Genomic DNA, 72,089 nt, shown 5'->3' on the forward strand with positions numbered 1-72,089 from the left:
TCAGCTCAGTGCTTTGTGACCACCTAGAGGGGTGGGATGGGGAGGGTGGGAGGGAGGGAGATGCAAGAGGGAAGAGATTTTGGGACATATGTATATGTATAAGTGATTCACTTTGTTATAAAGCAGAAACTAACACACCATTGTAAAGCAATTATACTCTAATAAAGATGTTAAAAAAAATAAAATAAAATAAAGATGGCTTCACTCAAAAAAAAAAAAGATACCATTATTAATCTTCAGTTGTCTGGCATTTTGAAATGCATGTAGATTATTTAAATTTTTTCATATTAATTATTATTTTAATCAAAACATAATAGACTGTATCTATGCTTCTTGAAACATATACTGTACTTTCTCCACTAGATGTCTCCAGAGAAATACAAGTAAATACTGCTAATAAAAAATGCTGCTAATACACACCCAGCTCAACTAAGGACAAAGAGTTACATTGTTTAGTTAGTATGAGAGTGAAATCTGTCACTTGATAGGCTTTTAAAGAAAATGAGAGTCTAAATGTATAAAGGAAAGATGGCACACTACCCACATTTATCACAGAAAGCCCGCTCGCTTCTAAATTAATTAACATCAAAGAGACATCATTTAATGTTTACTTTGGTGTCCAGTTAGTCATCTCTTTCTTTGACTATGATTTCATTATCTTATCTATGTTTGGCCAGAGCATCCCTGAAGATCTAAGGGCGTACAGGAGGAAATCCATTGGGAATACACTGGGGGGATGGCTGGGGAGGTGACACTTCTTATAGGCTTTACAATGTGTCATCCACAATTATCTGAGCCTATATATTGCCTTTCTGACCTCTTTTAAGTTGAGCATTGATGTTCAATTTTATTTTGGCTTTTATGATTGTTTTAACTAGGGAAAAAAATCACAAAATTTAATTTTTGGCTTAATTTGAATTCCTTTTACTGTTGACTGAGTTCAGCATAATCTAATCATTTTAACAAAAGGTTTTCTCTCCCTCGAAGGAAGCAAAGATCTCTGGGTCTTTGCCAGGACTTCAGTTTACAAGGCTGCAAACCCAGGTACCAAGGAAGGCTACGCACTTCACTGGCCAAGGTGCTTGGACACTGAGAAGTGTGCCCCCAAGAAAGTGTGGCAGTAACTTCAAAGCCTTATCGTCTTTTAGAAGTAAATTCTATTACCTGTAGTTTCCAAATGGGCCAATAAGAAAGAAAAGTAGTACTTAAGAAATGCCAAGATCCCACAGACCATACATTTAAAAAACAGGGGATTTTAAATTATCTGGGGGAAATAACCACTCTGGATCATTCAAAACCAAGGAAATTCTGTTTTAAAAATCCAATAGTTTGGTATGTAATCATTCCACAATGTATTCGTGTATCCAATCATCACGTTGTATACCTTAAAGATATACATTTTCGATTTGTCAAGTATGCCTCAATAAAGCTGGGGGAAAAAAGTATGGTTCCTAGAAAAAAAAAAAAAAAATCCACTCTTGGCTTGAGTATCCAGGTTTGTTGAATCCATAGGCCATGTCTAATCCCAGAGATTGTTAGGTAAGTTTAATGTTGGTTACATGCTGGTGATAGTAAGCATGATACTTTAATCACATCACAGTCTCCAGAGTCTCCAGAGGCTACGAGGCTGCTACAAAGATCCACTGGATAATTTGCAAACTGCCAGTAAATTAGCATCCTGATAGCTAGAAACAAATGTCACTGTCTTTTGAACACATTATTTTTCCTTGGTTGTGTAATAAACCATTCCTTTTTCATTAATGACTTACAGTTCTGGGTCAGACTTTGCAATCCTGAAAGTCAGATTTAATTGCCAAGGTTTCAAACTTCCTCCAAACTGTTAAGAAAATTACATAGCCAACCCAGGGTCAGGATCCTTTCATGAAGCAGAAGAATAAGGGTCCTGTGTGGAGTGAAAGAGAAAGATTAACCCTTGATGAGTGCTCAGAAAGGAGAGAATTGTGTCCCTCTCAAGATGTTTAAACTTTTCTCTACAGCTTAGACAGTATTCCCATTCTCTGGAACTATTTCCTTCCCTCACCCTGCCCCAAGTTGTTGGCTATGGACCAGGGTTCCATATTACCTTCCCTGAAGTCAGGATCCTGGCTAAAGTAGTTGCTTGGACTTTCCCCCACTCTGTAATATCTTATAATATCACCCTTCTGGGCTGGGCTCAGCATTTTAAGTTGCAGTGCCTTTTTTTTTTTTTTTTTTTAATATATTTACTCTAAAATTTTCCTTCTCTTGGAATGTTCTCCATCCTCTAAATTTACATGAAATTTATATGTACAATCTGGCCTTCATTTTCAAGATCCTCTTTGATGGCATTACTCACCCTGAATATAAATATTTGTTGAGGGCTAGCATTTGTTGACTTCCAAATATGATGCTCGAGATGGATACATTTAAGACTCAATTACTTGAAACTCTGAAAAGAAAGATTTAAGAATACTCTTTTTATAGTATGAGCATATACAATGCTTTTTACTAAAAGTAAACCTCTACCTCCTGTCAGGAAGGAGAAGTCATCTTTTGAAATATGAACGCATTTCCATTTTCACGACTTTTCTCATGCAATTATTTGTCCATTTGTACCAAAGAAGGAGTCAGGGTGAATGGAAGCCATTGATTCCAGTGGATAAAACTGTGGTCACAGGAACACAGGTCACAGGTCAAAATCGTTCTTTAAAATAATCGATATATTTTCAATTTATAGGCGCTGTTAAGAAAGTAGGTAACATGACATGATATTAATTCTGCCTTCACCCCTATCTTCAAAGTTAAGTCCATCTGTTATCATTCTGGACCATATTTAAATAACTTTTTCACTCTTGATACATATTTTCCAAGTCTATATCTCTCTCTATACCTCATTCCTTCCTCACCAATCAAACCCCATTGGATCTGAGCAGATTTCAGCTTCATTACAGAAACGCTTACTAACAGTTACAGCTGTCTAAAATGAAAAGGGTTGCATTAATCTTAGAGAGCATCTCAGTAAAGAGTGGATGACTATTTACAGTGATGATGTTGGAGGGATTTCTGTATTTTGAGTTTGATTTGTTTCCTGTAATTCCAAAATTCTATTGTTTTATCTTAGAAGATAAGCAATCTACTTTATAATGTCTCAACAGCCTAGAATTGAAGACTTTTATGTAACTGTTATCAATAATGTTCTAATAGCTAATATACTGATATCAGATAGAACTTATTTTCAAAAAACCTCTCCATTCTACTCAATAAGCAATTACTGACCACCTACTATTTGCGCAACATAAGAGTAATAGAAACCTATTGTATAAAGCAGAACAGTGACATACGAGCAAAGTTAGAGTAATTCCATTCAGAGAAATATAAGCGATCGATTAATTCTCTTCTTCCCGCAAGGGACCAGGGAAAGAATATAATTTACCCCTTACCATCTTTTCTCCAGCTCTCCTTTTGAATTGCTCTTTCATTTTCTATACCTTAACATCAAGATTTTCAAATTGAAAAGAAGCCTCTAAACATATTTTGGAATTTATTATTTCATTGTATGCTTTCTTACTAAACTAGCAGCAAATTGCAGAATTATTTTAGTGCCCCAAGACAAAATCCTATAACAAGCTTAATATAACTCTCCTGATACTTGGAATCCTCTCTGGCCTAATCCAGCCTTCCCTAAAAGACCTTCCAATTGGGCAACATGGAGTTTCAGTCTAAAATTTCTCTATATTGCCAGTGGGGAAACAACTCTGATGGGCCACTACAGCAGGAGCACTTTGCAACAAGACATATTTGAATTACACTTTCACTTTAGGATAGTGTGTAACTTATTTATCCAGGGAAACTCATTGTAGTTATTTAGCTAATTGTTGACATATCATGTGTGGAGTGGTGAGAGTGGATATTCCCTTGGCTAGGAATTGCACTGTGTAACATTAAGAGACTTTGGTTACTCTTGATAAAACAGAAGAAGAAGGATTCTGGCAATGCCACTGTTTCTTAATACGTGTTGCATTATTCTATTGCAGTTAGATTGGTAATACTTGTTTCCAACAGGGGATGCTTTTGTCCGGTGGTTACCAAGAGATGCGCTGTCAAGAAATGGTCAACATCATGCCCTGTATGTAATGAAAAAAACAAAATGACACATGTTTTTCTTTCCTGCTTTGCTTCAAAAGTTAGGGAAACTTACCAGAACCAGATTTATGTTAACTCTATCTATTCCTTGATATCTGAAAAGAGAAGTGAAATGGGAGGGATCCCCCCAGTTTACACATTGCAAGAAAAACGTGATCCCTCCTACATGTTTCATCAGCAAGTTAAAATTCTTGTCCCATACTCTGTGAAAGTTTATGTCCATTCAACATTTGTTTTTAATCAACAGCCATTGCTGCCTTGTGATTATCCAACTTAGATCTACCTTTGTTATCTGGTGAAAAATAATCTTTCAGTTCTGACGTGAACTGAATATGACAAGATGTGATAAGATCAAGTCATACTGTCCTTGAGCACAGGGACATGCACTCTGAAAGGGATGTATTACAGAATGATCCTTAAAATCTAAACAAAATCATTTCCCATAAAAACCCTCTAAATTACAAAAGAATAAAACAGAAATATGAACATGAAATGAGTCAGGTAGTAAAAATAAAGAGAAAGATAAATAATATAAACATAAAATAAATATCCTTTTGATAATGAGAAGAAAAAGAGGCTCAGTGTGCTCAGGAAACATAGCTGAAAAAGCAGATTCTAGCTGGCAACTTGAAGTTGCTGATGCCTTCTGGAGAGAGTTCAGATTCCCAGGTTGATACAGAGCTCCCTCCCAGAACTCTGCCATGTATATAAACTCTGAGCTCTCCAAAGCCCACTGCCAGTTCTCTTCGTGGACTAACTGCAACGGGGAGACTAGAGATGATTCCTCTCTTACCCATATTTTCTCTGTTCTTGCTCGTTGTGGTTAACCCTGCAAATGCCAATGGTCATTATGACAAGATCTTGGCTCACAGCCGTATCAGGGGCCGGGATCAGGGGTAAGTCAGTGGTTTGATTTTATAAACCTTCTTTTCCCTTAGCTTGTGGTATGTACAATTCTACATATAGTTCCTTATTTATACCTCAGGTTTTGTTTTTTGTTTTTTCTACTTATTACAATGTAACAAGAAAAAAGGAAAAAATGAGTATTCTGTGGTTGATGTATGTGTCTTAAACTTTAAGGATTACTGTCCAAAAAACTTGTGTATAATTGCTTTTTATGAAACATTGTAAGATTTTAATGTAATTAACAACATTTAACAGGGCATTTCTTTATGATTCAGTTTATTTGTGTTTTTATTTGATTCCAAATTTCTGGAATGAGGTTTTCAAGATGAAAGAATCTATTGTTGGAGACTCTCATTATGTAAACAGCTTTGAAATATCTCACATTATGTTAGGGAAAATTTCATTTATTATGAAAATTAAACAATAGGTAATGTAATCAGTTTCCTGAATTTTTTGAAGCATTTAAGAATGCTTTTAAATTTTGCATTCTGTACAATTTGCAAAAACTTGATTTCTTAGAATAAACTCAACTTAGCATTTTTAAAGTTATCAGACATAATTTAGTAACTTAACCAACCATTTATTATTAATTCTTGAAATGGATCTTGGCACTACATCCAATGTCTCAGAGAGATGTTTATAATGCTCCAAAGTTCCCTTGCCTCACAGAGCAAATAAGACTTCCTTCTTTTTAAGGGAGAAAAACACTTAAAATTTTGGCAGAGGATGTCTTAATCTAATTACTTCCAGGCAAAGCTATAAATTTTCCTTTGTGCAGCCATATTATTTAAGTTAATCTTAGCATTCATTTACTTCTGTGATTGCTTACCTAGAAAATTACAGAGTACAGTGTCCTTGGACTTAGTAAAACTTGTCTATTTCGCTGTCTGATCTGTCATTGTTCCAGAGCCCTAAGCCACCCCCAAACCCTAAATGAGCACATGTTTGGTTTAAAAGGGTCAGTGAATTACCTACTATTAAAAGTAATAAGACACGTTGTTTAATTCTATTAGGTTAACTTTTGAAACAATGGCATTTTACTCTCAGAGATGTATAATTTCCTCTCTCTCTCTGTCTCTCATAGACTTTAGTTTTTCCAATGATTCAGTAGGATTGGATCAGAAGGAGATTTGTGCTGACTAGAATCACATCTTTTTTTAGAATTGCATCTTTGATAATCGAATCCACATGTTAACTTTCTTCTTTTTTCTTTTTTTACTACCTGACATGTAGATATGAAAAACTAGTTGTCATTAGGACATTAACTTTCTTTCCTTCCATCTTCCAGCCCAAATGTCTGCGCCCTTCAACAGATTTTGGGCACCAAAAGGAAATACTTCAGCACTTGTAGGAACTGGTATCAAGGTGCCATCTGTGGAAAGAAAACGTAAGTGTCATTTTTTCCTTAATGTGCCAGTTCCAAAGACAACACCACAACGCCCATGACTTTCCTTGGACATACACACGATCTTCTCGAAAATACTCTCCAAAATTGTGAGCTTAAAAAAAATGGATCACATATGAATAAAGAAATTTTCCCTGAATTTCTCCCTCTACTAGTGGAACTCATGTTATTCCTGAATCTATGGCAATGGCCATGTGATCTGGTATAGAATCACTGACAGTTTGACTATGTCATTTCTACTCCTGGTTTGGCCTCTTTTATCTTAGGCAAGTCAATTAACCTCTTTTCCTCAGTTTCCTCATTTTATTTAAAAAAATGCCAGAAGAACAAATTGATCTGAAATACCAGGGTTTTCAGGTAAAAATTAATGTTTGCCTACAGTCATTTAGGAATTATATAAAGTACACCAGTTTACCCCACAGTTTTCATCAAAGCTTAAAGTTGGAAAGGACTTAAGTTTCATATCTTCATTTAATCCAGTCATTCCATCCCAAACTGCCAGATCCCCAGGGGTCCCCAAAGGTGATAATGGAAACCCACCACTATATTACTATTTCAATAGCCAAAAAGATGATTACTTTTCAACTTAGTTATATATTTCACTGATTCACCTAGAGTTGGAAAACATTTTTATTACTTGATAGCTTATTGGTTTAATCAATTAATAAATATTGGTAGAAGAAATATAATCCTAGACATATAAAGGCTGATAAGTACTCATGCGGTGCAGAGTCTTCATTTTAAGATGAAGGAGCTGAATTATAGATAAAAATTTAAAGATGTCATTCTCAGTCAATGAAACAGTAGAAATGGCTCCTGCCTGCTTCTTATTACTTTGGACCGCAACCTCAGTGAAGGACGACTTGAGAACCAGAATATCTGAAGCACATCATCATTAAATTTCAGTTACTCTAAATAGGTGGAAGGATTGGGGGATTGTTAAAACACATATTCTTAACTTAATAATATTGGTTACAAATACTAACTGTGGAATCACATAACATTTTGGAGTCTTGTTTCTTTGCCTGTGAAATGCAGATTTAATACTTGGAGAGTTTCTGAAGGTAAAATGAATGAACTCATGTGAAATTACTAAGTAACACTAACTCATAACATTAATCGTACTTAAATTTAAACTATTTTAAGCAAATTGGGTATATGCTGGTGTGAAAAGGAGGCGAGTGCAGATCCCTATTTAAAATGCATAGGGTTCTCTTTATTTTACTAAGAATCATGTATTCAAGGCATATAACCTTATCTGGACTGTGCCTCCCCATGGTAACCAAGACTAGGACCCCACAGGACATTGCTGCCCGTTCCCACATGTTGGCTTAACAGAGTTTTAAACGATGTTACTTTTTGACCTGGACGTTATTCTTATTAGTTTGCATAAATCTGCTAGACTTGTGGATCATTCACACAACTACAGTGTAAGTCAGTAGTTACAAGGATCCTGGCCATGAGTTAGGTCAGGCCCCAGTTGGGAACTCCAAAGCTCTGGATATTTCTCGCTTTCTTCTTTGTATTCTTGGTTACCACGAGGCCTATTTGGAAGGCACACTAACTACATAAGAAAGGACCTGCTCTCTGAAATATTTAGGGAAAATCTTTATTACACACTTCCTGGAAGTTAAGGAAGTCCGATACAATCTTACTTTAACCATCTAAATATATTAGCGATGCCAACGCTTGTACAAAGCTTATGCCAAGATTCTTTCTTGCTTTCCACTAAAAAAGAAAAAAAAATTCCTGCTTTGAAGCCTGGCTTTTTACCAGAAATATAACAATGTCTCCTTTGTTTAATTATATTAGCTTATTTCCCTTAACTTCATTTTCACAAACACATTAACATCTGTGCTCTGGAATAAATGTAAATGCTAGTTGCTAGTTTCAAACAACCAAAGGAATCAGTAACATTGACAGGAAGAATGCCTGATTTGCCATCTGTTGCAGTTGCTAAAATTTCCAAAGTCATCTTTAGGACTTTATGTATCAGTTGACAGAAATGTTTATCTTCTGTTTGAATAGCTGCTTTGGGGATTTGGGGGAGGTAACTGGGTCTAATGAAAAACAGGAAGTTTCCTAGGTTTAAGATATTCCCCACAATATATATTGGCTCAATAATATAGTATTTTGTAGACCTCCTTCAAAAAAATGTCAGTGACATTGTCAGTTGGCATTTCCATGAGATTTTAGATACTATTCAGAAAATGAAGATAAATTTCCCACTTACAGAAATATGCACAGTCATGATTTTTTTTTACTCTTATCTGTCCTACTGACAATATGGGAACTTTGAGTTTTGTGTAGCATAAATTTCCTGGAAAAACTACTTTTTTGTTGTCGCTGCTTTCAAAGCATTAACTCAGACAACTGTATTGTTCAAGTATCATCTGAAATTGCAATTGCCTGTTTTGGAATTCTATACCGTATAGTGCATTAATATTAGCATGTGTTATAGAAATTTTTGCTACTTTAGCAATTTCTTCTTCTATTTACTATTTTACATAAAGTATTATTAGTCCCGAACTAAAAATTATGTATCTCATTCTTATTGTTTATGATATATGCTAAAGCTAAAGTATAAGCAATTCTTAATCAATCCCTTGGCGTCCAAATATTCACATTTATTTTTATGGGTATCCATGTAAATAAAATTATTTCAGGGACCATATTTGCATAAGGCTCTCTTACAGTCTGTATACGTTTCCAATAACAACTATTCTTGAAATTATGTTAAAATTAGAGAACAGTTTGAAAATATAGTTTCCCACTTATCTCTATATTCTTATCTTTTAACTATCCTTAAGCCAATATTCCATGCCAGAAATTTTATTCTCATCTATAGTTTCATATTTTACTACCTATAAGTGAGTTAATAAATTTTTCTGATGTTCTTAGTTCCTAATAACCTTATACTAATAAACATTTACAGCTATTTATAGTTTGCAAAATTATTTCCAAAGCATTGTTTTATTTGAGATTCACAACTACCCATGAATAAGTATTTTAGCTACTACATTCATGTTAAGTAGTTGGGGAAACTGAGACTCAAATTTATTAAATGATTTGCTCAAGGTCACACATCAACTAAGTAGTGGAACTGGGAACCATACTCCATTCTTCTGGCTCAAGATCCTGGAATTTTTCCACCATGCCATGAGGCTATAGAGAGAAATCAAGCTAATAGAAATACCTTGATGTCATAAACAAACAAACAAAAAAACTGGATTTCTAAATTCTCAGTAAATCAAGGCAATAAGTAATATGTTTTGCTAAGTTTATGTCAAAATGTATCCTTTGTAGTTCTCCCATTTTAATATTAATTTTCTTCCAATGTATAGGACTGTGTTATATGAATGCTGCCCTGGTTATATGAGGATGGAAGGAATGAAAGGCTGCCCAGCAGGTAAAGTTTCAATTACTGAATTAAATGAGGAATTTGTCTTGTTTGAGGAAAAAGAGTTGAAGTAGCTTATAGCGAAGCCAATTGTGTGTTTGTGTGTGTGTGTGTGTGTGTGTATTTAGCACCATGATAAATCCAAGATATATCCCCCATATCTTGGTGTTAATCATGACTTTATCATGTTGATAAAGTATTAATATATACATCATATACACTAGATGCTGGACAACAGAAGCTTATTCTAAATTTAAATTAGTTCAACTTTCCTTCAAGAACAAAAATCCCCACTACAAAATCCCTTTCTTTGAACTTGTCTAGGAACATGGGCTGACTACTTGGCAAGGCATCATCTTCTCTGATTCAACAGCTCTGATTTTATAACGTTTCTCAGATTGAAAGTTAGTTTCCTGTAACTTGCCAACTAGAGAAAAATTAGTTCATCTATTTCCTCTTTGAAATGACAGCCATTCAGATAGTTAACACAAATCATCACACCCTTCCTCCAGCTACCCTCTCTTCCCCAACAGAATCTTCTCTTCTCTGGGCTCATGGCCCCCAGTTTGAATGTGATATAGACTTTGGAGTCCTTACTGTAATTGACAGCAACCCATGAAAGCCTCTAATCCAGTCATTTTTTTTCTTCTGATTGTGATCCAAGACTGGTGTCTACTATCTATGTGTGTCCAGGCAGCTGAGAAAATATTAAGACACATACCTCAGTTTGGGGCGTGTGGGCTCCTGAATTTTGGTTAATGTTATTGGTAACCATGTCATATCATTAACTCATGCTGAATTTTTAATTAATTAAAATTGATTACAGATCTTTTTTAAATGAATGCTGTCAAATCAAGTCTTCATTGGGATTTGTTTTTTTTTTAACTTAGGCGTGGGACTTAAATGGAACCCTGTGACATTTAACTGTTACGTTTGACTCATTTTTCCCATCCTGTTGGGGTGTTTTTAAATCCTGATTTTGTGATTTAATTTACTAATTGTGTACCTAGTCTTGATATATTCATAAAGGTAATAACCATTTCTCCTATGATATGATCCAAATCATACTAAATTTTAAATAAGACAGAGTCATAAAAAATAAGTTGGCTGCACCCAAGCTTCAGGCTGACATTTATATATTAATCTTTCTTCTGAAGTTCAGAAGATATATTCTAGAAGTATTAGATATTTTTATATATTTCCTTCCTGAAATTATGATGAAAAGAAGCAGGTCTACATATTTCTTTTAGGGACCCAAATCTATATAATTATACCCCTATACCTAACAGTATTATACTATTTAGGAGCTTTAAGCCAACATGAAAAAAAAAATTACCTTTGCCATTCTCAGTGAGAAGTGAGGAACTTTTGTTGTTTTCAGTGAAATAATCAAAGATACTTACTAATAATTAAAATTGAACCATATTGACATAGCAGATTTGACATGTAAATAGACTAAACATCAAAAAAGGATGATAAATGAAAATTCATTTTCCCTCAAGACCAAGAATATATGGAATGATATTTTTCAGTAGTACTTTATTATTTGACATTCAAAAGGCAACTTTCACATAAAATTGATGATTTATAGAACTGTATTGCTAAAATTATCATTTAATATATTGGGGGGCTTTGTGTAAAGGTTAAATTATTGTAAAATAACATTCTTGAAATTTTTTCCTAAGTACTTATTCATCTCTTGATTATTTCAGTTATGCCTATTGACCATGTTTATGGTACTCTGGGCATTGTGGGAGCCACCACCACGCAGCGTTATTCTGATGTCTCAAAACTGAGGGAAGAGATCGAAGGAAAGGGGTCATTCACTTACTTCGCACCAAGTAACGAGGCTTGGGACAACCTGGATTCTGTAATTCATTATTTTTATTAATATAAATTTTTTTTACTGTTACTGGTATACTTTAATTGATTTACTAACTTGGAAATAAATAGAAATTGTATATCTTTCTGTTGTACATATATGAGGATACATAAAAGGATGAGTTAATTGAGGGTAAGGAGGAAATCATTTTAATACATCCATAAATGGAATAACACCCCAGTAGGCTCATGGACTAATAAAGGCAAACTAATAGTGGATTGAACAAGCACTTTATCATTATTCTATTTTACTCCTTTCCTCTTCCCCTTTTGGTTGTGAAGAAATATAGGTAATTTTAAATGACATATCTCATAGAAAGGCAAGTTAAGAAGCCTAGTGGAATTTAAAATTTTTAATAAGCTATATTATACATATACTTATTATTTTAATTATATGTAAATATATATGGCTGTTCAGAGACTGACAGATTTATAAACGTGTGTGGATATTTAAATTGAAGGGTTGTAAACAATACATTTAATTTTCAGGCTTTTTTTGTGCATAATCTAATTTACAACACACTAAATTATGACAATATACAAATCTGTAAAACTGGTATAGAAATATATTCCTACTTTCTACTTGATATGAAGATGAACTGATAATTACTACTAGAGTCATACAATATTTAGTAAAACTTAGGCAGATTCTTCTAGATTTCCTCTTGCTGCATTAACTGTGAGGTTAATTGCTTGCATTATAGAACTTTCTCTCTTCTGGTTGTCTTTGACCACATCTCTAACCACCTTTCTGGTCCTTTCTGCAGACTCCTCTTCTTCCTTGCCTTAAGAATAGGTCTTATTAAGGTCTCTTCCAGGAACTATACTCTGCAGTTTAGATGTACTTCTGATGGCTTCAGCTTTCACTTTAATGCATAGAGCCATGGAATCTGTGTTTCTTGAATCCCAGGAGAATATTTCTAACATCTATCTTAATATTTCTCCTTGGATACACCATCTGTATCTTTAAACAAAACGTTATCTGAAACAGATGCCACTTTCTTTCTCCCCATCAACAACTGCTTTTCTGCTGTCTTTTTTCCATAATTGGCAGTACCAGTCTCAGAGTTAAAACTTGAAAATTATGTCATCCTTACTTTGCCTCTCTCCAGTTCTTAGAAACTACTGTTAGTCACCCATATCTCATTTTTCATCCTCATAATAGTCTCTTTTCTGCTATGCATTACCACCGGATTAACCTTCCTAAAGCCCAGGCTAATCATTTTATTCCAAGCCCACAAAAGCCTCAATGGCTCCCTATTGCCAGTTTAATGTACTCTTTACTTGGGCATTAAAGTCTTCTATGTTATGGTCCCATATACTTTTCTAAAATTTCTTTCTTAATATTATCTGAGAAACGTAAAGGCATACAATAACCACACTGGACAACTTCTGCTTTCCCAACGTTCACCCTGTGCCAGCAGCTGGACTTAGAATGATCATCACACCATCCCTACCCTGTCTACCTACCCTGCAAGACCTGTCTCCAAACCTGAATTGCCAGCCATCTTCATTTGACCTGGAAAGCATTTTTTTTCTCCTTCCGTCCTTTATCTTACTGTGTTTATTTTTGCCTGTTGCTATAGAATAAGTACCTCAAAGGTCGAGACTTCACCTTACTTATCATTGTATTTCTCATGACACCAAGTACAGTATGATATAGTGTGGTATTGGATAAATAAAAAGGTACAGGATGGTTGAATTCTTGAATTTGTTATAGAATAAACATAAAACGGTTATTAAAACTCTGATGTTGTATAAAAATATAATGCCATTTTTATTTTGTTTTCCACTCAAAGTACTTTAAATATCTGATAATTTCATATTCCCTAAGCCTTTACAGCAAGATCATCTCTTCATCAATACATTTATTAAAAATTTGGTTTTGTCTCTAAAAATGTCCAAGTGCTCTATAAGATCTGGAACCCTTTACTGAGTACCTCTACTTACAAAATTTCTTAATCAATTGAAATAGTATAATTTTAAGTTATTTATGTCAATTTGGTTTGACCGTCTGGGTAATTCAATGAGAAAATAACAAGAGAGTAGAAACAGTGTGATTATAAGATTTTTAATAATTAACTATAATAAAATAAACTTCTGTCATTTCAATTTTTCCTAGGATATCCGTAGAGGTTTGGAGAGCAATGTAAATGTTGAATTATTGAATGCTTTACATAGCCACATGGTTAATAAGAGAATGTTGACCAAGGACTTGAAAAACGGCATGATTATTTCTTCAATGTATAACAATTTGGGGCTCTTCATTAACCATTATTCTAATGGGGTAAGTTTCATTAATAAAAAGTACCTTTCTCAATAACATTGCCCTTAATTTTTTTCTATACCTTTTATATAAGGCTCACAGAAATAATAAAAAGTTAGTGAATATAATGTAAGTGCCATATCATGACTTTTCCTATGAAAGAAAGAGAGGAATAAAAGCAATAATTTAAACCAAAAAAATGTTTTTGCCTTGCATTTCTAGGTATGTTAAGTGTAACTGGACTTGGATTCTCAACTGGTTGCATTTTTTCCAGGTTTTTTTTTTTTTTGGACATAGTAATATGTAAGTCTTCACCCTCAGAATTTACATTCAGAATGTCAGTTCTTTCATGTTACATTTACCAGTAATCATGAAAAATAGGAAATGGGGGCTTGCAGCCTCAGTGGTCAACAGATAGCTGTGATTTCTAAAATTTGATTTTCTCAAATAATTAGGTTGTCACTGTTAACTGTGCTCGAATCATCCATGGGAACCAGATTGCAACAAATGGCGTTGTGCATGTCATTGACCGTGTCCTTACACAAATTGGTACCTCAATTCAGGACTTTATTGAAGCAGAAGATGACCTCTCATCTTTTAGAGTAAGTACAAGAAGTAATAGCAGATTGCCTTGGACCATTGAAATTCCTCCTCTTTCCCTGTCAGAATCTAAAGTAATTATAAAAAGCTATTAAATCTGGCAGACATGTAACCAATATATTTCTTGAAATGAAAAGGTTTTCATTTTATGCAGAAGAAATCATCTCCTTATATGAAATAATAATATTTATGTGGACATGATAGATAAAGAATGATTAGTTTCGTGACTGTAGTGTATTTAGTGCATTTAGAATGAATTCATCAATATTACGTTTACTGCTGTATATTGTTCAGTCACACAAGCATTGGCAGAATTCCCCATCTTACATACAGTTTGAGGAAAGTTCGAAAAGACATGGTTGTTTGTGCCAAAAGATAATATTTTAAGGATCTAACAAGAGTTACATCTCACTTCTATAGTTTTCTATATAATCAACTCCCTCATGTCCACCCAGACTGAGTGTATTGTAATTTTCTTCTGGATTTGCAAATGTGCCAGCCTCTGAAAAGCACATTTGTGTTTCAGGCAGCTGCCATCACATCTGATGTATTGGAGGCCCTTGGAAGAGATGGTCACTTCACACTCTTTGCTCCCACCAATGAAGCTTTTGAGAAACTTCCACGAGGGGTTCTAGAAAGGATCATGGGAGACAAAGTGGCTTCGGAAGGTACTTAACTGTCTCTCTCTAGGAGAAGCCTCTCAGAATTCCAAGAAAGGAAATGAAAAAGAGATTAAGGCCTGCCAGCATTATCACCTTTGATAAGCAAAGGCAAAGAAAAACTTTTATTCTGAGGTGGACTATAAAAATCTTAAAAAACAAAGCCCTTGAAAGAGTAGGCAAAGTAATTCAATAATTAATTTAATAATTAAATAATCAGGGTATCCTAAAGATCACATTCTTCTGCACTGCTTTCAAGTAACTAAGTAGCAGACGTTAAAAATAATTAGCAAGTGTTGAAAAGAAATATTAGATCATCAAACTTTAATACTGTATACATATTGTTCAATGCTTTTAGTTCTAAATTTACACTAAAGTTGAGTTGAGAAAATTGCATGGTTCTCTTTGGTCATTACCTATTGATACACAGAACTTGGCTTCTTTCCAGTCTCCTTTTTAGTTTCAACTAGATTTTACATTGTGACTAGCACATTTCGCTTACTCAGCCTACCCCAAATTGGCTTAACCAATTTATGATGAGATATTTTGGTGCAAATATAGACAGTTTAGGCACAGATCCCTTCAGAAGTCCTTCAAGAAATCATCTTTATTTTGGATATTTTCTAGATGTTGCCTTTAGGGTTGCCACAAACCTTCAATTTGTAAAAAACAAAAAACAAAAACCAAAAAACATAGTATCTGCAAAGCACAAAATAGTGAAGCTCAATGAAATGAAGTATGCCTGTACAGCTGTTCTGTCATGAGTAGCTGATGTAAGATACTGCTTGGGTGTTTGGAACAGGTATCACTAGCAAATAACTTTATAGGCCTTCTGAAAGGAGAAATTATTCTTGTGTTCCCATCGGAAATTCCTTTCTTATGATAGAGGGAACTTGATCTAACACATTTTCTAGAACTACACAAATAATTCCATACAGCTGATCTTCTTTTCTTCTTATTTCCTACTGAGCTGAGCTAATTTTATTGTAGAGTTGATGGAAAAAACATTTTGAGAACATAAACAGAATTATAAAACCTTATGTCAATACTTAGGTCTTATATATATTATATTTCTTAGGAATACTTAGTTCCACAGTGAAACACGTCTTTTAAGGGTCAAATGCTATTCTCCTTGATCTGAAAGCTTACTCTTTGTACTTTGTCCTCCAGCTCTCTTGAAGTACCACATTTTAAACACCCTCCAGTGTTCCGAGGCTATCATGGGAGGAGCAGTATTTGAGACTCTGGAAGGAAACACAATTGAGATAGGATGTGATGGTGACAGCATAACAGTAAATGGAATCAAAATGGTGAACAAAAAAGATATTGTGACAAATAATGGTGTTATCCATTTGATTGATCGGGTCCTGATTCCTGATTCTGGTGAGCAACAGTTTCATATTGTTCTACCTACTATCGTTTACCAATTAGATGCCTTAAGAGTAGGCCCATGGAAAATAAATGTGCAGTATGAGGAATGCCATGTGAAGCACAAACACAAAATTTACAATGAGCTGAGTACTAAGTAGGCAGCTTGTGTAGTCATGGTCATTCCATGCATTGACCTCTGGCTTTCCAGAGTTGCTTTTTTTTTTAATGAATTTTTTTGGGGTATAGTTGATTTAAAATGTTGTGTTAGTTTCTGCTGTACAGCAAAGTGAACCAGTTACACATATACATATATCCACTTTTTTTAAGATTCTAATCCCATATAGGTCATTACAGAGTATTGAATAGAGTTCCCTGTGCTATACAGTAGGTTCTTATTAGTTATCTATTTTATATATAGTAGTACGTATATGTCAATCCCAATCTCCCAATTTATCCCTTCCCCCCCTCCCCCTTGGTAACTGTAAGTTTGGTTTCTACATCTATGACTCTATTTCTGTTTTGTAAATAGGTTCATTTGTACCATTTTTTTAGATTCCACATGTAAGCGATATCATATGATATTTGTCTTTCTCTGCCTGACTTACTTCTAATACCTAATATTGATAAAGATTATCACAGTGCCAGAGTTTTTCTTGAAAACAGAAGGGAAGATATAACCAAATGGTTACTTTTCGATAAATGAAAGACCTATGGCACTCACAAGAGCAGAGAGATAAGAGGCAAGTAATAAAGAATTCAAGAAACCTGCAAAGCAAGAAGTCAGAAAGATATTGTCCTTCTGAAATTCTTTGGTCATCAACCCCAAAAAAGGGAAACTGGAACTCTCTTACTAGGGAAAGGCAGGATGTCACATTGCCAGTACAGCAAATAGCTCATGGAAAATAGCCAAGAACTGATTTACTAATTTCATGATGATGGTAATAACAACGATGACATTGTTTGAATGGTAATGGTTTATTTTATAGCCAAACAAGTTATTGAGCTAGCTGGAAATCAGCAGACCACTTTCACAGACCTTGTGGCCCAATTAGGCTTGGCATCTGCTCTGAGGCCAGATGGAGAATACACTTTGCTGGCACCTGTGAATAATGCATTTTCTGGTATGTACTGGACACTGTCATTCCTGCTCTTTCCTCCTCTACACACATTGTTTCTTCACCATGATTGTTTGCATTAAGAAATAATAGACATTTTGTGCGGTGTTGATTAGTTTCTTTACCAGCTACACATACAATGCATTAGCACTATGTAGTCTCTATTAAAATGTCCTTCATTTCAAAACATTTCATCATAATAGATAATAGCCTACAGGAAGTGAAAGATTGTGATAAGGAGTCTTCAGTTGTTCTGTGAACCTGATCATATTTCCAGCACACGTAATGGATGTATTAACAGATCTTAAGAAAAATAAATCTGATTTGTTTATTTAAACACCAACATAATAATATTTAGGAATACGTAGGTGCATTTTGCAACTCAGAATTTGAAAGTAAGGTATCAAATTATAAATAAATACAAACAAGAGAATATGATACACTTCCATATTATGATGTGAACTATTATTACAAGTATTTGACTTAATAGCTGCTATTCAAGGACTGTGTTTAGATTAATACAACCTGACACTTTTTGCAGAAAAAAATGACTTCACAAAGACATATTTAAATTGTTAGGCAAAATTTAGCAATTAAAAACTAAATAAGTATCACCTTTTTAATGTTTTTCCAAATACTAGGTTGTGACATAGAAAATTATTAACAAGAAAATTCAAATTCCTAGAAATGCTGTTTTTCCTCTTCGTAATAATAATATCCATACATGTTGACATCAACCCATCTTTAAGAGGTTACATGCTTCAACTCTCTCTCCATAAATAAAAATAAATTTAGAAATGATTCATCAGTAGTTTTTCATGTGACTAATGGACATGAGATTCTCAGAGAAAATCTTGGCCAGGCTTAGAGTGTAACTTTTGTCAGTGACCACATAAAACCATGTGGCCCTCACAGAGATGAAACCCATTGTTTGGATTGCTTGGAATCATGTTGTAGTCATTTGATGAAATAGCTCATGGAACTTCTAATTTGTGCACAGAATTCTTAGTTTTTGGCATATAGTCAACTCATATACTATATAAGTGTAGGATCCGTAAGATCTATAGTGGTAGGGATTACCCATTTTCATGATTTTCTCTTACTGGAGAAACTTTATTGCTTTCTAAACAAAATAACACTCTTTTGTAATGAATTTACTTATAGATGATACTCTGACCATGGATCAGCGTCTTCTTAAATTAATTCTTCAGAATCACATATTGAAAGTAAAAGTTGGCCTTAATGAGCTTTACAATGGACAAAAACTTGAGACCATTGGCGGCAAACAGCTCAGAGTCTTCGTGTATCGCACAGTAAGTGAATCCGAATGAGATAAAATACCCACACTGGCCTAAATGTCAAATGATGTGCCCTTGTCTCCTTTATAATGTTGTATTAGTTTCTGCTGTATAACAAAGTGAATAAGCTATATGTATACATATATCGCCATATCTCCTGCCTCTTGCGTCTCCTTCCCACGCTCCCTATCCCACCCCTCTAGGTGGTCACAAAGCACCGAGCTGATCTCCCTGTGCTATGTAGCTGCTTCCCACTAGCTATCTATTTTACATTTGGTAGTGTATATATGTCAATGCTACTCTCTCACTTTGTCCCAGCTTACCCTTCCCCCTCTCCGTGTCCTCAAGTCCATTCTCTACACCTGCGAAAGACTGTTCTTGTAACAAATGTTCCTTAGAATTTTATTAATGTGGTCTTAATAGTAAATATTCATAGGAAGATCAGGGAACTGAATAGCTTGTTTGAAAAGACTTTGAGGAAAGTATACACAAAGTGCTGTGTATTAATAATTCTGATAATTTGCACTTGTTTCATTATAAATAACTTTTTCTAAAGCATTATTTCAATTCCATAAATCACTAAAACTCCTTTAAAATAAGCTTTTGCTTTATAGAGTACCGTACTTTACTGTTTACAAGGTAACTTTTATATTGAATCCAATGTTTAGGATGATCTTTTAATGTACGACCATCATCCAACCACCGAATCTCTTTTGAATGGCTTTCAGGATAAACTTTTATAGGCACATAAAGATTTCTAGTAAGTGGTTCTAATGTGCTTTATCTGAGGGAAAATTTCTAGAAAATATTGCTTATCAGAATTACAGTGCTACTGGTGGTGCTGTTCAGTTTCTGTCCAGGCAACCTTGCAGCTACAGCTAAAAAGAATTCACAGGAAGTCAAGCATTACCTTGAACTAAACATGACACACAGTGCTGTGCACCATAGTTCCACAAGGCCAAGACACACATTTTAAATGATGCAGAAAATGCACCGCATTCTAAATGATGCATATATAAATATTATTTGTTCAGAAATGCTATAACTTAATCAGTAATTTGACTTAAAATTGATAGGGTCTTACAGTCAAGATAATATACTAAATATTTGTGAAGATCACAAGAGGCAGTAAAGTCACGAAACTTTATGGTTAAAGAGGGTCTTAAAAAGTTAAAGGGTGAAAGTTTACTACAGAGGGTCTGTAAGAATGATTAGAACCTAGAGAGGAATGACAGGAAATGTAGAAGTGGAATTATATGGAATTTTTAAATTTACTGACAAAACTACCTGCCCCACACATAGGGTAGCTTGCCTAGTAGTGGAAGACCTAGCTGAATAGGAAAAGTGAGGTCAGATTGTACAAGACCTTAAAAACAGAGGAGAGAAACTGTTTTTTCTCGCATTAGAAGTCAGGTGACCTCTTAGAAGAGCCCATCCAGAAATTCAATTATGTAGCTTCTTCTACGTAGGGAATTTCAAGTAAGGAAATGGAGAGCTGTATCTTTATTTCTTTGCTAGGCTGTCTGCATTGAAAATTCATGCATGGTGAGAGGAAGCAAGCAAGGAAGAAATGGTGCCATTCACATATTCCGAGAGATCATCAAACCAGCAGAGAAATCCCTCCATGAAAAACTGAAACAAGATAAGCGCTTCAGGTAAGCTTACTAGTTTCACCTCCACAAGAGAATAAGAGCTTTTGGCATAGTTTTGTTTCACAGTAAGTATTCCAAAATCCATTCGGTATTCAGTATTGCTGAGAACAGAATTTAGAATAAAAAGTCTATACAAATGTTTTTAAAATTAATATATGTTCTTAACACTATTTTTCTTCCTGGTACAGCATAATATGATTTGGTGAGTAAAAAACAAACAAACAAACAAAAATCAACCTAATAGACTGAACTACTTCTTGCAAATTTTTTTATAATTAAGTTTTTTAAAAATGATAGTATATTCTAGCAAAGACTATTTTGCAGAATATTAAATAAAGTGTGACCTCGCCAAGTTTTATAGGGGGGAAAACAGAGTTTAGGAAATTTAAGAATCATATGTATATTTAAATAATTTCCCCATGATAAACCTTTAACAGTAAATTGCATTTGAAACATATGAAAACATATGAACCATTTTCTCATGCTCCCACGTATAGGGATTCTACTTTATTTCATGCATGGTGAGTAGGCTTACCTAGATTAAATCTAATAAAATAAACATATGTCCATATGTCCTTCCTGCTTAGCATCTTCCTCAGCCTACTTGAAGCTGCAGACTTGAAAGAGCTCCTGACACAGCCTGGAGATTGGACCTTGTTTGTGCCAACCAACGATGCCTTTAAGGGAATGACTAATGAAGAAAAGGAAATTCTTATTCGTGAGTAGAAGTGAACACCAGATATATTTGCCCCTTGATTCAGGATCTCATTTCTTCCTCAAGCGTTCCTGCCCAGATATCAGCCCCCAAAGTGTCCCCTCTTTCCTATTCACGGCTAGCCTTCGTCTCCTTTAATTCCATTTGGAATAATTAGAGGGTCACTCATAAATGTTCTCAATTAACTGCTTACCATAATGTTGTTGGACTAGATGTTCACTTATGTTGTCTCTATTAAGGGCCACACAACTAGGTGACAAAGAAAGAAGTAGTCACAATTTCAAAAATAATTTGACTTTTTTCTCCCAGTAAGTTGGATAATATTTTGATTGAACTTATTGAAGGGACTGCATGTTTTGACATAGCATTGATATCACATTGAAAGAACAATGACATTATGAGAAATTACAGTGTGGAAAAAATAAAGACAAGGAAATATTTTTCTCCTTCGTCCTCATAATATCAAAATGTCAAAATATATAACATGTTATTAAATAAATATATATTTTTCCCCCTAGGGGACAAAAATGCTCTTCAAAACATCATCCTTTATCACCTGACACCAGGAGTTTTCATTGGAAAGGGATTTGAACCTGGTGTTACTAACATTTTAAAGACCACACAAGGAAGCAAAATCTATCTGAAAGGAGTAAGTTCTCTAGTATGAATCTATGAGAGTGTTAATCTATTATTCAATTATCCTAATGTTCATATTTCATTAAATTTCCCATTGACATTATCCCCTGTTTTAATAGGTGAATGATACACTTCTGGTAAATGAATTGAAATCAAAAGAATCTGACATCATGACAACAAATGGTGTCATTCATGTTGTAGATAAACTCCTCTATCCAGCAGGTTGGTAATTATTGAACTGATTAATGAAAACATAACTCTTTTTCAATAGAAACCTAGATTTTTATTTCATCCATTCTTACAATATTCATTTAATATTCCTCTTCACAGACACACCTGTTGGAAATGATCAGCTGCTGGAAATACTTAATAAACTGATCAAATACATCCAAATTAAGGTACAGATGTTATTGCATGTGTTTCTAATGTGTTGAACAGACATTGCAGGTTTAACATAAGAAACTAGAAATGTATACATTAATAAGTAGACGTACACTGGGATTGCATTGCTCTTTGTTGATTATAATGGTACACTGGCATCATTTCTTCATGGGTTTATTTAAGGAGGATTTAATAAAAGCTACTTGGGGCCAAGCAGAATGTTAAGTATTATGAGAAATATTAAGCTGAATCAGATATGGCCCTTTATTCAAAAAGTTTACAGTCCAGCAGGGAAGATAAGACATGTAGATAAAAAACTATAATTTTTCTATTATCAAATATTTTTGCTACAGAATATAAGGGAAAGATAAAATATTTGCTTATAAGAAATTGTCACTAATCACAATAGTTAAAGGTAAAGGAATATTCTAGGATAGATATTGGGTTGAATATTGGTAGGGTTAAAGCACCAGACAACATAGGAAGTATTATTTAATGAACTTTTAATTTGGGATTCGCTATTCTATAATTGTTAAAACTCTGAGTAACAAATCCAACCATTTTATGCCATGTTGCCCAAGAGCAGGAAATTGGAAGATGATTTATATGAAGCCTTCATTTTTACTAAATATAATGATAGCTTCACTGTCTTTACTTCAGTGAAAATTAAAAATCATGGTGCCAAGATTTTGTTAATACAACTACTACATTTCATGTTACTAAATATAATGTTTATTTTCAGTTTGTTCGTGGTAGCACCTTCAAAGAAATCCCCATAACTGTCTACAGTAAGTACATAATGAATATTTGTCACATATAAGTGGCAAGATGTAAAAAAAAGAAGAAAACCCAATAATTTTCTTTGTGTTTACTGAGATGATTGATAATCTGGTATTTAGAATTCCAAACAATGGCAAATCTCATCTCACTTGAAACAGGGCTTGAGGTCTGGATGAGACCTCTCAGCCTTGACTATACCCTTCAACTCCAATGAACCACTTCCTCACTCATCTGCTAGCTTGATATAGATATAATTGCTAGCGTGGCAAAGACGCAGTGGAAAAAAGACACACAAACATACAAAGAGGAGAGCTAGCTAAAAGGCACTCGAGAGCTATCTGAAAATTCAAATATGTGGACACAGAAATAACATTGCTGAAAGATTTGTAGCTCATTCCACTCTCAAGACCTCAGCCATTTAAGGGCAGGCTGTCAGAGAAGTCTAATATTTATGGGCTGGTGGTTCAAAAACTCTTCCCCATTCAAAACTGGATGAAGGAACAAAAAAATTGTCAGGTGATAAACCTAGAGTTTCTAGATTCCAAGGTTCTTTTATTCCTGACTCTACCAGATTATCAAAATTAAACCTCTACTTCTTAACAATGGCAAAGGTATTTCATTTTCATAAATGTAACTCATAGTATTTCTTTTTCAATGTGGCTTTTTCCTCCTTTGTCTTTTTTCCTCTCTTCCACTGCAGCTTTCAAAACAGAAATTCTTTCCATTTTGTTTTGACTCTATAATTCAACACTCAAAATGCATCAGTAGCTAAAGCATTGCTTCAATTCCCACATTTATCTTGGCAAGAATTATTCTATTTTATGCCATGAGCATCCTGTTATTTAATTATGAAAAGTTTCCTTAATATTTACACTAGATATGGAAAAGGAGTAAAGATGATGTAAGGAGCAAAACAAAAGGTCTGCTGTTCTTACTGATTTTAATTATGTAATAATAACATAAACAATCCTAGTATCAGGCCAGCTCAGCACTGTTTCAATGACTTAGTTGGAATACTTATAATTCAATATGGTTTAAATTCCAGTATGGAAGTATACAATCTTATTAAAGATATATTTTATAAAAAATGAAAGAATGCTTATGGGCTCTATTCATCAGAAATGCTATGTCATCTTCCTCCAGTAAAAATGTATATCTGCATTACATTTCTTTACCTTTTCTACTTTATCCATGAGAGGTCCACTACCTTTTATATGTCAATGCAATATTTTGCTTACATTGAGCCAAAATATTATAATTCCTTTATTTTCCTCTACTTAAGTTGTTCTCACAGAGAACAAGCTACAGTTTATGCAATTATGCAAGTCTAATGAATCTTACCTACCTACTCACAGCTCTTGAAAGAGCTCTGAGATTTACATGCTGATGTGGAATATTTCTTTAACTCTTCTCCGTGTATGCTGTTATCTGGAAGCATAGTTCAAACAGAGGTTGAGACTAATTAAACCAAAGATTCCATTTTCATGTTCCTTTATTGACTTGTCTCTAAAATTTTAATTTTCTTACTATGTATTATTCTTGTCCCCCAAATACCATACATTTTAAATTGTCAGGGGGGAAAATGCTCTTTAGTATGTGTTGTCAAATATATGACATTTGAGGTGCAGAGGAAGAAAATCAGTATTTAATCCTCAGCCCGTGATCTGTCAAAACTATTTAAGTCTTCAGAAAAGCAAGACTGAAACAAAACTAGGACCCCAATAAACATTCTAAACTTCAAGTTCCTTAACATGAAGTGAAAATTTAAGCTAAAAGTAATTAACCCATTCTGATAGTAGCAGCAGAGACCTCTGTGAATTTGACCTTCATGGAAAGGTTCCTCTGCGGCCAGGCCACCTGTGGAATCAGTAATTGGACACAAAGATTTGACATATTTTAGTTTCATAATTTGAGATCTCAATATGTAAAATCTGTAATAACCGAGACACAGTCACAATTAAGCTCTAGAATCCATATTAATTCAAAGAGTTGACACAGATAAACATCTCAGAAACCTAAAGTAAGAATGTGACAGAAATCCAGACTGTGCTAATATCTCAGCTCTAATGTTTCAACACAGTCTGTTATGATTGCACAGATAGCTTTAGTGCTTTATCTAATGAATCCATCTTTTAAGGCTCTAATTAGAAATGATAAAGAGCCAGTAGTAGCTCTGGTATCTGGCTCCAGAGGCACACTTCCAGTTAATCTATACAACCAAGAGCCAACCAAATAGTTGGCTGCTATCTGAAATATATTTTGCACATTATTATTATTTCAGTTGGATGGATGACATACATACAAAATACATAGCTTTCAGTATAAAAATGATGATGATGATGATAAAGCTGAAAATTAAAGCCATTTTAGCCTGTAACTTAAATATTTAAATACATGATCATATCATATTTGTTGCATAGAGCTCATGTCTGGCTGGCTGGAATCCATTTTTACATTTAAGTATTCTGAACTATTTTTGTATTTTCCTTTCTGTATCACTGTTATCAAATGCATGAAAAATATTTTGAGTCTTTTTCTTTCAATGTCTTCTTCTAATTGAGAAAGAATCCAACAATGCAATTTAAGATATTATGAATTGCATGAAATTAATCATGTTTATTTGTCTTTGTTGCTATGCAGCCAATATTTTCAAGAAGTACAAAAGAAGGTAAAGAGGTTTAGTGGTGCAGTTCAAAATGATAGATTTCTAGATAGAATTCCTCACTTAGCAAGTATATATTTCACTGGAACAAATCCAAGTCACTGGACTTCAGAGTTCATCATCTGGACATGAGAAGATACTAGATAATTACCATGAATATTTCCTGTATCTGACTGCCTGAACAGTCAGATATTACCACATCTGATACCTCAGTACCCAACAAGGACCAAAAAAAAGAGACAATTTCGTTCAGGTTGCTTTTATGTAAACATCATTTATGTTCCACTTTCTATACTTTCAGCAACTAAAATTATAACCAAAGTTGTGGAACCAAAAATTAAAGTGATTGAAGGCAGTCTTCAGCCTATTATCAAAACGGAAGGTAAAAATCAATGTTATACATGGTTCCTTAAAAAATCCATATAATAGACTGATCTCTATGAATGTATCTACATTCTTTTTGAAACTAACATGCTAAATATTTCTATATCAATGGCATGCTCATTTAACAGCAGAATGCGGAATGCAAGTTATTTAGCAGAGTAGATGGTGCATTCTTAATACTTTCAGTACATTTGCTTGTATTTGATTTCATTTGAACTTAATTTACCATTGCATTAGCACTAGTACCCACATACTCACTATACAAATAAATCCTAAGCTATTTTTCCTGCACCTAGATTCTTTTAGAGAGTATACTCTTTATAGTTTTGTTTCCAGTCTCCTCACATAAATCTCTTTCATACTGTTGCGATGTGTTCCAAAAAGTGCAGGCATTTTTGATTCAACAACCTGAGAGCACAAAAGCTGTATATTGAAGAAAGCTTTTAAAATGTACATCCACACATGATATATTTTTTAATTAAACCACCAGAAACAGAGGAAATAAGTAGTTGGTGCAGTTGAGTCAAACCTTAGAATCCTTAATTCCAGCCCTGAATGTGTGTCTATATATAATATACATTACATATTCTTATATGTATACATATATAACACATTAAATAGACATATATACTTACATATATACTTATCTCCTGATGTTTCAGACTAGAGCATTAAATAAAGTTACTTTTCTCTCTCCCCCTACTGTGTATGTTAGCCAACTCCAACATCTCTGATGCCCCCTTCATTTCACATATTTTAATTACTCCCAAAGGATCGGAACTTAAGAATTATTTCCATGTCTAAGAATCTTACTGTGGTGACTGGCCACAGACGAAAGACCAGGTTTTCTTCATTATTCTGTAAGAAGAATAAAACAGTCTTTCAAAAAAGGAATAGATGATATCCTCAGCTGAATCTCAAGAAAACTATTATTGTAATTATCTTTGATTTGGGTATTCTCATTTTACGAATTGAGATGGCAACTTCTTGAATACTTTTGATTCCTCTAAAAGTGAGTCATTACTTAAAACTTAGACATTAGAAGTATGTATGTAAAAGTGTATTTCCTAGCTAGTTAGTTATCTATATTTTTATACATTCTTGAGACTTAAAATTGAGGTATTTGGAATCTGTGCTTTTTAAAAAAAAATACCATACCTATTGTCATTTGAGTATTTGATTGCTCTTACATAGTGATGAAGAGAATTTCGTAATTTAAGAAGTTAAATCTCAGAAATTTTTGTTGAGAAAATGTTTCTGATCATTTTAATGAAAAATGATAAAATGATCCTTGATTTTTAAATTCTTGTACTCTTTTTTAAAAATTAGATTCCCTAAAATTTTGTATAATCACTTGTACACAGCTTCTATAGTAAAAATCATTCACATGTACTATTTTTATTTTCAAAGATTTTTCTCTTTTCTTTCAAGCTTCTTCATTCAACCCATTTATCTTCCCAATCTTTGTGAGCAGGATTCTATTGTATTACTTTTCTTCAATTAGGAACACAATGAAGCATCAGCTCTACTTGAGTTTTTCCTATGAAGGGAACTAAGATGAAAAATGGGGTCAAGTCACCTATGCATTAACAACTCTTCAGTTTAAAAATTTGGAAGTTTTACTTTGTGCAACATAATGAGGGAGACAAATACTTACCTTGGCAGCCATTTACAATTGTCCAGTTCTAGAATTGCTATTGGCATTTCCTTCTCACTGTTTGAACTTTTGCTGATTCATCGATAACTCTTGAATTCTTACTAAATAAATTAGACCCCAAGACACAATTTTAAGATGTTTCTTATAAACGGTACCTAACCAAATTTTAGAATTAAGAATAAATCAACTTAATACGTACTGAGCACGTATTGTGCTGTGTACTCTCGTAGGTGCCCGCCAGGAATAAATATGAAAAAAAAATTTTTTTGGTAGTAAATCCCTGCCTTCATAGAATTTAAGGATAGACGATGTTTCTGAAATTCCAGTTGAGGCTCTTCTAAAGAAATGTCTATTGGGATATTTTATTAACTCATTTCCTGTTCTTAAACTCCTTAGCTGTTCTTTCCTTTTGAAGTTTCCACACCTTAAAAACTTGGCCTTACGTTTTGATACTCAGTGTCCCTTAACCACATAGATCAAATATTATGGTGCGAAATGCTTACTGTTTGAATGAACTGTACTCTTGTTTTCATTATTTTAGATTGTCTTAGACTATATAATTCTGGGTAATGGTGTACATTGACAATTTCTGAACAAACAAATAAACCCTCTCAAAGACAAGCAAATATAGTTATATTCAACTGTTGAAGGGTGTCACAGTATGAGTTAAATGTACTGAACTTCTCCTCTAAGAAACAGTCTTGATTAACTAATGTAATAATCTGCTTTCTAACATTCAAAATGATTTTCTCTGGGAGCAAAATCATTTTGCAAGTCAAATGCAACACTTAACTTTTGCATTTGAAGGACTGTTTAACTATTAATTAGTAAATATATGCATCATTCACATATAGAAGGTAAGTACTCAAATCTATTTTCTCATAAAACCTGAATTTCGTATTTTAAAGGTAGGCATAAAGTTGGGCTTTTTTGATGTTCAGTGTTATGCCCATTAGATAAAAAATGTAAGATATTGACTGATTAAAAATTAAATTAAAAATTTAACAAGAAAAGAAAGTAATAGACAATATCAGTATGGTAAAGTAAGATCTACACTAGTTATCATTAGAGCAACTCAAATTTGTACATACTGTATGATTCACAATGTATAGTCACATATAATATTTTGCATGATCATACTTTACAACTATGAATAAATGGATCAATTAAACATCAATTTAAATGCTAAAGCAGATGAAAGTTATTTTAGTAGCACACCAATAGACTGAGTCATTTGTTCTCATAAATACTGCTTAATTTGAGGACAATGGGAACTGTTTAAAACCGATTTCATAAAGCCTGAAACCACTTTGAAATTTGAGCAACACCAAACGTTGAAATAAATTTCCTGTTCTGGTAAATTTAAAGGACTACATTAACATGAAAATTTGTCTCCTAAAACAATGCCTTAGGACCCACAATAACAAAGGTCAAAATTGAAGGTGAACCTGAATTCAGACTGATTAAAGAAGGTGAAACAGTAACTGAAGTGATCCATGGAGGTGCGTTCTGTGTGTTTCCTGTAGCCTACTGTGAACATTTTCAAACAGTGTTGGTTTAAATATACTGAATATCTGAGGTTTTCTCTTGGACTTTTGTTTTATATAAATTGTGGGAAAACTTTTCTCAGTTACGGATTCTTATTAGCCAATCAATTAAAACATAGTTTACCTTTTAATGGATATAGTTGGAATCGATTTAACCATTAACTCACCAGTTCCAACAAAACTGTCATTACTCTGCATATGCAAGAATGATTATGAAATATAATGAAAACAATCATGTCAATACAAAAGAACATATTGTACTTAGAAGAAAGAGTGGCCATTCTATAAGACTGACTAATAAGTCACTGCTAGGACTTATAAGATTCCCATTCTAATGATGTATAATTCCCTGGATTCTCCCTGAACACTCATTCCGCAGTCAAGAGACAAGTATGACATGAAGTGTTAGCTTGCTAGTTGGCTCTCTCCCTTACCCAAGATTCAGGACATAACCACTACCTTTTAGACCTCTGTTATATGAATTTATTTGAGATACGTCCCCAAAATTGTTATGATTGAATTCTAAATGGCATTGCTGTGAGAAATACATTTAATCATTAAAACGTCTAGCTTATGGCCATTTAGATGCCATAAGGGGATAAATCAAATGCATTTTCTTCCCCTATTTCAGAGCCAATTATTAAAAAATACACCAAAATCATTGATGGAGTGCCTGTGGAAATAACTGAAAAAGAGACAAGAGAAGAACGAATCATTACAGGTAATTTTTAACTCTGTATATGAACTATGCCTGGATTATAAAGAGCAAACCATATTTAATCCTAAAATATCTCTATAAGAATCATTAAAGAAACTAAGTCATTTTCTTAGTGGCTACTGAAGTTACTTTATTTCTTTTTTGGTAGAAATAATACTAATCCTAAATATGTAATCTATGATTTCCTCTGAATTGGAAATTTTGGGACAAATCTATAAGCATGTGTTTTTATTATGAATATGCATGTGTATTATATAATACACTATCTTCACTTTGCTATTTATTAATGAGTTACTAAATCCTAGAAGAAAAACCATTCCCTCCTTCGATTTTCCTTTCATCTTAAGGTCTACACATACACATCTACACACCAAAATAATATGCAAGTTTGTATAGAACAACTGATCAATAATTTCAGTAAACCTCTGTATCAGTCTCCCATCAGTGAATTAGCCTAAAATTCTGAATTCAGCTATTTTTTAAGTCTTTGGGAATTCCCTGGTGGTCCATGTTTAAACAAGCAGTCAGCAAATATGGCCCATGCCACCTACTTATGTAAATAAAGTTTTATTGGAACACAGTGTGACCATTCATTTATACAGTGTCTATGGCTATTTGCACTCTAAAGGACAAAGTTAAATAGCTGCAACACAAGACTACAAGACCCATAAAGTCTAAATTACTTACTATGTGACCCTTACAGAGGAAGTTTGCCCAGCCTTGTTTCAGAACCTTTTTTTTTTTTTGTCTTTCCTTTAGGTCCTGAAATAAAATACACTAGAATTTCAACTAGTGGTGGAGAAACAGAAGAAACTCTGAAGAAATTGTTGCAAGAAGGTCAGTATGTCTAGAAGAATAAGAATGTGGATTTCTTTAAGCTATCTATATCAAAGTCTAAAATAATCTTTGAAGCCTCTTACACTTTCTACTCTATCTCATTCCTTTGTTCTAGTTCCATACCAACACAAGAAAAAAGTCCAGAGATAGGGAATGAAACTCAAATTACAGTCATATTGATTGTTTTGTTCTATATTTGCTATATAGTGTTCAACAACTTTGTAAGAAAATTGGTTTATCAAAAAGTAACACTAAAAACCAAGAAAGAACCAAGTGTTGGTCTGGAATTCATTGTTGGGCAGATGCCGTTATATATCACATCACATCTCCTGCCTTTTTATTACATAAACCAATTTCTGCTATAAACATGTATCCTCTCAGAGGTCACCAAGGTCACCAAATTCATTGAAGGTGGTGATGGTCATTTATTTGAAGATGAAGAAATTAAAAGACTGCTTCAGGGAGGTTAGTAAAAGGGAAACAACTAACCCACTTAACAGGTTCTGATAACTGAGATTTTCAACTTTTTAAAGACTGAGCATTCAGGTTTGGTTTGGTTTTGTTTTAATTAGGTTAAAAAAGACAACATCATGTCTCTCTTAACAGACTGATTGGGTCAATGGTCGTTATAGTAAGCATTATAAAGAAAGAATTACTAGTTTAAACAGTCTTTAAAAAGTTCAATGGGGAGCAGTGAATATTTTTTTGCTTTGATACAGACAACTGTAAAGATATTTTTAGTATGTGAAAGGGGGATACTTTAAAAATTGGTAGTTATTTAAGGAAGCCCAAATTGAAATACTTTTTATATTTTAAAAAATGTATTCACTGCACCAACAATAATAAAAGGCATGTTTATGAATTTTTTAAGTGCATAGATCTAGCAAAAAAATTGCATTTAGTATTTTTATTTTCCAAAACTACATACTTGGGAATGGGTTATCTGTTTCTTCTAACAGTTTGAGTGATAATCTATACCTGGAGCTGTAAATTATTTTGCATATGAAATTAATTTTAATATTTAAAATATGGAATGTTCTCTGCCTGTGGCGTTAAAAGGACCTACTTTTAAAAGGAAAGAAGAAAAAAAAGAATTCAAAATCTTACACAAACTCTCAATGGTAATTACTCAAAGAAATAGTAAATGTTAATAAAGTATAATTTGGGTAATTGGTATTTGAATAAATTAATTTCTAGTTCATTTTCTTAACAATAAAAGAATTTAAGGTAAGAAATTGGTCCCAATGGGTTTTATGCTTAAAATTTTAAAAATTGTAGTACTATGTCCAAGAAGTTGTAAATTCTCTTGGGACCGTGTATATTTTTGGCAATTATTGTTTCCTTATTCTTTATTTTTATATAGGTAGAATCTCTTACATAGTATTGATACTGTTCAGTGATAGTAAAAATAAATAATTTTTATTGAACCAATGATTGAATTTCCCCTCAATAGAAAAATCTGTGTCTGAAAAATACAAGATTTCCTTTCAGACTGCAGGGAATATGTGACACTCCCAAAGACACAACAGAACCAGTTTCCTGTGAGATCTAATACAGAATTTACTCATCTACCCCTAAATGCTTAACACTGTACTAGAAAAAGGTAGGGATTTGAGGGAAGAGGTGAAGACATGAAAATTAAGTTGAATTCTTTTTTTTTTTCAGTCCTTGCCATAGTAAGCGGCTTTGTAGAATGGCAGTGCTTTGTAGAGAATGAACCAATTAGTAACTGCACTTGTATATATTGCTTTAATTTATTTAGGCTTAAACTTCGGTAAGTATGTTTTCCTCCCCTTCAATAAGCCCCCATTAACAAGTCCATTATAAACAACGAACTAAGTACTGAAGACTAACTTCAGCCAAGAGAAGATAATACCTGTTACGAGAATAAGATACTCTAATTTTTGCTAATGGAATCCTTCTTTAACTCTGGTTTATGTTCATCCCAAAGGTTGATTCCTTTAGTTCCCAGTATTTGGTTTCTCCACATATTCATAACGTGTTGGTTTTGTCAATGTCACAACATAAGTTTTTATCAAAACATTTCCAAGGTTTTTTTTTTTTTTTCTCATAAGAAAGACAATATAAGCAGTATAGTTACTAATATCTGGACACTAAGTGGACATGCTAGTTTTCTTTCTTCCAGCCCTGTAAAACCATTGGGTCAACACTGAGTAACAAGTGTCTCTTGTCTAGATCCCAAGAGACACAGATTTACAAAGAAGCTGGTGTAAATAAAGATTATGTCATGCAAGATTGGCTTTTTTTTTCTTTCAGAGTATTGATAATTGATCTATAGGTAAATGTGGTCTTCATCTCAAAGCTTGGAGTTTTCTATCTGAACTGCTCATATTGTGGTACATATAGTACATTTTGATGAACTGAGTGTATTCCTCAATCATTTAGGTCATGCTTATTAACATGGGTAAGTGGTCAGTTTAGTACTAATATTATGATCTGTCATTGAAACATTTCAGACCCCTTAACTAAAAATTCTTCTCATAAAATGTGCAGAGTTTTTCACTCTTGTCTTAGATAGAACTACATTTACTGAAACTACTAAAGTAATTAAGGGAGAACAGCAAAGTAGTAGGCTATGGAGAAAGGAACAACAACAAAAAGTTATCTGGGAATGTTTTGACAAATCTGCCTGTAAAACATGTAAAGATTTATGGCTTCTGTAGAGAACAGAGGATCAGGTTGTAGGTCTGGCTTCCAATCTGGGTTCCAACTTGAACTAACTTGTATTATAAATTGATGCTTTTCTGCCTTGCTTTCTTAATCTGAAAAGTGGGGATAGTAATGTTACCTACATATAAATGAATCAATACATGAAAAGCACTTGGAATAATGTTCAGCGCATATAAACTCTCAGTGATGTTAGCTACTATCAGGATTACAGTCAATTAACGTTAACATGGTCAACAAAGTAATACTTTACACTCTAAATTTCCAAAGTCATAGCCACGTAAAAATGCAAAAATCTTGCAAATAAGTGAGCTGAAGCATTTTGTATGTTTCAGGAAACATGCCGTGGAGAGGAGCATTTTTGTGGGATTGTTCAATGATTGATTTATCTTGCCACATTTAGCTTCTCTAAACACGACCTAATACAAGTGTCATTCAGTTTGAGATGGCAGAGAGCCACTGAGAGCAAATCTGGTTTTCTGCACTTTAATCAAGCTTTTCTTCCAGAGATGTTTGTTTACCACAATGAACACTTCTTATTTTGATTTTATCATAGCCAAATAGTAATAAATTAACAAGTTAGTTAATTGGATATATATTAATTGGATGCTGCCAAATTTATAAAAGAAAATCTGAGTGTAAGTGCTTGTTTTGAAAAGTAATGTCGAAATCTTGTTTTAAATTGCATAATAAGTGCTCTTTGGAATTTAATAAGTCCATTATAAACAATGCTTTTATTCACTGCTTAAAGACTGGATCCATCTTTTCATGACAATATTTTATAAGCCATTTTTTGTGATCAAGTAAACCTGAAGTTAAGAAAAATATATCAACTGGAGCATATTCCATAATTCAGACTTTTCTATCTCACATAAACTTTCCCTCACTATCCAATCTAATGAGGTTTTCTATAGTTCTGTATTTTATTATAGTATTAATATACTGTGATAAATGGTTATGTATCTTATATTCTGGGGGGAAAAAAAAGACATGTTGGAAATGTGCTATGTAGACAGAAACAGAATTCTTCAAAAAATGCTTAATGTTTCTTTCCCTTTTTTTAAAACTTGATATTATACAGCCCAAAATACTGTTGGTGATAGTCTCATATCTTATTTTTTATGGGATTTCAGAGAATTGAATATACATATAAAACAAAAATTTTGACTTCATTGTTGAGTATAGATGATATATAAAAATCAAGAAGTCAAAACTTGGAGAAAAAATAAAGAAGGTAAGCAGAGAAACAAAGCCGCTATAGGGACCACACTTATTCATTGATCTCAAATGTCCAACGACAGAGTGAAAATGTGAATTTAGGTTGACCAAGTGGTCTTGTCAATGAGTTAAAAGAAAAATGAGGAATTGGGAAGTATTTTGCAACTGTAACAACAAAAAACTGCATTGTTATGAGACACTTAAAATTCTAAAATAAGAAAGCTTTTATTATTTTTAGCTACTTAACTTTTAAATGGTCTTGTAGGATTGGAATTAAATTTGGGAGTATGTTGGCACACACTTCCTGAATTGCTTACTGGTATATTTCTAGAGTTATGATATTTTGTTGTCCTCATGTATTATAAGTTGATCATAAATTAATTTACAATGAGAATTTTACAGAGGCAGAAGTCTGATACATCACAAATAGGAATGACTGGAAAAAATGAGTGGGTATCTCTGGGAAGATACTTCTGCTAAACTTTATAGAATGTTAGACATCCTTTCATCATAAAGTGATGCTTTTCATAAAAAGGGTGAAAAAGTCATGTAAGTCACTCCATGCAAAAATGGAACATCATCTGGGGTGCTACATGCCATAATAAAACAATATGTTTTGCAAATAGTAAACATTCATTATGATATATGGAAAACAAATGTCTGTTTGTTGCCAGTGCAAAAGTCTCATTACTCCAAAAGAAATCTACATGTTTACATGATGTTTATTTAAAACTTTATACTCTTATGCTCAACTATGGTTTCCTGTCTCATATTAGCCATAATTTCAAAGTATTTTTAACTAAAGCTATTTAATTTCAGACACACCTGTGAGGAAGATACAAGCCAACAAAAGAATTCAAGGTAAATATATTGACTATGGTAATTTGCATATATGACAAACCTTTTGTTATATAAAGACAAACCAAAGAAAAGGAGAGTATTCTAATAAATTTTATTTTGAGCAAAGTATTTTGATGATACGAATCAGAAAATAAATCTTTCACTATTAATAAAATATAAGAAAAACAAATGTTAAAAGAAAGGCAATTATACTCATATAAAGTGCTAGACATACTGAACCATTGAGGTAGACTCAAGTAGAATTAATTTGAAAAGAAACCCTTGAATACCAGAGTCGAGCAAAAATAGGTAGCAGGTAGACCTGAACTCTGTTAAACTATTATTTAAAATGAGGCTACAGTTTGAGACAAAAATAAATTCAAAACTGTATCTACTGTACACATATAGAAAATGATTAATATAGGTATGTACAAAATTTTGATGTAATGTGTAGGTTATATACATGCACTATAATTTTCCTTATAACTTTATTTATGTGCATTTTCTAATCTTCCACATAGGTTACCTTACATTCTGATGCATTCAAAACTCAAAGATTTCCCTTGTGGAACTTAAAATAATTACATGTTTGGAATTTCTAAGATAATTATATACTAATAGTCAAAAGAAGTTGAAGGCTTATAAATGCATTATAGGCATATCTGATTTTAACCCAGTCCAATCTAGACATTTGAAACTAAAGACTCAATTGTACACATAATTATTTTTTATTGGAGTAAAATTGCTTTACAATGTTGTGTTAGTTTCTGCTGTACAATGAAGTGAATCAGCTAAATGTATACCTATATCCCCTCCCTCTTGGACCTCCCTCCCACCCACCCCCCATCCACCCACCCCAACTAGGTCATCACCGAGCTGAGCTCCCTGTGCTATAAAGCATGTTCCCACTAGCTATTTTACAAATGGTAGTGTATTTATGTCAAACTTAATCTCCCAATTAGCCCCTCATTCCCCTTCCCCCACCGTGTCCACATGTCCGTTCTCTATGTCTACATCTCTATTCCTGCCCTACAAATAGGTTCATCTGTAAGATTTTTCTAGATTCCACATATATGCATTAATATACAATATTTGTTTTTCTCTTTCAGGCTTAGTTCACTCTGTATGACAGACTCTAGGTCCATCCACATCTCTACAAATGACCCAATTTTGTTCCTTTTTATGGCTGAGTAATATTCATTGTATATATGTACCACATCTTCTTCATCCATTCATCTAACGCAGGACATTTAGGTTGTACACATAATTTTTAACTGAAGGCTTTATCGCAGATTTCTTCTAAACATGCAAATTCATCCAAATTTTCTAAGGAACTAAAATCATCACTTTAAATTATTATTTTCATATACCTTTGATCAAAAGAGGACTTGGTTTCATCATCATAACCAGAATATATTATTAAGAAAACATAATCTAACATTTATTATAAGAAATGATGGTCTTTTATACATATAGTTATGCATAAAATATCATATTCTTAAACACTATAGTTTCATCACATTTACAATCTATATGCTCTCCCTTCTTCCTAATCAGGATCTAGAAGACGATCAAGGGAAGATCGTCCTCAGTGAAAATCCAGACACCAGACAACAAAGTTTACAAAGCCCTAAATCAACAACCTGATCTTAAAGGAAAAATATGAGAGTTACGCCGACGTGAAGAAATGAACCACCAACACTAAAAAGCAATCACTGAACAATTCTGAATGCAAATATAGTATTTTTTTTTTTTTCTGAATGAGAAACAGGAGGGAAATTGTGGGTTTAGCCTCCTGTGGGATAGAATCTGAGGGAAACGTAACACCTTACAGGCTTTTACATCTTGACATTAAAATTTCTGGCTAACTCTGGAATCCATGAGAGAAAATCCTTGCCACTGGATTAATTACAGTTCAAATCTCAGAGTGGTGAGCTGTTACCCCTTGAGAAGATTGAACCTTGAATAATGGAGAGATAAAATGCATGCAAGGGGTTACCTCTCAATGGGAAATGGATAAATAAAAATGGGTGCTCAGTATTAAAAAAAAAAAATGACAAAACCAAAACTTTTACATCAAAAAGCTTTGCACATTTGTAATACAATGTGGGTTTACCAGAAAATTATGTTATTTCTACAACTAATTTTGTACTCTTGAAATGTTTGTCTTATGCTTCTTGCAATACATATTTTTATCTCAAACATTTCAATAAATCCATTTTTCAGGTATAAAAAGAATTACTTCAAATTGGGTAATTCAAAAAACTCAAGGTTTAAGTTAATAAGAGGTTTGGACTTGGGAACAGGACTTTATACCTCTTTTTTTTTTTTATAACAAATACTCATTAAAGGAAATTGAATGAATTTAGTGTTTTTCAAATTTTTAAAACTATTATGATATATAAATAATCATTACACAATGAAGCAATAATTAAACATCAACTGAGTACATAATATAACCCTGGAACTGTGCTAAGTTATGAGGATTCAAAAGATGAATTAGACAACTACTGTCCTCAAAGGGTAAAAAGACAAATCAATAATCCACAATGTACCATGGGCTATAATAGAAGAATAAACAGCACTACAGGAGCACAAATACCTCAATTAATTATTCCTAGGCCTAGGCTAACACAGAAGGAGCCAAAGAGATGCCCTTAACAGAGACTTGAAGTAACATAAGAGTCTACTGCATGAAAAAGGAAGGGAAGAAAAATATTTGTTTGCTGAGAATGATAAAGAGATCAGTTTGATCTACTCAGATCTCAACAAATGTCATCCTTATCTTGGACTAGAGATAAGAGCAGACAGGGAATAGAACCCATACTGCTGAGAAACTGACTTGTGATAGTGTGATAAATTATATCATGCATTGAAAGTTGGTCATTGAGAGACTATAAAACTGAGGAAGACCAAACTAAAGATACCTCTTGGATCAGAGGCTCAGCACTAGAGTAATACTAAAGGATCTGAAAAGATTTGAGGTAGCTGAAAAGCATTGGTTCTTTGAGGAACAATTGAGGTAAGGAAGCGAGATATAAAGTTCTAATGGTGCCACTAACTGCGGAAGTCCTGGATAGCCTGGGTTTTCCAGAATGTTTCCTACTGTGGACAGTGGTGAGATTTATGTCTAGCATTTAGAGCCCTTGCCAAGAAATAAAATGTCCTACCAACTCAGTACTCATGTAGAGAATCTTTGGACTACAATCTAAACGGGACAGAGTGTGGCTGTGATTTAACCAAAATGATTCAAAGGAGGTGGTTACGTAAGGTGGTGCTGGTAGAATATATTACATCATCATCAACACAGATGGCTATTCCAGACAGACAGCATGTTGTTAATAATCCTCTGGAAGATCACAGGTTGATTGCATAGAACAAAGAGTATATGGATTCATTCAGTTAGCTCCCTTCAGGGTTTGCATTTGATAATGAACCAGGTGTTGCAAAGTTCAACTTTGAACATGGTCATCGTAGACAGTAGGGATGAAACCGAGGTTTTTTTTTTAAAGACTGTTACCTTTAATTTTAAGGCCCTGATGGGTTTTTTTGTACCATAGGAGACAAAAAATCAGTATTTGAGAGTATACATACAAAAATCTAGCATATGTCTCTGGGAAAAGACAGCCAAGTGACATATGCAAATATAAAGATAAAATTTAAAGAGAAATTATTTATAAAATAGAAATAAACAAATACAAATAAAAAGAAAGAAGGTTAAAACATATGAAAATAAACAATAATTTAAAACTGCAAAATAAGAATTTAAAATAGGTAGGTAGATAGATAGATCAATAGATTGATAGGTAGATAGATATCAATCTTCCTGGGACACTGTCTACAAATCGAAGCTGCAGAGTAGTATGTGCTTTTACACACAATATTTTTGCCTTTAAAAATTCTCAAGAGTCTTATTATCTCCAGTTTCACAAGAAAAACATGAGGCTTAATGAATTTATGTAACTTTTCTTATTTTGCACTGTACTGTTAAATCAGGCCATCAATCAGCTTACCACATGCCCATTACCCAGCAAGCATAAACTTGAATAGAGCAAACACATCTGTTTTTGAAATTGTGCTTACTCTGCACTACTTTATTTCAGCTCTTTTTCTAACCATCCTCTGCATAAGTGGCATTAAATTTAAGGCTGAATTTTAAAATAAGCCCTTCTAGTCAATCCTGATGCACAAGGTCCACCACCCTAACTGAGAAATATCGCTTTATAGAGATTTCTGTTGAGACCGTAGTATCCAAGCAACCAGTGATCTACTTTCTGTCACTATAGACAACAGCATTTTCTAGACCTTTTATAAACTGAATCACATAGTATGCATGGCTTCTTTGTCTGGCTTTCCTTTCTCTTGGATTAATATGTAGGAGTGGAATGGCAGGACCAGACGAAAGGTATAGGATTAAAGCTTTAGGAAACTGCCAAATCATACTCCAAAGGCGTTCTATTGTTTTGCATTCCCACCAGAAGTACATGAGAGTTCCTGTTTCTCTTGCCAACACTTGACATGGTCAGTCTTTTTAATGTTAGGTTTTCTAATAGGTGTGTAGTGGTATCTCATTGTGGTTTTAATTTGCATTTCCCTAATGTATGTTTTTCATCTGCTTATTTGACATTTGTATATCTTCTTTGGTGAAGTGTCTGTTCAAATCATTTGCCAATTTTGAGTTGTTTTTTAAAAAATTATTATTATTGAGTTGAGAGTTCCTTATATATCATGGATACAAGTCCTTTATCAGCTATCTAAGGTGAAAATATTTTCTCATAGCATGGGACTTAACTGTTCATTCTCTTAGCATTGTTTTTGAAGATACCAAAGCCTTTCTTTTTTTTCCTTTTATGGATTGTACTTTTGGTGTCATATCTAAGAAATCTTTTATTAACCAAAGATCACAAAAATTTTCTATGTTTTCTTTTAGAAGTTTTTATTAGATTTAGGTTTTACATCGATGCACATGATCCATTTTGAATTACTTTTTGTTTATAGTACAAGGTATGAACCGAGGTTCTTCTTTTTTTCTATAGAAAGCCAATTATTCCAGCACCATTTTCTGAAAAGACTATCCTTTGTCTACTGATTTCCTTTTATACCTTTGTCAAAAATCCATATATTTGTGTATATATTTCTGTTTCTTTCTATTCTCTTCCATTCATCTATTTGTCTATCTTAATTGAAATGTCACAATGACTGGTTTGAAATAAATCAATAAATCTGTTAGAATTAGTACTCCAACTTTGCTCCTATTTTTCAAAGTTGTTTTGGCAATTTTAAGTTTTTACATTTCCAGATGAATTTTTTACTCAGTTTGGCAATTTCTACCAAAAAAAAGAGATATCTGCTGGACTTTGAAATTGTGTTGACTCTATGGATCAATTTGGGGATAATCAAAATCTTCACAATATTGAGTCTCCAAACCATGAACAAAATATATCTCTCTGTTTGTATAGGTATTCCTTAATTACCTTACCAATGTTTCATTATTTTAAGTGTACAAGTCTTGCACATCTTTTGTAGATTTTCCTTAAGTACTTGATATTTTTGATGGTATTATAAATGGCATTGTTTTTATTTCAATTGCTGACTGTTTATTTTCTGTGTATTGATCTTGTATTTTGCAAACTTGTTAAACTCATTTATTAGTTCTAGTGACTTTTTGTAGATTCCATCATGTTTTCTACATTGACAAACATGTTGTCTTCAAATAAAGACAATTTTACTTTTTCCTCTACCATCTTAATACCCTTAATATTTTCTTGCCTTATTTCATTGGTTGAAATTGAATAGTAGTATAATTTAGAATAGAAATGGCAGGAGTGGGCATTTTTTTGCTTCATGATCTTAGAGGGAAAACATTCATTCATTCTTTTAGCCTTAAGTATGATGTTTAGTTTCATGTTAGCATCACTACTTTTTCATAGTTCTCCATTATCAGGTTGAAGAAAGTGACTTCTATTTCAAGTTTGCTGAGAATTTTTATCAGGAATGAATGTTGAATTTTACCAAATGATTTTTCTGCATCTATTGGGATGATCATGTGGGTTTTTGTTTTTGTTTTTTTTCAGTTTGACAATATGGTGAATTGAATGGAATTAATTTTGAATGTTTTGGATGTAAATCCTTCATTCCATTCACGTCTTTCATTCTGGGATGAATTCCACTTGGTCATGATATATTCAATTTATGAAAGCTTTAACAGTTTTTACATGTATGTTCATGAGAGATATTGGTCTATACTTTTCTTTTATTGTAATCTCTTTGTCTGAGTTTGGTATCATGGTAATGTAGACCTCACAAGATGAGTTGGGAAGAACTCTGTTCAGTTTTTAGAAAGTGTTTTGTATAGAATTGATAATATTTTCCTCCTTAAATGTTTGATAGAATTCACCAGTGAAATCATCAAGGCTTGCAATTTTCTTTAAAGAAACAACTAAATATCCAATTTCTTTAATAAGTATAAGGCTACTCAGATTATCTATTTTTTCTTGAATGAGATTTGGTAGTTTGTGTCTTTCAAGGAACTTGTCCATTTTACACCATTTTGAAATTTATTGGCACAATGTTGGTCAAAATATTCCATTATTATCCTTTAAATATCTTTAGTGATGTCACCTCATTCATGCCCAGTTCTGGAAATTTGTGTCTTCTCTCTTTTTCTCCTAACCAATCTAGCTAGCCATCAATCAATTTTATTGATTTACTCAAATAAGCTTTTGATTTTGTATGTTTGTCTGTATTGTGTTCCTATCTTCTATTTCACTATTTTCCACTCTTATCTTTATTATTGTCTTTCTTCTGCTTTATCTGGTTTTAATTTGATCTTGATTTTCTAATTTCTTAAGGTAGAAGCTGAAGTCATTGACTTAAAAACTTTCATTTTTCTAATACCATATTTTAGTGGTATAAACTCCCCCACTAAGTATTGCTTAGTGGTCTCTCACAACATTTCACATGTTTTAAAAATTAAATTAAATTAAATTCAAAGTACTTTGTAATTTTCTTTCTAAATATGTTTAAAAGTTCCATTATCTTTTTAAGAAATTGAAATAATAAGAAAAATATCTATTTACACGTGTAGTGATGATTTCTCATGTTCTTTGTTCCTTTGTGTAGATCCATATTTCCATCTGGTATCATTTTCCCCTTCCTAACATTTCTTTTAGTGCAGATCTGCTGGCGATAAATTGAATTTTTCTGTCTAAAAAAATCATTATTTTGTCTCTGTTTTTGAAAAATATTTTTGCAGGATATGCAATTCCAGATTGCCTTTTTAGATTTATAATGCTTTAAAGATGTTATTTCACTGTTTTCTTGCTTGTCTCATTCTTATTTGCTCTGTATTTAATATGTGCTTTTTACCCTCTTTGCCATTGGTTTTGTAAAATTTGATTATGATGTGGATTGGGGTGGTTTATCTTATGTTTTTGTTCCTAGGATGTATTGAGTTTCTTAGATCTGTGATTTTAGGATTTTTATCAAATTTTATTTTCTTCAGTTATCAATGATTTGTTCTGTCCCCTCCTTTCTGGGATTCTAACTACATATATTAGACTACTTTTAAGTTGTTGTGTAGCTCACTGTTGCCCCTTTTATTTTTAATTTTTTTTTCCTCTGTGCGTTTTTATTTTAGAGAGTTTCTAATTTTATGTCTTCATGTTCACTAGTCCTTTCTTCTGCAATGTGTAACTTGACCCTGAATCCATTCCCTGAATTTTTCATTTTGGACATTATAGTTTTCATCTCTAGAAATTCAATTTGGCTTTTTTTTTATATCTTGCATGTCTCTCCATAACTTTTTGAACATATGGAATATAATTATGGTAACTATTTCAAAGTTCTCTGTTATTCTAACAATGTGCCAATTCTGAGTCAGTTAACTGATTGAATTTTGTCCTCATTATTCCCCATATATAACTTTGCATGCTAGTAAACTTTGATTGGTTCCCAGACACTGTAAATTTTTCTTGTTGGATGCTAGATATTTTGCATTCCTACAAATATTCTTGAATATTGTTCTAGGATGTAGTTAAGTTTCTTCAAAACAGTTTAGTCCATTCGGGTCTTGCTCCTAAGATTTGTTAGGCAGTGCCTGCTCTGTGTATAGTCTGCAGCTAATTATTCCCTGCTATTTAGGCATGGTCCTTCTGAGTACTTTTCCCAATGCCCAATGAATTATGAGGTTTTCCAATCTGACTGGTGGGAACACGTGTTATTCTAGGCCTTGTGTGAATGTGAGGTACTGCTTCCTCTAATCTTTTCAGATGTTTTTATCCTCTGTTCTCTATTAGTTTTCTAATATTAATGTGATTAATAATTAATAAATTATTTCTAATAATTTTCTAATATTTCTAATCATGTGCTGATGATTACCCTGCTGAATACTCATGGAAGCCCTCTGCATATCTTTAAAGTTCTCTCTCTGTGCAGCTCTCTTTACTCTGGTCCTCTGTCCTGTGAACTCTAGCCTTCTTAGTCTCCCTTTACACTCAGCTCTATCTCAACACTTCCATGAGTCAGCCAGGCTCCCCCTGGATTCTCCCTTCCTGTACTGCAACCTGACAAGTCTTTCAGAACAGAACACTGGGCCAATCATAGAGCTCACTTCACCTGTTTCCTGACTCTCAGGCATCACTGTCATTTGTTGCCTGATGCCCAGACACGATTCTTGAATACCATTCTTTGGAAATTTTTCTCTGTTTGTTTTTTTTTTTTAATTGTTTTTGTCAGGAGAGTAAATCTGGTTCCTGCTATTCCACTTTTCCTGCAAGTGCAAGATCTTCTCTAATTTAACTTAGTTATATTAATTCCATTTCATAATCATAAACTGCAACTCTAAATAGGAGCAGCCAACTGGAAAATGTTAATCATAAGAAGAGCCAGATGGAAACATGTTGATGCGATGCACACAGATCTATCATAAGTAACAGAAAAAGAATTCAAGATGAAATATCTTACAGCTACTAACATTGCTATTCAATGTGCACATGCACTCACATATACACCGATAAGAAATTGTCTATGTCTACCTAGAGGGGTGAGATAGGGAGGGTGGGAGGGAGACGCAAGAGGGAGGAGATATGGGGATATATGTATACATATAGCTGATTCACTTTGTTATACGGCAGCCACTAACACAACATTGTAAAGCAATTATACTCCAATAAAGATGTTAAAAAAAAAATGCTAGAGAGACAGTTAAAAAAAAAATTGTCTAAAGGAAAATAGTAATTGAATTTTATTTATTGAGATTTCTTTTTATATTCATCTAAACAGTTATTTATTTTTATCTATAAACTCTGAAAATAACATTTCTTAAAGTTTTAAGCACTTATTTATGTTAATTGAAAATAGCCTCATTGTCTTCACTTCTGAGAGTCTCTGAAAGGTCTTACAAAACATCTTACAAACATTAATGTTTGTAATGTTTTACAAACATTAAATATTCATTGGTGAGATTTCTACGCAATATGATGAGAAAAGACTAGTAATTTTCTAGCCAACCTAGGTTCTAAAAACAACACTTGGAAAACTTAGACCATATGTGAATAAGGCTGTTATGACTTCCGTTTTTAGCAATAAAGTCATTAACTAATGAATTTCTTAAACTTTAATGAGGTCTCACAAAAAAGTTGTGGAAATACAGAAAAAAATCTGAAACATAAAAGGTAATTATGGAACTTCATGAAAGATAAATCAAAAAATTCCATAGTTACAACCTTCAAGGGGTTGGTAAGAACAATTAGCTTGAAAATATAAGAAATAATCCATGAGAATTAAAAAAAAAAAAACTGGACAGAAACAGGGTCAGTAAACAATGTGTATATTAAGGATCCAGCTCAGTTGAAGGAATTTTAATAAGTCCTTCCTGAATGAATTATTCCTGAAAATTAATCCCAACTTAATTTTGTTAAACTTTAGAAACTATTTATTAGGTTAAGGCTCTATTATAAAAATCAACCTGGATTTTTTTCTTAATATGGCAGAACGATATACCATTTAGTTAAAAACAAATTGAAATCATTAGTTTTCCTGTTCTAGGAGAGCTCAATTAAATTTTTTCTTAAGTTCATTATATATCACCAATACCTGAGTTTCAAATATTTGTGCCACAATTTCTGTTTGCTTCTCTTTTACTACAATAGAATGATCATCTCTCACACACTTTAGATGGATGGGGTCCACATACGCAGCCATCAGACAAAGACAGCAAAGAACCTGCTGGAACCATACATAACTACTACATTGTTATCTCTGCAGACCCAAAGCTGCTCTCTGGTATTCACTATCTTCTTAGCCCCAATGTAATTACATCTTCAGGAAAATGAGCATAAAAAGAAAATAAAATCCCTAGGTCTTGTTTTACTATGACAGTTTTGCCTAAGCAGTTTTATTGCCAAACATAGGAACTGTATTGGAAAAATTAATGCAAAGAGTAGGAAAAGACTGAAGTAAAAATTAACACAGTTTATGCTACAGCAGTCTTTGATGAGAAATACTTTTATGCATGAATTATTTAGGTAATTTCCTCAGTCCTTTATTATCTTCCTGTTTACAGCCATGCCTTTGCATAGGTCAGAGAAATAGGACAGTTAACCCACTGCATTCCCTTAAATACAAAAGTCATATAATCTTAGCGGTAATTATGAGTTCTACCAAACCCAAAATAGCTTAATCTAGTTTGAGTGTAAGCCAAAGGATAAGCGAACTATGGACACAACCAGCCCACCACCTGTTTTTGTAAATAAAGTTTTATTGGAACACAGACATGTATATTCCTTTATATACTGTCTGTGGCTTCCTTCATACTATTAGGACTGAGTTGAAGAATTGCAACAGAGACAGATAGATCACAAACCTAAAGTACTTACTACCTGGTCTTTTACAGAAAGAAAAATGCCAACCTTTGGAATAGACTCCAAGTTAGGAAATATTTCTGTAATTTTACACTAAACACAAATCACATACTTAATTCATATATTTCCACCTGGTTGGAACTAAATAATTTGTAGAAATTAGTCCCTTTAACACAAATGTAATCCCTGCTTTGAAGAGATTTGCTTATTAGTTGATAACTTTGTATCCATTTCTAGTAATTTAGAATTCTCACATGCTTTCAGCACTAGGAAAGGAATGCCAATGTATTAATTAAAGTAACATTAATCCTACACAATTTGCATATAATCAGTAAGACATAAGAAATGATCATTCATTTCTTTTTGGAAACTATTATCAAACACTGGATATGCCAGTGATGGGAGCTGAGAGAACAGTCTTCCTCAGGTACCTGCATCTGTAGAACTATAGCCCAATTTGAAACATCATTTCTAAAGGTGGTATTGTTTATAAGAGGTTTTAAAGCCTTCAATTCAGGTGTCTAAGAAATAGAATTTATTTGTCTTATTGATGACTTAGTCTCTATTTCTAGTCACATTCATTACGATTGGCAGAAAACTTAATCTTTGGTCAATTGTAAATATTCTCAAGACATATAGATTTGAGTGCATATGTTTTTCTTCCACTTACTTCTTAGATATCCAGCACAGTCTCTAGTTCCAGTTGGCATTTGCAGTAATCTCAAGGTATGGAAGAAAGGTACTGGACTGCCTGTATACACATGGAAATTGGAGACAACTCCTATTTAGATGTAGTTGGATCTGTTTGCTGCTCAGTGCTCATCAGTATACCCAAGGTGTACACATTCCCACCTCATCCTGGCCATTTGGCCCATGCGCCCTCCTTGGGAACAAGGTTCTATATCCATGCTCACAAGTCTCTGTGGCAGCAGGAAACTAACTCAGTGTTTTTTCAGTCCTATTCTGCCAAAAATAAAAACCACAATACAACCATCCCCAAAGGGCCAATATTCAAAACATAATACTAAATTTGGGCAAATCTAAAAATAATACTAAATTTTGATGAAAATGGAAGTACATGGGAGAATTGCTGGCATAGTCTTTTTGAAAATTATATCAACAGCTTGAAATTATATCAACACTGATCTAATAATTCCTAAGACTATACTGGTATTTAAGTACGAAGATTTCTGGGTGTGAATGTCTTCATATTTCTTACAATAACAAAAATATTTCTAATGAACTTATTATTTAAATAATTTTAGATTTAGGGAAAAGTTGCAAAGATAATCCAGAGAGTTTCTGTTTACCCTTCACCCATTTCCCCCAACATTAACATCGTATGTAACCACAAAAACATTTTTTAAATAACCTGAATGTTCAGATTAGATTATGACAGCTTTTTAAATGTGTTTAAAGACAGAAAACTTTATACTATACAAAATTTTAAAAGGAAATTGTATCATATAAACCTATTTATACAGTATAATATATATACAGTATAATAATTTACAATATATAAAATATTGCTCATCTTCAAGAATTTGCTCAAATGTCTCCTTCTCAAGATCTCCTTCTCTTAGGGTAGATCTCTAACTACCCTTTAGATAGGGCACTATCCGATCCTGGCACTTAAAATCTCTTTTACCCTATGTATTTTTTTTATCCCATAGTATTTATCACCCTCAATCATACTAAAAAATTTATTGATTTATTGATAATATTTGATGTTTATTATGTATTCCCCTCCCCTCACATAAACTCCGTGAGGGTAGGGATCTTTATCTGTTTTGTTCACAGCTATATCCCTAATGTCTACAACTGGGCTTTTCACATACTAAGCTTCAATAATGAATTTGTGAATAAGTCTATTTATAATAACTGCAAAAATTTTGGAAGAATATTACTCAAAATATCAACAAGGTAGTTTTACAGGTATTTTATATAATCAGAAAACATTTTTAAATGGATATTTGTACGTGTACTATTGAAAAGACATGGCTAATGGGATTTGTATGTAAATGGTAAGGAACATGTAAATCCTTACACATACCAGAGGCTCAACATGTTTTTCAGACTTCTATGGACCTCCTCACTGCCTCATTTATTCATCATTGATTCCAGTCTGCAATGATTTCAGTTATTCTTGCTTTTTCTCTCCACCTTTTTTCCCATCTGTTAGATCTAAAATGTCTTCTCTTCACATATCCCTCTAATAATTTCTTCATTTTAACACAAGGCTTTTCTTTTGCTTCTCTTCACCTCTTCTGCCTACACTACACATACCATACATCATATTTTCATGCTCTTACTTCTCTTACACATCCCAGAGCTTGCGTTACATAAAACACTCACATCTCCTTAGCATGAAAGTGATCTATGTTTTGGTCACATGTATACTCCCATTACCTTACACAAGGGCTGGCATAGACAATACAATTACAAAAAAGAAAAATTAGGAGTAATAACAAAGTGTCATCTCCTTAATTGGACCTGTATTTTCAACTAGGAGCCTGTGCAGACCTTAAAGAAGGTAGACATGCCCTTGCACAAGAGATGAACGTCAAAAAGGGGAAATTCAGCACCTAACTCTAATTCTTGGACTTGGTTTCCCAAAATGCCCTACATCATCTGCACTGCACAAATCCTTTGTTTCATTCTTCTAGCCTCTCTGGTCATATACTTACTGCCTCTTCCACTGCTATGTCATCATCCTGTGCCTTTGTTCTAATAAATGTTTCCATTTTTCCTGTTCGCCACTTGGTTATACTTAGTATATATTTTTTCTTAATGAACTCACTCTGGGAAACAGCTTTCCTACGACTTTCCATTTCACACTTATAAGCAACCACCACCCAGACAATCTGACATTTCTAGTGGAACCCAGAAGTTATACAACAATAAGAATTATTTTTAAAATAAATAACACCTATTTGGCACCTACCTGTTAAGAACTTTGTATGAATCCTCCTGACAATTCTATAAGGTAGGTATAATTTTTATCTCTATTTTAGAGAAGAGGAAATTGGATCACAGAGAGTTTAAATAATTTGCCCAGATTAGTAAGGAGCAGAAATCGAATTTGAATCTATATAGTATGGCTTTATAGTCTGAGCTCTTAATGATATGACAGACTGAATCTCTTTTCTCAGTTTTCCCTGAATCTGGTCTTGAATCCCATTACTATCCTTTGGAGCCTTATGATTTATTTTCTGGACTATAGCAATAGTTTCTCAACTGGGCATCCTACTGCTAGTGTTTCTTGTCTTATCTCATGTTTAAAAAATTAACTAACTTATTTTTATTCCTAAAACTCAACTCTGATGGTGTCACTCCATTGCTTAGCAACTTAGCACTTTCACTTAACTCTGGAAGTTTAAACTTTTATTCAGGCATACACAATGCCCTTCAAATTAACCTAACCTCACACTAAACTTGACAAACACTGGGTATACCAACTGATTGAAGTACTCCTAAATATTTACCACGTTTCATTCCTCCTCATGTTGAAGGCTCAGCTGGAGTCCCATATTGTCCGTGGCACCCCTCTTGATGTGCCCAGCAAACCATCCATTCCTGTTCTGATTTCACATATGGCTTCAGTGGAACCCTCTTTTGTCACATGTTATAGCCAACCTCATACTGTATCTCTCCTGCATTAATTCATTCAGCAAACATAAAGCTATATATTTGTGCTATCTTTCCTATAAAACCTCAGATTTTAGAGACAGTGCTACTTTTTTTTCATTTTGACATCCCTGTGGTTCCTAATTAGGTGTGTTTCACATAGGTTATATTTAATGAATGATGATTGAAATAAATATATTTATTTGCTCAAAATTTTATTGAATACTTTTCAACAATTTCTCCTAAATCAAAGTTACAGTGTTCCAGTTGTGAATTAGTCCAATTTCTCTCTATCTTTAATAGCCATTTCTAGACAATTAGGCTGTAAACAAGGCATTTGGAGGGAAAAATTGGTGTCAGAATCTTCTCAAGCTGTTGCTCATCTGTACACATCTGTTGGTCATTATTAGTCACAGGAAAACATCTAAGAGTTTACAAGTTTTATTTAAGTTCTCCTTCATAGTCTCTTTATATTAGCCAACCATCATCAGATCCTGTGTATACTAGCCCTTCCCATGTACAAGAACTTGGCTTCCTGCTGAATCTTCCTGCTCATTCTTTATGTTTATAAAATGAAAAAGTTCATGATCAATGTCAGATTGAACACAGTTCTGGGAACTCCAGATGGCCTTTTTCTTTCCTTAAGAAAGAAGAACATTTCACACAGAAATACTACTTTGAAATGACCATTTGGGGGTTTTGACAGATTATTTGACTTTTAATAGAGTGTTGTTAATGAACAACTGAATTTGGCAAAAATGATGGCCCCATTATGAAACATATCTCACTAACACAGACCCAATCACAAATACAAGCTCCTGACAATTCTTAAACTTGTAGAATTTTAGTCTACAAATACTGCAATTGTTATCTATTCATAAGCATAATAATAAATACTTGCCAGGTCTGTGCGCAGAGCACATACAAATGCATGAATACAGAAGTCAGAAGGCTACTAAGTTTAACGCAATATGCCATTTCTTTCAATATTATGAATCACTACAAATAGGAGCTAGGAAAAAAATTAAATGTTATGCTCTCACATTATATAATTGAATATTACATGTTACTTTTTAAACTAAATTTTCTAGTTTATATTTTCATGTGTATATTATTCAAGATTCACTAACTTGTAAGCAATGGAAAGACCACTCATAATAAGTCAAGCCAAACAATAAAATTGTTAGTTTATATGCTAGTAAGCATAAACAAATAGCTGCCAAGTTTCAAAAAAAGAGCTGCAGACCAGAGCCTTAGGAACTGGAACAAGAAACTCAATGCGAATAAGCTCTAGCTCTTCCTGGGCTTTTGTTTTTGTTTTTGTCTCTGATTGTACCCATGGTATGGAACATGGGTACTGATAATATTAGTCTATAAGCCCCAGAAGAAAGAATGGTTTTATATTTCAGTGCGTGGAAAGGATATCAACTGATCTGCCATGATTTATGTGTTCACTCTTTGGACCAGTCACTGTGGGCTGGAGACTGTGGTAAGAAGAATGCACTTGACTTTATAAAGAGCCAGACCTCTCCCAGGAAAAAGCTCCCACAATGTGCAACAATGTGTAACATGCTGGGGACTTCTGTACTGAAGTCAGCAGAGAAAGGGCAAGGTAACATAGGAGAGTCCATGCTTCACAGAGAGAGTGAGGTTTGGATGAGCAACATGAGAGCTTAATAGTATGGTGCTCTTTTAACTTATATGGTTAGGTAAAATTGAGTTCCGGGGTACCAAAGGATTAATGATAGTTCAGAATTCTCTCAAAGCAGGAGATGAAAGGTGCTGGAGTTTTCTGTAGCTCCCGCTCGATCTATTACTGTAGAGGTTGCTCCCATCACATGCACCAACAGCCTCTTTACTTGAGGTCCCTTGTACCTGCCTTCATTGCTTTTTCTAAACAGGTTTCCTTAATCCAGGTAAGGAAATGTCAGCCATGTCTAATTTATGATTCTTACATTTTTTAAAGCAAAATTTAATCTTTTAGAACATAAATCACTCCTCAGAATATAAGAAGCATATGAAGACATACATTAATTATGAAAACTCGTCAAGGCCTTATTCCGTTCTTTTCATACCTAGGAGTTCTTTATTTACACCTTGGTGATCTAAAAAATCACTATCAACTTCTTTTATCCTTCCAGTTATAAAATATTTTAATAGAGTATATCATATAATTTCAAGAGGAAATGATCTCTCCTAGTTTAGAACATACTTGTTGGAATTTATTTTCAACACTCACCACCAAAAACATGAGATTTAACTTATCAGCCAAAGGCATATTTCCAAGGAACTACCAAATCTATATTAAGTCACAAGCTAGACTTATACCAGCTAGTGTCTGCTTAGTAGGCTACTATTGTTTCTCATGAGTTTTAGACATTTTCCCCTAATAACTAGCACTGAAATCTGTGACTGTAGTCACCACACACCTAATACAATAGTTAACTTTCTGTTAACTCGGTATTCATATTACAGAAGTTACAAAATATTTTATAATAGTAACTATATTAACATTCTATGCAAGATGTGGTTTTACTTGGTTGTTTTCCCTCACCCTTATCCTGACAGCTCACCTGGGTGCCCTCATACTCTGGTGGTAAAAGCATAAATAGGGCCAGCTTTCCTATGGATAAGTTTGAATTAGAAGCATCCAAATACTCTGGCCCAGTAATTCAGCTTACAATAATTTATTCAAAGGAAATAATCAGAGAACCATACTACACACTTACTAAAATGTTTACTACAGGTTCATTTATAATATTAATATAAATATATATTATAGTAATATAATAGAAATAACGTTCATGTCAGACTTCAAGAGAATGGTTAAATTATGGTTATTAGAATAATATCCAGGCAGAAAATGTTTTGATACATTTTTTTGAAGGACCTGGCAGAATGATCAGAAGAACAATAGAATAATATGTTACACAACAGGTTACTACAAAGAATATACAGCATGGATCCATTTAAGTAAAATATGTATGCATAGGCAAAAATAAACCTTTTGGCAATATCTTAAAAATAATTATCTTTAATTGTAAAATTATACTTCTTATGTTACAAAATTTTTACTATGATGCATCACTACTAAAATAAAGAGTTATAAAAATTAATGTTTAGTTATTTAATTTCATTCTCTAATATATTTACAGGTACTCCATCCAAGTATGAAAGAATGTATGGTGATGATTATGAAGGCAGAAGTAAAGACAAATAGGGAACATTTCTTCCAACTTACAAAAAGGAAGGTATAAGAGCAGGTATTATTTTTCTGTTTTTGAAGACAAAGACTACCATTTGTTTATAAAAGCAGAAAGTAGGTGCAAAGATTCATTAGGGCTTTTTGTGGATGGAGTAGAGGTAGGAACATCTGGCATATATCTACTATAAAAGAAAAATGAGGACCAGTTAGAAAGCTACTGAGGCAATTTGGATGAGAAATCCTGGTGGCTTGAACAAAGGTAGTGGCAATGAAGATGAAGAGAAGATGATGGTTTTAAAACATATTTTGAAGGTAGAAATGACAGGTCTTGGCAATGGATTGGGTTTAAGGTGGAAGGAGAGAAAGGAATCAGGATGATCCCCAGGTTCCTGGCTTGAGCAACTGGCTGGGTGATGGTGCCCTTTAATAAAATAGAAAGTCTGGGAGAAAAAAAAAGATCAAGAGATCAGTTTTGGACTTGATAACTCTTGGGACCTCTATAAACATACAAGTGGATATAACAAATAGATTCTTGGACAAAGGAATTTAGAATTCAGAGCAGATACTCTAACTAGAGGAGATACAAATTATACATGTGTTGTCACATTGCTGTTGTTTGAAATTAAAAAATGGATTAGATTAGGAGACAAGTCAGAGAAAAGAAAGAAGAATTTCAGTAGCTGGAGATTCAGTAGCTGGAAGAGGGGGAGATAGGAAACGAGATTGAGACAGAGTAGCAACAGAGATGGGAGATACACCAAAATCGTAGTTTCAAGGGAAGAAGGTTGTTTCAAAAACGGAGTGGATGAATGCATTGATCAATGGTAAGACAACGAGAAAGAGGATGGCAGAAGTGTGCTCACTGAATATTCCAACAAGATATCATTGTGGGCCTTGGCAAGGGCAGTATTGGGAGCAGAAGCCAAGAATGGATTGACAAAAAGATGAAAAGTAAGAGAACGAAGGCAGCAGAATTATACAACGTTTTTGAAAAATTTGTCTTTGGAGGGAACAGAAAATGAGGCAGTACTTGGAGAGGGCTGAGGAGTCAAGGGAAGTGATTTCTGAAGGAAAAGCTTTTATTTTTATTTTTTTATTGAAATGATTCAGTAACGATTCTGTATTATAGGAAGCAAGACAGTATTACAAGCTGTCAATTAAAGTTTTCTGGGAGGTAGACAGCTTAAAAACGTATTGAAGAAACCTCATTAAAATGTTCTATACATCCAGTTGAAGTAAATATGAATTCAATATTCTGTTTTTTCTTCATTACCTCTCTTTGGATATGACTTTTTTCTACTATAGTCTCTCATCCGGATTACTACATTAGCCTCTCACTGCCTCAAGCCTTACTTCTCTGTTATCAGTATCTTTCAAAATCCCAAATACAACCATATCTTACCATAAAAAGTTATCCCTAAGCTTTCAGAATAAATGCTCAACTCCTTACTTTACCTTTTCAAGTCAGCCTTACCTCTTGAACACCTCCTCCCACTTCACTTATTATGCACCGTTTTTCCAAACAACAGTGACATATTAAATATATTCTGACTCTCTGCTCCAGACTTTTGTATACGCTTAGAATACATATTTGCTTAGAATGTTCTCTGCAATAATCACAATACTCAAATCATATCCATAAATACATACACTCTTACACATAAAAAATGCTTTTATATCTAGATAATATTTTTCAGCTCTCAACTCAAATGTCTCTTCTTCTGGTAAGCTTTCCTTAATCCATTTGTTTTGGATTCTGATTCCATAAAGTACATTTTACCAATCATAGCCCTCATCCCACTGTATCATATCATTGGTTTTCCTGTCAAAATTGGAAGAAAATAGAAGGTCCTGGAAGGCAAGAGCAAAGGTTCATGAACCTTGTAGTCCCAGACATAGCACAATGTCTGACAACTGTTCTTAACATAGAGTATAGCAAAATAGCTAGAAGGAAGCTGGAAAGAGAATTGGGAAGAAAAAAGAAGGTTTTACAGTTTATAGACATTCCCCAGCTGAATCTTAAGTCCATTACGCCAACCTATTTGAGAACCACTGAACTGGGGGAATATCCATTCCTGGGAAGCAACAGCAAAAAATTACTTCATTGTTTTCCTTATGGGTCTGAAATCATACCTAATTAAAAGAACACTTTGTTTTTCTTAACATAGCATATACTAAGAATTGCAGATGTCAAATTTTGGCACATTTGCAATAAACTTACCAAACAAAAATTTAAAATTCACTACTTGAACCAGATAGAAGATTGGAGGAAAATAAAATGTAACATTAATGATAACCATATTTTCTTCAAAATAGGCTGCACATTTTTGAAGAACACTGTTATTCCTTATGGTTTGGCTAATCCAAGTGAAAGAATCGCTGCATATTTTGATGTGGCATACTTTTTGGTCTTACTATTAAAACAAACAAAAAAAATGTTTTAAGGTATTTCACCCCTTAAATAATATGGCAAAACGACAACAAAAATATCCTTTGGCACAGTCCTATATATACATTTTCAAAACTGATTAAGCCTTCAAAATATGTGTCCTATTCACCTCTGCTTTCCTGCTCAGGCTATCTCTTCATATCTTGTGTTCTTTTCAAATTTACAACAGGTAACTGAATCATCTACTTGCTACAAATACACTGAGAATTTGTTTCTCACCCTCAGATTGCAAGAAAGGGGTAAAGGAAAAGAAAGAATATGTTCTACTTCTTATTCTGTTATCTTCTGATTAGTTTATTGATCCCAAACTTGTGTTTTCAGAATTATTTATCATCATGATATATGTTTGCTGAGTAGTTGGTTTCTAAAAGGGCATGCATCTTGCTATGGGAAAACTTAGAATAAAACCACAGTAAAATACTTAGAAATTTTAGTTCCTCTTGGGCAATACAATGTTACATGTTAAGGAAAAAAGAATATATATATATATATATATATATAATATATATATACACATATGAATGACTGGGCTATACACTTGAAACTAACATGATATTGTAAATCAACTATACTTGTTTTGAAAAATTGAGTAAAAAAATTTTAAAAATAAAGTGAAGCCAATCAATTTTTATGTCTCCTGGCTTCCCACTTTTGAAACGCCTGGGTGAGTCCTCTCTGCATCCTTGAGGCCTTCTTGTTTATTTGAAATAAAACTAAGAGCTGCATGAGAAACCAGAATAAAATAAAAAAGGAGGCCGCAGTGAGGTAGAAAAATAAGGTTCACAAGAGTGAGTGAGTGAGAGAGTAGGAAGAATTAACAATTTGGCATAAATTTGGAGAGCATGTCCAAAATACAAAATAAAAGATAATTCTTTGGAAATATTCAGCTAAGTTGACGCTAATTGACTATATTCCTCTTAGAATCTAGAAAGGAGAAAAATAACACCATGAAGTTGAGTGCATTTGTTAAAAACATAGTCTCTACTATATGGAACCAAATGGTCAAAATTAGAATTATGTTAAAATTCAAATAAACACCTTTTCTGATTGTGTTTCACTTTACTGATCTCTTAAATTTTAAATTTTTGTTTAGGTTAGGTAATTTATCTTTTATTGAATCTTCTTTGGGGTATAAATAAATAATTCAGAAATAGTAAATAAAATTTCTAATAAAAATGTCTGATTGTATAAAACAGGAACTCTTACATAGCAGAATACCAAACATCAAAGACAAATACCAAAGTTTTCACCATAGAATAATCCAGAACAAAGCCTATAAGACATGGAAATACCAACCACTTCTTTGTGTAACATAACGTGTGAAACAATTATAAACTGATTAAGTGATGGATTTATTGACCTTTGTTTACAGGCTCTGACATCAACTGAAACAAAGAACTTATTTTGAGTCCAAAGCATGTTCATTAACTGAGTCCACTGCCTTTTCATATACTTGATTCTATCACCCCTATGACATGAGTGATTGGTCACAGACGCTAATTAACATGCATTTGGAAAAGCACTAGGGAAGAAGTCAACAAAAATTTTTTATGAAAGGTTTGTGGTCCTGAGTAGCAACGTGATAAAATGGAGAAAAGACAACTTCAGTGGGAAGCAAGGTTTAAATATTTGAATCAAGGGTTTATAGGTTGGTTTTGCTCTCAGAGTTCTAAGTTCTATAGCACAGAGTATTCTGTGTTCTTTTTTTCAAAATATGTTTTTGTAGAGGCAATGAACATACATGGCATAAAATACAAAGTACAAAGCCTATATTTTTAGAAAGTAAACCTCCTTCCTAACCTTAGCCATTCTTTCCAAATCTCCTGTGTAGTCTTAAAAAAATATGCTATGCATATATGAGCATGTCTATGTCTATCTATCTATATATCTGTCTACCTATCATCTATCTATTCATCTTATACATCAAAGGTAACATATTAATCTTATTTCCTGTGCCAATCTTTTTTTTTCTGAAATGGTAATATATTGTGAACATCTTCCATATTGGTATATATAGGGCTACTTCATTCTTTTTAAAGCCTTTTAAGTTCTGTAGAAGTTTTCTTCTTTGACACAAAGCTGGCCCCATAGTTTATTGGTTAATACTGAATTTTTATTAAAGAAAGAAGTAAAAAGATACACTTGTTTATCTATTGGTGGTCAATATATTCAATCTTCCTATAACCGACTTCCTTTCATGTTTACCATATATAATAATTTAATACATTTTCAAAATCGGCATAATTTATTTTAGTTGTACTTTGTTAATTCAAAGTTTGAGAATCATGATTTTGAATAATGTATGGCTGTCTTCCAGCTTTGAAAATACTCTGCTCTTAGAGGAATTGGGGAAATCCAGAGATGTAATTATTGGGTTAAAACTGTCCATCCAGAAGGCTAGTTCTCCAGCTGAGAGACTGTTAACATGAATTTCATATCCATTAATTCTGATATCCTTTACAAATATCATTTACATGTGTGCACAGTCTCACGGGGATTTGGTCTCTGACTTGACTGCTTTGGGAGGCTGACAAGCACAGACTCTTTAAGAATAGAGCATCCAAACTAAACTGTAATCCTTCCAGCCTAGTCATCCACTTAGACAAAAATGACCAAATCTTTGGTCACTATATTGGAACAGGAAAGAGCCATCAAAGAAGGAGCCTTCAGTTGTATTCTGATAGATTCTGGGAACTACATGATCAACCTGAAAATGTGCAAAATAAATATCAGTTAACTAAAAAGATATGAAAGAAAATCATAAGCTAAATCAGTTAATGGTCTTTGCTCATGAGGTCAGAGAAGTATAAAATAATAATCACTAGCATTTGCACTATGTATTTTAGGTTTACAAAGTACATTCGCAAATACTGATTCAATTTAGTAATTGGAACTTGGTGTACTGCACGTGTATGAGTATAACCACAAAGAGAATTCAGAGATTTGTATGTTAACATAATACATATATGTTCACACAGGCCTCTACCTATGACTGACATTAATACCTGTAAATTATTACAAGGTAGTGAATAGAAGGGGGTGGAGGGGGCTGGGCTTCTTCTGAGGTATTTATAGTGTTCTGTCTCTTGATTTGGGTGCTGGGTTTCATTGGCATACTCAGTTTGTGAAAAGCCACCATGTATGATTTGCATACATTTGTATATCCCAATTTACTTCAATTAAATGGTAAGAAAACTACAGAGTAATACATGCTCTAAGTGTTAAAACAAAAATTTTAAAACATTAACCATAAATTTATCCAAATGTTCATGGTTCACATGTTTTTGGTCTATTATATTTCCACAAAATATATAATCATAATGTGGCACTTTTTATAATTCTTTTTTCACTTTATGATGTATTATATACTAACACCTTTCCCTCATAGTAATAATACCCCTAAAGTAGCACTTTAATTATTTTAATTTTTTTTTCTATTTGGTGAGACCATCATTTATTTTTGATTTTTGTCATTTTTCTCTTCATGGGACATTAAAATATATCACAAATGAATTGCTACCTTTACTTGTTATGTTAGCACCCTTGTGCCCTCAAAGTCTATTTTGGTTTCCATTTTTATTCTGAGCCATCTAATCACTAGTCATTAAAATTTTAAAAAGTCATTTTCAGTAGGAAAGCCAAGCTGTAAACCAAACACGAAGAGAATTGTCATATTTCATCAATTCTAAGATGCACATATTCTTCACATTTTAACATCTCTGAAATCAAAATGCATAATGTAACTAATGATGGCTTATAGACACTATCACTCAGGCAGCCCTTATGATGAAATTGTCACTGCTTCATGTCTTACATGTGTCAACTTCCTCATAGCTCTCCGAGCCATGTGCTTTTGTTTCTACTACATGTTTCATATAATTTCCGTTTAAATATTTTCAAAATGTTACATTTATCATTATTTTGTCTTATTTGAGTCATGGAAGCATCAGGAACAAAACTGATATTGAGACAAATATCACTGTAAGAGAACTAGTGATAATTCAATATTTTTGTAAAACAAAACAAAATACATTAAGGATTCTAAACGAGGAAAATACCCATTAGTTAGAATCTTCACTTCATTTTGATTGCAAACAAAAGCAGGAGAGGTATATTGACTGCAAAATTAACAAAGCTTAAGCTGTAGGGTCTTTCATTTGTCTACTACATTTCAAATACACTGTTAACCAGAGTGTACAAAAACACGATCCTTAGCCCTGTGAGCTAAACTCCAAAGCTATAGAATTCATCCTTTAGCCTAGATGATAAGGAAGGTGGATGGGATACACTTAAATATCACATTCTCTTGGAACTTTTGTCTGGCTCTTAAATTATTCTTGGTGCCCTTGGTAATATTCCCACAGTGAATGCTTTACTGTAATTACATATGAACTTGGGTATATTTTGAGGCATTAATCTTTGTTAATTGTTATTATGCATACATACATACACACAGAACAAACAAAAAGAAATTCTTCCATACCTAGGGAAAGAAAAGGGGTCAAGTATGGTCCTAATCCCTAAAACCTGTGAATATGTTACCTTACATGGCAAAAGGGACGTAGCAAGTGTGATTAAGTTAGGGGTCTTGAGATGGGGAAGTTATCGTAGATTACTATGGTGGATTCAATGTAATCACAAAGATTCTTATAAGAGAAAGCCAAGAAGATCAGTGTGAGAGGCAATACGTGATGTCAGAAACAGGGGTCACAGGAATGTGGAGCCACAAGCCAAGGAATGCAGGCAGTCTCTAGAAGGTGGAAAAGGCAAGGAAAGGATTCACCTAGAGTCTCCAGAAGGAAGTCTGATCTCTAGAACTGTAAGAGGATAAATTTGTATTGCTTTAAGCCACTAAGTTTGTGATACTTTGTAATAATAGAAGTAAGAATCCAATACACAGACGTTGATAAAATAAAAGGGTAAGTTATAAGGGGAGATAGCAGGTGTAAACCACATGGGCGAAAAAGCCCATTTAAGGGAATGAAATTTAAAAAACTAGGACAAACATTTGGAAAAACAAGATCATGAAGGCTTTTCTTCACAAGAGAGACTTAAGTATGTTCAAAAGGAAGAAGGAAAAGCAGAGAGAGAATTAACAAAGATTATAAAGAGAAACTGTGTGTGAAGGGATGAATTTCTCGTGGAAACAGGAAAGAATGCTGTAATAAGCACAGCTACCATGTGCTTGCTCTGTGACAGTCCTTGTCAGTTAGGGTCCTTCCCACTTTACAGAAGCATCTTAAAAAGTTCTTAGAGTGCCCCACTTACTGATGGGAAAATTATGGCTGAGGGTGGGTAAATAATTTGTCCAGGCTATACACATTATAAATTGTGGAGTAGGACCTGAATCCAAGTCTGCCTGATAACAAAGATCATGCTCTTAACCCCCTGAAAAGAGAGGAAAGGTTAGCACTGCTGTCAAGCCCTTACTCCCTGTCCTTTGAGACGGTAGGGGACGAAGTGAAAATGGATGAAGAAGTTAATGTGCTTTGGATATAAAAGCAGAAGGATGAAAATGTATTTCATAAGTTTAATGTTTTTTCATGAGCCAACTTTTAAAGTATGAGGTCAATATCAAAATATTTTCCATTGAATCACAATATTCAATCAATATGTGATTATTTTTATGCACAATTTTAACGACTACTATATGGTCAAGAGTTTCAGTTCAACTAAATTGTTATGTTTTCCCTTAAAAGAGAAAAAATAAGTTAGGAATAAAATTAACATGCCAGAGTGTTCAGGTTGAATCTAAATCAAAACAAATTATATTTCTAGTGTGTTTCAAAAGTAAGAGCTATTTTCCCACATCTCTGAGTTACAGATTTTACTGAGTGAGAAAGTCCAAACTACTTTGCAGAACACAGTGTGAATTGACTTATCCGAATGGTATTTTGTGTTTCTAATTTGGGAAGGTTCTTGGTTTAACAATTTGTCTGCATCCAAAAAAGGAAGAGAGACCACAATAAGAACTGGGTAAGTACATGGAATCAGTCATTAGTATGCAGATATTCTCACTTAGTATTTTTTTTTAATGTTTAAAATCTATGCTTTCTTAAAAATCCTGGTATCATTCTAAATTTTAAACAATTAGATATGATTCATTCAACATTTGATTGGATTTGGGCTAAATTTTGAAGACAATTTAAAACGCAAATTGATGACAAAAGCAATGTAACTTGCGAAAATATTTCAAATGAATGGGCCAGTTTGAACAGTTCATAGAAGTAATAATAAAGATAAATCAATGATTTCAAGGAAACTGTTGTATAGCAGAATCAAATATGTACTGAAGTAGAAAGAACAGATTGTCATTTTGAAATAATACAATTGTGATGTAGACAATAAACATAAAATGGTGCACCACACTTTACAGGAAAAGGAAAAAAGTTTAAAATCATAAATGAGGAATGGAGAATGGAAGTGCAAACTATGAATGGCAGTGTTCCTGTAGGAAAACAGAGCAACTGAACCAGACTCAATAATTAACATACAATGAAGAAAACATCCCCGAGTTTAAAAAATAATACCTGAAAAAGACCATTCAAGTGAGACACATCTTGGAAAACAGCCTTCCAAAAAGATTAAAAGTATACCTCCAAGCATCTATGCAGAAATTGAACATGCAAAAAATGTGAGGATCTATTAAAGAACAAAACTCAAGTTCTCCCCCAGACACTCTTCCAAAATTCCAGATAACAATAGAGAAACCTTTAGTGCAAACATAAAGTTTTGAATGCACCTGATTTTGGTCACCCAGCCAATCTAGATTTATTAAAAATAGCAACAGAAAATTTCAGATATTTAAAGACCTGAAAATGTATCCTCTTTCCCTTCTTGAATAAAATATTACAAAAGATATACTCCAGCCAAATAAGCATTACATTACCATCTTGTACATCCTTGCATAGCCCTTCTTGAAAGACCATGTGTTTGGGGATAATTTTTCCTCACTCATCATCCATCCTCATACAAGGAGAGCTATATTCATGGAGTTTACTCACAGATTGTACGATAACCATTGACTCAAGATCACTCTCTGCTCACATGCAGTAGAATGTTTGCTCAGATCTATTGGAAGCCATTATATGCCCAGTGTCAGTTGGAGCCCAGTTTATCTGGAGCACTCTCATTTATTTTGCTTACAATCTGGCTCTCTCCTACTCTGGTCTTATTCTAGGCAAAGGCTTTCTGCTGGTATTTAGTAGCAGGATTGAGTCTGTGTTGGTGATGATGTGGGTTAAAACTCTTCCACTTCAAGCCCTCTGTATGCCTATTGCACCTGTATTCCTCCATCAGAGGACTTATAATAGTGCAGCTGTCTGTTACATGTTTCCTAAGTCTCCTACCACATTCATATAATCCTTATAAACCAGTTCCCAGCAGAGTCCTTGAAGTACAGTACATATTTTAAAATTCTGAATAAATGGATGGAAAGGAGCTGCTAGCCAGACATCATTTTAAATTTTATTTTTGGTTGACTGAGACTTCAATAGTTTATGTGTGAAATTATAGAATTTGTGCATCTGTTGCTCCTCATATATTACACATTAAACAATGTCCTAATTTGTGGGGCCACTTGTGGCTACTTTCTTACTACAATTTATTTACACAGAGAGTTTTTTCCCTTTTATTAAAAATATTATGTTCCTAATATAATTGGCCCCAGTATATGTCTCTTACATGTAGTATTCAAGTTATGTAGTTAAAATGTTGATAACTTAATCAATTCTGAACATGTTAAGTCTAAAGGATGGATGCACAATTAATAGTCCATAATCAGTGAAAACAAGAAAGTAGACAAGGTCAGAGGCATGCTGGTGCTGGCTCATAGCAGCTCGTGAGAACCAATTGTTAAATTTTCAGGAATTTTAAGAGTTGGTTGTTAAAAATAGGCATTAGTAAAAGTAAATTATATAAACCTACAATTAAATAAGTTGCATTAAAAACAATGACAACAAATAACCAAAACTCATCATTTTCTAATTCTTTACTGCATTGTACTATTATCTGTGCCCTTGAGTTTATTTACATTTACTGAACTGCACGGTAGACATACCATATAATGGTGCACTGCTAAGCATATCTTCCCAGCTCTTCATTGTTGCCCACCCTTATCTTGGTTCACATATTCAGCACTCATATGTTGGATTTCCTCATATTAATGTGAAGTTTTCAATTTTTTAGTCAATGTGATTGTTCACGACAAGATCTCAGTTCCCTAGAGAGCAAGGCTGAATCTTCTCTTTACTTAGTATCACTTGCATTGCACAGAACACATAACAAATGCTGTTAGGCTTTCTGCTATACAGGTATCATCGAAGACTAAAACCTTTAGAGTTCCTTTTGAGTAAAGAGGATCAAAATAATAGTTGAAGCTTCTGATTCTTCACCATAGGGACGGCTCAAACCGCCATTATTTTCTTGATGTCTGACCCTGCCATGGTCTGAGATTTCCCGGTTAGTCTAAGGATCACGAGAGGAAGACTACAATAAAAAACTGAGAAAAATGAGAAGCAAGGGAACATCACTGGGAGGGATGCAGCAGTAGTATACTAGGTGATTTGAAACAGGAACAGCAAATTAGAGGCTTTAAAGAAAAAAGCATAGGGAACTGGGAAAGGAACATACATTTTAAAATATACACATGCCTCCAGAACAAGTCATTGGCCTTTCCACAAAAGGGAAGAGTGTTGGGTGCATCATTTCTACTTAAGCCACTGCTTTCTTCCTCCCAGGATTAAGCTAGTTACAGGAGGCTGTTCCTTATCTCTTAGTTTTTATGAAATTAAAACACTTCTTGGCTCATATCCTTATTTTTATCTAAAATTTTGCATATCTAACATCTCCTGTGCTTACAAAATTTTTTTCTTCAAGTTTCCCAGGCTTCTCCTCAGACTTTTCTAAGACATCACACAGACCTTTGTGTAATTTAGTAAGAAATCTGAATATCCTTCTCACCCCCTCCTTGCTCATCACCAAATGAATAAAAAATAGAATTTCACTACTTCTTGTAAACTGATTGAGACATTGAAATTAAGAAAAATTGGGTTAAATGAAAAGAATGACATACCACAGATGCATTTATAATTTGTTTATAACTTTAATGTATAATTTGAAAGCAAAAGTTTCTCACAGTAAGAGTGTATGGATTACTGAGTTATGGGCATCTTTGCATAACGTAGATGTGGGGAAGAAGTTTTCTGTATGCATAGACTGAAGCCACAATATGAAATTCTGCCACTGGTCACCCCTTACAGGAATATTTATGTGAACTAAGTCAGAGCTATTGGACTCTTTTCCATGTCAGTGTTATTGGATTTTTCCCTGTCTCCTACTTTTGCTTGCAACAGCCTGTACATAGGATATTTGCTTTGCTATGTGAAATGGCATACGCAATATGCTTTAGATCTTGATAAACGGAGGAATCTGCCAAGGTTGTATGTCTTCCATCCTCAATTAAATTTTAATTTACTGAGAACCAACTACACGTTCAGCAGTGGTGGTAGGCATGCCAGGATAATATTGATAAGATACAGTCTTTACTCTCAAGATGATTACATCAGGGAAGAGACAATTGTAGTGCCAAACAGAATCTTTTAGGTGAAATTGAAATATTTGGCAGAGAAAGAAAGTCTTTATGGATCTTAAAACTATAAATTAAGTTTTCCATCACAATACATAGCCAGTGGGAGAGTTGAGGGAGACAAAAAAAAAAAGACATCAGTGATTTGGTCACATAAAGCTATGAGTCCTCTGATCTGTGTGTTAAATGACGTATAAAAGCAAAGAATTGGAAGTAATTCTTCCCAAGTATTTCCCAACTGTGTAGGTGTCCAAAACTGAAAGAGGCACATCAGATAGAAAGGTACACAAGAAATAAGAAACGATGCAAAGCTCTACTTACAATAGCCAGGACATGGAAGCAACCTAAGTGTCCATCGACAGATGAATGGATAAAGAAAATGTGGCACATATATACAATGGAATATTACTCAGCCATAAAAAGAAACAAAATTGAGTTATTTGTAGTGAGGTGGATGGACCTAGAGTCTGTCAGTGAAGTAAGTCAGAAAGAGAAAAACAAATACTGTATGCTAACACATATATATGGAATCTAAAAAAAAAAAAAAAAAAATGTTCTGAAGAACTTAGGGGCAGGACAGGAATAAAGACACAGATGTAGAGAATGGACTTGAGGACACAGGGAGGGGGAAAGGTAAGCTGGGACGAAGTGAGAGAGTGGCATGGACTTATATATACTACCAAATGTAAAATAGCTAGTGGGAAGCAGCCACATAGCACAGGGATATCAGCTCGGTGCTTTGTGTCCACATAGAGGGGTGGGGTAGGGAGGGTGGGAGGGAGATGCAAGAGGGAGGAAATATGGGGATATATGTATATGTATAGCTGATTCACTTTGTTATAAAGCAGAAACTAACACACCATTGTAAAACAATTATACTCCAATAAAGATGTTAAAAAAAAAAAAAAGAAACAATGCAAAATTTCCATGCTCTATCCTAAGAAGAGTTGAGATTAGGTAAATATGTCTGGAAAACAAGGTGTTTAGAGAAGTATTTCTGTGTTATCAAAGACTCCTCTACTTTTCATTACAGTGTTAACAAAAACCAAAACACTTATACACCTCTTCAGATTTGGCCATCCCACCTTAACATAAGAAAAACTCCAGTGGGCTGGAAATCTAATCCTTTCCTTTTCCTCCTCAGAGTTTATGGTTTGTTTAGGGTTGTCTTTAAAGGAAATTTTGCTCCAATCACTTTTCAAAATAGGCGCTACATGTATTAATGAAATAACATCTTAAAGGCTCAGAGCAAACCAGAATCTTGAGCCAACAATATGGTTATATGCTCTTATTATAAAGTTTTATAATAAGCTTAAACTATTGTTAGGCACAGGTAACTTTAACATAAAGATTTACAAAAGTAGAGTAAAGGATTTGCGGGCCATTGGTTTTATTGACTACTGCCTTTTTATAATTACTCAGATTTCAGAAATCAATTCTCCCTGAAAAAAATGGTATTTTTTAAGATTTTAGAAATTCTTCAGTTTCCTTCATACCAGCTTCAACTGATTATACCTATATTAGTCTGTTTAATCACACTAATTACCATGTATTTTGACTGAGCAAGAAGAAACATATTAGGAAATTTACTCACCAACTGTTTTACAATAGTATAAGTCACCAGAAAGGGAAAAAATGAAATTTAGCTAATCATTTAGTTTACACGGAAATAGCCATAATACCAGATACACTTACCAGTTGAGCATTCACTATGAGACAAATACACTGCTTTATTTAATCATGTCCATAACTTTTTGATGAAGGTATTGTTAGTGCATTTACATATAGAAAAATTATAAGTTGCTCAAAGTCATACTTGGTAAATGACAGACAGAACCAAAGTTCTGAACCACGTCTGTCTGATTTGCTGCTCCCTAATCAATCTATTTAAAGTAAAAATGTTTTTGTCCTTTCTTCTTCTCTTTTCTCATTCTCATGGAATCAAAAAAATATATTTTGATTTATATCTTAAGCTTAAATTTTGTTTATTTCTTTAGAGTAAGAAAACTAAGTCATAAAACTATTGCAATACCAATGTTCCATAATCCATACTCTTGGGTTAATTTTTTTTTTGGTCAGCCTATCTGACAACACTGACAATTTATCAGTGGTTTTCAGGTTTAGCTATATCAACTTTGCACTAATGAACTAAATATAAAGGTCTCTCCAAGAATTAATTTTGTATTGGGGTTTTTGCAAATTTCATTCTGTCACTTCCAATACAATGTTAGAGAGTTTTGATTTATCAAATTTTAGGGAATCAGAAGAAATTTAAGAAATTTTTAAAGAAATGTTTAACATGTCTACATCATTAGAAATATTTTTATTAAAAATGAAGAGGAAAAACTTGACATTATCACTTATCTATTCCTAAAGAAACCAAGAGAAAACATAAAGTGTTACTACATATAAAATATTACTTTTTTTTTTTTTTTTAACTTGGAGCTTCAGTAATGGGCCAGACTTCTGTTGTTTTTTATGTTTCTGAAAAGCCAAGTGTTACTGAGGATTATGTCTGTACTAACGTACTCCTAACTTTACTTAGAAGACAATTTGAACTTTGAGAGGGATAACAAGATTCACAATCAGTGGAACTTTCTCTGCATGTTCAATGTCTGACTATAACATCCCAAAGGAGTAAGTGAAAAAGTGAGTAACCCTTAACAGCATTTTTGTTCTTAAAAGATAAAAATAGTATTCTCTACGGAGTGAATTACTTCAGTAAGTCTGTTTTATGCAATTTTCACATGGTGTTTAGTTAGCAAGAAGAAAGCTTGAAGCAGTGAACATTAAAATTTCTACTTTGATTCAGGATATAGGCTCTAAATTATATATGAAGGTCTTTCGTTAGTCATGTCCCTCTCTTAAAGATGTGGGTGGTATTTTGAAACTTAGCTATCAAAATTTTCTGGAAAATGTATGATTCAGAGAGGAATTTTCTTACATACTTTAAAATGAAGAAAACAATATCAGTTTAATAACCCTATTTGGTTTCAAGCTAAACGAAGTTAACGGAAGAGACACTAGAGAAAACAAACGTTAAATACAGCTTGATTTTCCTAAGTGGTAACCAGAGAAAAGGGAATGCTTTGATAAACAATAAGACAGTAACACAGTTTTCAAATACTGTTCAGATGCTTTGAAAATGTGTCAGCCCACAATTGAAAATATAGAGAAAAAAGTCTTATTTTTAAGACTTAAGAAGAATTTTATTTCTTAGATGTAACAGCTATGTCTACATAGTAGAAAATAGAGGTGTAATTGGGCATAACACTATGGAAAGCTAAAATTGATAATTCAGATAAAAAATTAGATATGCAATAATTAGTTATAAATCTAACAAAATGTGTACAGGACTTGTATACTGAAAACTATTGATGAAAGAAAATAAAGGAGATATAAATAGAGAAACATATTGTGTTCATCTCGACACAGTAATGATGTCAGTTCACCTCAAATTGATATACAGTTTGATGCAGTTCTTATCAAAATCCCCACAAGATTTTTGTATATGTAAGCAAGATTATTCCAAATTTTATATGGAAAAGCAAAGAAACTAGGATACCTAAATAATTTTGAGAAAGTAGAATAAAGTGAGAGGTATCAGTCTACTCAATTTCAAGACATTATATAACTATGGTAATCAAGAATGTGTTGTATTGGTGAAGAAATTGACACACAGGTCAATGAAGCAAAATAAATAAGCTAGAAATAGATCCACAAAAATATGTACAACTGATTTTTGACAAATGTTCAAAAGGAATTCAGTATAGGAAAGATAACTTCTTCAACAACAAATGGTGCTGGATTAGTTGGACATCCATAGGCAAAAAAGTGAATCTCAACCTAATTCTCATAATTTATACAAAATTAACTCCAAATTGATGATGGAATTAAACATGAAGTGTACAAGTTTTTTCCTCTTCTAGGAAAAAAGAGAAAATCTTCTCGATCTAGGACTAGGCATAAAGTTCTTAAACTTGACAACAAAAGCATGATCCTTAAGAGAAAACCATGATAAACTGGTCTTCATCAAAATTCAAAACTTCTGCTCTGAGAAAGATCCTCTTAAGAGGATAAAAAGAGAAGCTCCAGAGAGAAAATTTTTGCAAACCACATATCTGACAAAGAACAAGTATCTGAAATATATAGAGAAATCTCAGAATTCAATAGTGAAAAGACAAACAAACTGGGAAATAAGCAAAAGACACAGAGACACTTCAACCAGGAGGATGTACAGATGGCAAATAAGCACATGAAGAGCACTGATGGTGACTAGTGTTCTAGATTTCAGGTTGGAGTATACTGGAGTATATTCAAACTGGCATTACCCTGAGAAGTTCGTATAAGAGATAGGACTTTGTCCCCTGTATCTACATAGTTTCTACCATACATTCTCCATATATCTACTCTCCACACTTTGATGGTTATCCCTACCCTCTTTCTTTTCAGGTCTTCTTATAGCAATGGCTCCTGTTCTTGCAGTCCCTGGGGTACTACCACGCTTGTTGGTTTCCCTAATCTGTCCATATCTTCATAAATGGTGTCTTTTTAAACTCTCCTAAAAGACTTGGTTAGAGTGGTTATCTCTTTCTTATCAGGACCCTGAACAATAAAGCAAACATGGTTTTAGATCTGCAGTCAAATGAGTTTTTTAATACTTCACCCTGAGTTAGAATTACCTACCTGGCCCTGGAACAGCTGGATAAATACAGGCCTCCCCCACAAGGACAAGATGCTTGCTACATGGTGCAGAGCAGATCTGTGCATGTGTCCTGCACTCTTTTTCTCCATGAAAATCCATGAAAAGAGAGACTCAGAAAGGATGGCACAGAGTATGCTTAGATACTTCTATTCTCACTAGTGCGTTAAATCATTCAGAAGAGAGAATAAAGAGTAGGCAAAGAGTGTCAATTCCAGGGACATTTCATCACATTGAAAAATTAGGCCAGAGAGGTGGAGTCCCTCCCCTAATTTGCAGAGTACACCAAGAAATCCTATAAGCAATGAGAAAAAGACAACACAAAACAGAAACTTTCCAAAGGATATGAAAAGGCAGTTCACAGAAGAGGAAACTCAAATTGTCAATTAGATCATTCCTACCCTAATGGACATTCAATATACTATTTATTTTTAAGAGATCACATTCATTATTAATTAAAATTAGTTTTCTATTTGGTGTCATAGTAACTATTTTGGCATTGAGCAAAGCAATCAGAGGTAACATATAAGTCAGTTCCACACTTTAACCTATTCTGTAAAGGCTTAAACTTTTGTCTTCTTAGTTCAGAATTGTTCTTCCCCTATCTTGGACTTTAAGGCTGCTGTTAATAATGAAAATAATAATGTCACTTATAAATAGGGCTTGCAATAAGCCAAGCAATGTTCTAAGCGCTTCACATGTGACAACTAAGTTAACTTTTACAACAATCATGGAAAGTACATAGTATTATTATTCTTTTTGATAAATGAGCAAACTGTGTGCCTAAGTTCAGTTGGCATTTGAACTAGGACAGTAGGCCTCAGGATTTGTGGTCTTAACTACCATGTTATGCTGCCTCTAATTTGCAACTCATTCCTGGCTTGAGCAAAATTCAACCTATTTTAATCATGTTTCTCCCCATGATTTGAGTAGCATAAACACTAACTCCTTCAAGTACCAGGAAAAATACAAATTTGCTGACGGAAAATGTAAACTGTGGTCTAATCCAGTGTGAATACCTTGAAGAAAAATGGTAGGCAGTAGATTAATATATTTAATTGCAAAACAACAGATACAATCATGTAGAGCCAACATTCCCCTCCATCTTTGAGTTTCCCAGTGTTTGGGAAAGATTTAGAAAGACTTAAGGGCAATGGGAGGGGGAATTCCAGTCTGGAAATAGATCTAGGACCTGACAGCCTATTTAAGGAGACAGACGTTGTGGCCTGCACAGGATTTCCTAGGGAGATAAGTAATGCAGACTAAAGAAGGAGCACCAACGCTCAACACCGGATGCCACTGAACCTGTGAAAGCATTTCAGCAATAAACCAGGACCACAGGAATGCAGCGCTTCTTCCCTGGACAAAAAGATAATTATACTTTAAGCACAAAAAGTCAAAGGTCCTAAATGGTAGTACTTAACTTATAAACCACTTTTCCTTCCCTTTAAAATATTTATAAACTGGATTAAAATTGTCAAAAGAGGAAGAGAAATTAGGGAAAGAGGGAAGAAACACAAAATGTAGATTACAACTACTATTTAAAGAGATTTGGAAGAATTTTTTTTAGCAAAGATGGAGAAAGCCTCCATTAAAATATATTCCATAAGAGCCTTATTTGTCCTGTTCATTATTCTGTCTTTCTCTCCTCAATGCCTAGAACATTGCCTGGCATAAGGAGATGCTTAAGAAATATTTGTTGAATAATTTAATTAATTAAGTGACCAAAAAGTGAACTAATGTTGGCAAACCAGGAACCAAAAAATATTTTTATTTCTTTTTATACATAAACCGTACCCATTTTTGGCTGAAATCATCAGAACTATGTGAATGAAGATGGTGTTTTGACCCTAATGATCAGTCAGAGCTCAGCCGATTAAAACATTTACAGAGATACCAGACGTCTGTTTTCTTGCCAAG

At 33.5% G+C, this 72,089-nt stretch overlaps 1 protein-coding gene across 4 annotated transcripts; it reads left to right on the top strand.

Annotated features, from left to right (window-relative positions):
- Window positions 1–4,778: 4,778 nt before the first annotated feature.
- On the top strand, window positions 4,779–37,975 carry POSTN (periostin). 4 transcript variants are annotated; one of them, XM_061171115.1, is made up of 23 exons: window positions 4,779–5,018; window positions 6,317–6,415; window positions 9,778–9,842; window positions 11,546–11,703; window positions 13,837–14,001; window positions 14,436–14,582; window positions 15,107–15,248; window positions 16,410–16,622; window positions 17,597–17,731; window positions 18,890–19,038; window positions 20,542–20,678; window positions 21,263–21,393; window positions 21,909–22,039; window positions 22,146–22,248; window positions 22,357–22,424; window positions 23,150–23,195; window positions 26,151–26,231; window positions 29,303–29,392; window positions 30,069–30,158; window positions 30,915–30,992; window positions 31,374–31,457; window positions 35,718–35,759; window positions 37,296–37,975. In XM_061171115.1, the coding sequence occupies exons 1-23, from the start codon at window positions 4,900–4,902 to the stop codon at window positions 37,331–37,333; spliced, it is 2,511 nt and encodes an 836-aa protein (XP_061027098.1). In that variant the 5' UTR covers window positions 4,779–4,899; the 3' UTR covers window positions 37,334–37,975. The 4 variants fall into 4 exon arrangements, with proteins under 4 accessions (XP_061027098.1, XP_061027100.1, XP_061027099.1 ...); XM_061171117.1 differs by lacking the exon at window positions 31,374–31,457; XM_061171116.1 differs by lacking the exon at window positions 26,151–26,231.
- Window positions 37,976–72,089: the final 34,114 nt, after the last annotated feature.

The sequence above is a fragment of the Eubalaena glacialis genome, chromosome 16 (genome assembly GCF_028564815.1).
Source record: "Eubalaena glacialis isolate mEubGla1 chromosome 16, mEubGla1.1.hap2.+ XY, whole genome shotgun sequence".
NCBI classification, from domain to species: Eukaryota; Metazoa; Chordata; class Mammalia; order Artiodactyla; family Balaenidae; genus Eubalaena; species Eubalaena glacialis.

What these genes read in the sequence shown, in the direction of transcription:
- POSTN (XM_061171115.1), top strand. Translation starts at nt 4,900, where the DNA reads ATGATTCCTCTCTTACCCATATTTTCTCTGTTCTTGCTCGTTGTGGTT. An exon ending in AAACAAGATAAGCGCTTCAG is followed by an intron (nt 20,679 to 21,262) that starts GTAAGCTTACTA and finishes CTTCCTGCTTAG; the next exon opens with CATCTTCCTCAGCCTACTTG. An exon ending in AGAAAAGGAAATTCTTATTC is followed by an intron (nt 21,394 to 21,908) that starts GTGAGTAGAAGT and finishes TTTTCCCCCTAG; the next exon opens with GGGACAAAAATGCTCTTCAA.